The sequence below is a fragment of the Sinocyclocheilus grahami genome, unplaced genomic scaffold (genome assembly GCF_001515645.1).
Source record: "Sinocyclocheilus grahami isolate Dianchi unplaced genomic scaffold, SAMN03320097.WGS_v1.1 scaffold66.1, whole genome shotgun sequence".
Classification (NCBI taxonomy): domain Eukaryota; kingdom Metazoa; phylum Chordata; class Actinopteri; order Cypriniformes; family Cyprinidae; genus Sinocyclocheilus; species Sinocyclocheilus grahami.
The window spans coordinates 999,258-1,059,789 of NW_015505245.1; the positions used below are offsets into that span (position 1 = coordinate 999,258).

Genomic DNA, 60,532 nt, shown 5'->3' on the forward strand with positions numbered 1-60,532 from the left:
ATATATATATATATATATATATATATATATATATATATATATATATATATGTGTGTGTGTGTGTGTGTATAGTATAGTATGTAGTTACAGGCTTTTAGGATGCACAAAATCCTAATGTCCTAAAGTCGTGTGTTTTAGAAGGTTATTTTGGCACGTTGTTAATCCTTTTCAGCTTTTGAATTTATTTCAAGTTTATTTTCAAAATAAATCAAAATAAGTTTCCACTGTGTCCCAGATAGAGCGCCTCCCTTAGAGAACAGCTCACCAGCTTTTGGAAGACCATTATCCTCTTTTGCGGCTCCAGCAGGCACGTGCCTAAGAACAAAACCGTGCTGCTTAAAAAAAAAAGGAGCATCTCGCAGCAATAAAAGGAGTCACATCCGTAGCATCAATTATACTGACCATGGCACTGCACAAGCCACTAGTTGCATTCACGCGAATCACTGGCGCCTTATTGCTGGTATGATTAATCGTTCTCACCTGTATAACAACACGGCGTGACTCTATACACGTGACAAGCGGGTGGAAAACATAAATGTAGATGATTCACTGTGTGGTTGAGGTTGTGAACTGAGCACGCATGTTGCCTCTTATTTCGGACTGTATCTTTATGGCAAGTGTTTGCATTTTTGTGCTCGCTGTTTTGACTATCGCGGACACGGATAATAACAGTGTCTCTGCATAAGTGAGAGTTTTCGTCACGTTTGCACATCACGTTAACTGGACCAAACACCATGAGACCGGGCGCGCGCAGCATGTTATCGCTTGAGTGGACTTATAGCTGCGCACGCATCGACTCCCCCGACTTGTAGCAAAGGCACGACTGTGTTTGACACATCGCTGAGTCGTCACACGCAAAAGCACTCCGTACGCGTTACACACACCGTGCCCTTTCTGTGCGCACACACACACACACCTCACATGGAGGTGTACCATAATCTAACCAGCACGGTCTTTGTTTGGTGAACGTGATTTCACCAAGTACAACATGTTCCTGGATCAACATCATTCCAATCAACCAATCAGAATTGAGAGTTAACTTTTCAGGAAATGTCAGTTTTAGGCTTACGATCAGGATGAGGTGCTTCTACACCCTTGTTAATCAGCTATCATTTCCCTCTGCTTTTAGGAATAAATTATGGGTAAGGTTAGGTTTAGGGGTGGGGATTGGGTTAAGTCTGTATTTTTGTATTTTATAGATGTTCCAGGAACATGTCTGTCTTGGCAAAATCACGGCGACCGTCTTTGTTTATTGTCACCAGACGCACAGCATCTTGGTCAGTGCTAGATTTCAAAGACAAAACTAACCTGGTAATCAGAAACCCAACTGAAATAAACATTTTAATATATCAATGTAAATCTATATCTCAATAATTTTGAAATATTTTTTTTTTGTTTTCCAGCAAGTTATTTGACAAGTTTTTGTAAAGTTATGTATTAGTTTTGAAGTTATACAACGCCCCTCTGACACACCCTAGTAAAATATTTAAAGCAATTGTTGTTTGAGCATGGGCTTTAAAATGCGCGTGTATACAGTAGAATTAAATATTTAGTTGTAATAGTGAATTCTAAAGTTTAAAATGGTGTAAATCTATATCTATCTCAATAATTTTGAAATAGTTTTTTTTTTGTTTTCCAGCAAGTTATTTGACAAGTTTTTGTAAAGTTATGTATTAGTTTTGAAGTTATACAACGCCCCTCTGACACACCCTAGTAAAATATTTAAAGCAATTGTTGTTTGAGCATGGGCTTTAAAATGCGCGTGTATACAGTAGAATTAAATATTTAGTTGTAATAGTGAATTCTAAAGTTTAAAATGTTTTAAAACTCATTAAGTCCATCAGAGATATCACGAGCATTGTACATTTGAGCTTAAATAGATGTAGGTTGCATATTTAGGCCTACTGCCCTTACAAAAAGGTTCTACGTTACGCTCTAAAAATAAAGGTTCTTTAATGTAATCTATGGTTGGAACCTTAGTTGTGGTAGGCTATAATGTTCAAATGGCAACAATTTTTTTTTTGCACGGGTGATTTGTTTTCGTGCTACTCCAAGGTAATTAAAAGCATACCATTTAATGTCCAAACCCCGTGGTGTTAGCCAAAACTATGCACCTTGCGCAAAGCTATTGTAGCTTTCGTTAATCTCATTTATGTAGCCTAGCCTATGTTTAATTGTGACATTGCATTATTACCTGTGGTTTGTTTTAAAATAGAGGTGACACATCAAACCTTACAAGTTCTTTAAATAACCTTAATAGCTAATAATCTCTCCAGAAATCACCACACCTTGTCAGCCGTGCATATTTTTAGTAACGATGACCAATTTGCAACGTAGGCATGATAATACGCACTGGACTCTGGTATATATCTCAACTATTCTGCTGTAGTTTTATCCCTGTGTTATTTTGTCCTCTCTGTGTTGTCTGGCGCAATAGCGCCCGTGCTCGACAACGTGAGGAAGACACTCATTAGCCTCTCATTATTGCGGTTTCTTGACAGCTGATTAATCAAAATCTATTCTAAAAATACCAACTAACATGATACAGATAGGGGTGTGATTTATAGGGAGGGAGGTCTGACCCTCATAAAAGTACATAAGATTTTGTTTGACAAATAAGTACTTTTATAACAGGGGTTTAAACACTTAAGTAACCACAAAAGTTACCAAAGTAGCGTGTATTTTCACCTAGCTGCACACAAATGATCGCGAAAGGGTTAATATAAGGAGGTAACCATAGCAACAGTGGGCTGCTAGTGCGCTTCTCTCAGCATCGGACTAAAATGTAACGTGCTGTCATTATCACTATTATAGACGTTATTTGTTGTCATTTTTATATAAAAAAAGATATTAAAAAGAATTCGACTTGCTTGACGAGATGAATCTAAACAGATCATTTTAATATTCCAAAAACAAACAGACGGTCACTGGAAACAAATGCGGTATGTTGCTATAACAAGGCTCTATCATAATTAATGCAAGAACTAAACTGCAGCATTATGAGTCTAGGTCACTTGAGTTCCTCTTAACCTATACTGTCCGAGTGACTCAATAAGCTTCAGCGACTGCACTTACTTTTTCTTTCTTTCTTTCTTTCTTTCTTTCTCACCGCTGCTTTATTCACATTTTCTTAAATAATCTCTTCATTTCGAGCTATCTGGTGGTCGAGACAATCCTCTCACGAGGCTCATTTTAAAGGAGACATATTATGCCCCTTTTTACAATATGTAATATAAGTCTCTGGTGTCCCCAGAATGTGTCTGCGTTTCAGCTCAAAATACCCCACAGATCAATTGTTATATAATTTTGAAAATGCCTATTTTGAGCGGAAGCAGAAACACCGCTTTTTCATGTCTGTCTCTTTAAATGCAAATGAAGCTTCTGCTCCCCGCCCCCTTTTCCAGAATAGAGCTGCGCCATTACAGCTAGTACCTGCTAAAAACTTCTGTTTTGGTTCTGATTACCATGTTTATCGCGCTGAAATCATGCGTTTTAAACAATATTAGTTTAAACTTCTGATATATGTTTTCTGAGTGCACACGTTCAGAAAGCGGCTGTCACAGCATGTGAGTAGGCTACTAAACTAAGTTCTATAAGTCTCTGGTGTCCCCAGAATGTGTCTGCGTTTCAGCTCAAAATACCCCACAGATCAATTGTTATATAATTTTGAAAATGCCTATTTTGAGCGGAAGCAGAAACACCGCTTTTTCATGTCTGTCTCTTTAAATGCAAATGAAGCTTCTGCTCCCCGCCCCCTTTTCCAGAATAGAGCTGCGCCATTACAGCTAGTACCTGCTAAAAACTTCTGTTTTGGTTCTGATTACCATGTTTATCGCGCTGAAATCATGCGTTTTAAACAATATTAGTTTAAACTTCTGATATATGTTTTCTGAGTGCACACGTTCAGAAAGCGGCTGTCACAGCATGTGAGTAGGCTACTAAACTAAGTTCTCATTAGCTATGTTCCCATCACCCTATTTTAATGCGCATTTTGAAGTATCGCATCAGAAACGAGTGATGGAAACGCCAAATTTCGAATAGAAATCCATTAATTCGCAAAAAAGTTTTTACGCTCTCTTGAGGTGGTTTTTGACTCGTGCGAAAAAGGGTTGATGCGAATAATGGGAGATGGAAATGCATCTTGCGAATAAATTCCTCCAAGCGCATCAAAAGTCATGTGACTTTGGGCTATGGGATGGCAAAAACCTGACTAACCAGCGGACCGATCTGATTGTTATGGTCATTCGGAAGTGCACGAGCAAAGTCTGTCATCAAAGTATTTCTGTATAATTGCCTCCCAGAAATGTCTTACACGACTGCGTTTCCAAACAGCAGCATCCACCTCCAAAAGCAATGACTGCATTCATTGTGTTTCGTCTGCTCGCTCTGAGGCACAAGTAATTTATGAGCCTATATATGAAAATGATTATATTCTACTTTTCTTAGTGACTTATAGTGCCAGTTTATGAGGAAGCGACCATTTTGTTCTCTTTGACTTGTTGGATGGAAACGATACTTGTTCGCAAATGTTTTATGCGATAGGCTATTCCAGTTTTGCTCAAACTTTCGCCATGGCATTAGAGCTGGTACTCCGTTGTCGCTTGCGAAATCAAATGATGGAGCTGTGGGTGGAAACTTACAGATTAAGAGGCGGTAATATTATAATGAGATAAAATGATGGTGCTGTGGGTGGAAATTTACAGATTAAGAGGCGGTAATATTATAATGAGATCCCTTTGCCACGTCACTAGGGGAGCGAAATCAGACGCTTGCAGAAAAAGGCTTACCAAAGCAAAGTTACTGGGTTAATCTTTTTCACGTTTCCTTGGTTGGTAGATGCACCAGGGACCTGATTATAGCACTTAAAACCTGGAAAAGTCAGATTTTCATGATATGTCACCTTTAAGGCTGATGTTGTGCGATTCGGTCAAATTTTTGTAGCAAAAACGTTCCAAGTTCCGCAAATTTCCTGTTTTTAAAATGAAAGAATATTTTAAATATCTTTTAAACGACTTTAAGTAGTTTAATAGCAGACGCTGCACGTCTTTTAACAACAAAAATATATCTTAATTCAAACAGCGACAGGTTATTTGCTTCTCTTGGACGCGCCTGGGCTTTATTATGAAGCCGTAGTTCAGTCCTCAAGCAAATATAATAAACGCCTTGCGAAACCTCTTTAATGCATCGATGCGGCACAGAGAGACAAGCTTCGCTGTTTGTGTTCGCTGCAGTCGCAGGATCCCGTGTGCCATGTGAGTCGTCCCGCACAGGACAGGGCTGGCTGAGCGCACAGGAGCGTGATGGGGGTGTGTCATCACCGAAAGCGGTCACCAGGCTGGTCCACGTGCGGGGGTGCTGTTATGACTCAGTCCTGAAGTGGAGCAGTAAAGTGGGCGTCGACCCGGCGAGCTCTACTTTCGTGGAAAGGGGGTAGCCTCGGTCATGCACTAATATAAACATCTCAGCGGTCTGACCGAGGGAAACCAAAGCCGTGGAATTGGGTTATCGCTCTATTTAAACGTGGATTCATACAGACACACGTTCCATCCCTACTGCGTTCCCTTACGAAAATTAACCATGGTTTTACTACAAATAAAAGTACTTCCCATAGTTTAACCATGGTATTTGTAGTAAAACTGTGGTTATACAAATAGTAATCAATGAGCAAAAAGCATGGTTAGGACACTTTTACTATAATAAAAGCATGGTTAATTTTCGTAAGGGTTATTCCGATGTACAGGTGCATCTCAAGAAATTAGAATGTCGGGGAAAAGTTCATTTATTTCAGTAATTCAACTCAAATTGTGAAACTCGTGGATTAAATAAATTCAATGCACACAGACTGAAGTAGTTTAAGTCTTTGGTTCTTTTAATTGTGATGATTTTGGCTCACATTTAACAAAAACCCACCAATTCACTATCTCAACAAATTAGAATAATTCATAAGACCAATAAAAAAACATTTTTAGTGAATTGTTGGCCTTCTGGAAAGTATGTTCATTTACTGTACATGTACTCAATACTTGGTAGGGGCTCCTTTTGCTTTAGTTACTGCCTCAATTCGGCGTGGCATGGAGGTGATCAGTTTCTGGCACTGCTGAGGTATGGAAGCACAGGTTTCTTTGACAGTGGCCTTCAGCTCATCTGCATTTTTTGGTCTCTTGTTTCTCATTTTCCTCTTGACAATACCCCATAGAGAAGGTCTGGTGAGTTTGCTGGCCTGTCAAGCACACCAACACCATGGTCAATTAACCAACTTTTGGTGCTTTTGGCAGTGTGGGCAGGTACCAAATCCTGCTGGAAAATGAAATCAGCATCTTCAAAAAAGCTGGTCAGCAGAAGGAAGGATGAAGTGCTCCAAAATTTCTTGGTAAACGAGTGCAGTGACCACTGGGCAACAGTCCAGTTCTTTTTCTCCTTAGCCCAGGTAAGACGCCTCTGACGTTGTTTGTGGTTCAGGAGTGGCTTAACAAGAGGAATATGACAACTGTAGCCAAATTCCTTGACACGTTTGTGTGTGGTGGCTCTTGATGCCTTGACCCCAGCCTCAGTCCATTCCTTGTGAAGTTCACTCAAATTCTTGAATCGATTTTGCTTGACAATCCTCATAAGGCTGCGGTTCTCTCGGTTGGTTGTGCATCTTTTTCTTCCACACTTTTTCCTTCCACTCAACTTTCTGTTAACATGCTTGGATACAGCACTCTGTGAACAGCCAGCTCCTTTGGCAATGAATGTTTGTGGCTTACCCTCCTTGTGAAGGGTGTCAATGATTGTCTTCTGGACAACTGTCAGATCAGCAGTCTTCCCCATGATTGTGTAGCCGAGTGAACCAAACTGAGAGACCATTTTGAAGGCTCAGGAAACCTTTGCAGGTGTTTTGAGTTGATTAGCTGATTGGCATGTCACCATATTCTAATTTGTTGAGATAGTGAATTGGTGGGTTCTTGTTAAATGTGAGCCAAAATCATCACAATTAAAAGAACCAAAGACTTAAACTACTTCAAACTACTTTTCACAATTTGAGTTGAATTACTGAAATAAATGAACTTTTCCACGACATTCTAATTTATTGAGATGCACCTGTATGTCTGCACTGTCATGTATGTTGCACTATGTCCGTACTTTCTTCTGCACTGGAAGCTCCTGTCATCAAGTTAAATTCCTTGTGTGTGTAAACAAGCTCTGTCTGACTTCTGGCTTTATACAGTAACCTACTTTATTCTCGCTGTGGACAAGATTAGACGACTTGTTGTTTATAACTTACTACTATTCTTAAATTATTGCCATCAAACATTTTTCTTCTGTGGTGGACTCGTAGAACAATTCCTTTTATTGTCAGTAAGTAGCCTATTGTTGCTCTTGTGTACAACTGATAGAATCATTTGCTCAGGAACTTCATTGTCCTCTCATGTTCTGCTTACTTTGTGGTTTGGGGATCTGATGACTGTCAAAGCATAGGCTACGTGATGTTAAACATGTTCTTGTTCTTCTCATTCAAGTGACTTTTACTGTTTAGCTTCTTAGAAGCACTGATATGCCTTCTTTACAAGGCTAAGATCCCAGAGGACCTTTAGATAGATGGCCAACTAACCCAGCAGTGTGATCATCATAGAAAAAGAGTGGAAGCGACTGGGCCTGAAAACATATATTAAATGTTTCAGTTTCAGATTTGAAAAATTCCCCCAAACTGAAGGACTTGGAAACTCAGACTATGGGTCGTTCTGGTTTTGACTGGTTCTCTCAGTGCTGTAAAGCTGGGAAATAGACAAGAGAGTGAGGAGTGAGAAGAGATCATTAAATCAAACATTAAGAAATTAAATTCTGAATATGTAACCTATATAAATCCATAACTGATGTTTCCCTATGTAGGTCATAGAGGTCATTTATATCACATGGGCCTAACTGAACTCCTACTGGCCTCGACCTTGCATGTTCTGCATGATATAGCGGTATAAAATTGATAAGTCTTATCATGATATGGCATAGCTGCTATTCCTGGAATCTTTCATCCACTCCCATATTTATTTGACCTCGTGGGAAATTACAAATTAACATGGTCCAAAAACAGATCAATTATTAACATTGCTACCAATCTGTACACCTTATCTTAAAAATAATGAATCAAAATCTTACTGTTCACATGTTATCAAGTAGAGCCCTACTTGAGAACAGTGCATGAATGCGTTCAGTAGTACATGCTTGTACTGTAGTTCTGCGAATGAGAATAAGATAAACCTGGCAAAGAATGCACTCTAGTGGAGAAGAATGATCATTACAGTTCTGTTTTTGCACTCAGGGTCTCAAACTCCCAGCTCCCCTTCTAAAAATAAATTAATAAATATATTAAATCAACCTAAAGTGGTTTGCTGGTCTTAGCTTGCTTAAGATGTTCACGTTCCAAAAATGTAAATACACCTTCCAAGGTTCCACTTTCAATTTTGACGCTCTTGATTGGCGCCTCCTAGTGGTCGCAGACACGCGTGATGAAACCACACCTCCAGTGAATGAACTGTAACCTCGTGCACAACAATAATGAGGAAGTCTTAGTACGGGACGGTGCTGAATTACTACATATCAAAGATTTACTCGAATTTTGTCATGCTGGGACCTAAAATAGATACTATGACTAATGTTTATAATTCTGTAATGAAAAAAACCTTTAACCTTTTTTAACACCTTGTAAAAGGCATGTTTTATTTAATCTTAGTGTACCTACTGTCAGCCACACATACTGTTTTTTCTGAATCAGGTAAGCAAGAACTAGTTTTACAGCACTAAGCACATATGTTGCCATTCTTGCTCATTATATTGTCGAATTATGAAGTTTAAAAAAATTCTGATCTCTCACAGGGTCGCACTCGCTATGGGTCTTTGCTACATTTTTGACTGGAGACAGTTCAGCGCCGTTCTCAGAGTTCACTGCAGTTATTATGCTGGATGATATTGTCATCGGTCACTATAACGCAGATGAGAGAAGTTTTATCCCGGCGACGGTGCAAGAATCCGTTAATGTCACGGAGCAAATGACTATATCAACAGTCGGTAAAGGCATACACGAGGGCATGAAAACCAAAGCATACTACTTAATTGATTACCTAAATTATACAAGAGGTAATTATTCTCTAATGGTCTTGCATTATTCTCTTGAGAGTGCATGAAAAGTAGCCTATTCTCATTCAGTTCGGTTCACTGTGTATAGGCTACATGCAATCAAATCAAAAATTGGAATTCACTAGGATAAAAAAAACAACTTTTAATTCTAAAATAATTGCTGTTCATTTTAAACTTTCTACTCATCAAATAATCCTGAAAAAATGTATCGCAGTTTTCATAAAAATATACTAAACAGCACAACTATTTTGAACACTGATGATAATTATAAGAAATGTTTCTTTAGCAGCAAATCAGAATATTAGAGTGATTTCTAAAGGATCATGTGACACTGAGGACTGGAGTAATGATGCTGAAAATTCAGTTTTGCCATCACAGGATTAAATTGCATGTTTAAATATTCAAACAGAAAACAGTTACTTTAAATTGTAAAAACATATATTTCACAATATTACTATTTATACTGTAATTTTCAATCAAACAAATTCAGCCTTAGTGAGCATAATATACTTATATATATATATATATATATATATATTAAAAGAAATCATACCCAAACCATTTAAATGGCAGATAACCTTATTGTTAGTGAACTGTTGTGACAGTGTCAGTAATTATAAATGTCAGCAAAATGGAGTTCTGCTTTTTTTTTAATTCTCTGTGAACTGTGTGTAAATGTCATAACAGAATTGTGAATTCCATTCTTACATGTGTGTATCTGAGACTCTGTATTTCTTCCCAAGGACTTCACGTGCAGCAGAGGCTGGTTGGATGTGAACTTCTCCGTGATGAGCCTGGCCGAATGATGACGCTGGAGGCCTTTAATGGCGAGAGTGGCTTTGAACGACGCTATGACGTTCAAGGAGACCAGCACACTGACTGGAAATGGCCTGTCATAAAGAGTAGGGCACAGCTGGAGTACGACGCGTGGCTCTATGCCCACTTTTACCGCCCCTTGTGCATTAGCCAGCTTAGGACATATCTAAAAAAGGAGCAGAAGCGTGTGTTGGCAAAAGGTGAGTTAATGTAACCTCCAAAAATGCACTCTGTTTGGTTTGGAAAACATTAATGATGTGTGTCCTGCTCAGTGTGTTCACTCTTTCCTTGACAGTAAAGCCCAGAGTGAGAGTGATTAAACGCTATTGTAGGGAGGCAGGTGTAGTTCAGATGACCTGCCTGGCAACTGGTTTTTACCCACGTCACATTAATCTGACCCTGCTTCAAGATGGCCAGCCAGTTAATGAAGAGAGGATCACAGGAGGTCAACTGCTGCCCAACCCTGATGGAACCTATCAGATGAGGAAGAGTGTGGAACTCAGCGCTGAAGAACAAAGAGAAAGACACACCTACACTTGTACTGTAACTCACCTTAGCCTGGATAACAAGCTTGACATCAGTATAGGTATGGTAATCTAATAGAAATGGCAATCTAATTTACACTAATATATATATATATATATATATATATATATATATATATATAATATAATATTTGTATATTTTTAGAACCTGGTCCTGATCCTGTTATTGTAGTTCCCTCTGTACTTCTATTGCTGTTGGTTTTTGGACTTCTGGCTGCCTTTAAAATATGGAGGAAGAGATGTTCACAGCCTGAGCAGGTACACATACACTCACTGTTTCACTAAAACATCAGATTCACATTATAAGAGACAAGCTCTGCTGGCCAGGCTTCATAATTGTATTTCTGTCATCCTATTGCAGATCATCTACATACCTACCTCAGGTTTGACCTGTTAATCTGCTCAGATATATTTATGCATTTGTTAAGGAAGTTAAACATGTACCTTTACTAATATGGGTTTATTTTATTATTATATTTTTCCTCAGCAGCTGATGACCAAACAACAGAACAGCGGATATGACATGTAAAGTGGCACCAAATGATCTGTTCACATTTACAGACTGGAAGCATTTTGTAAACTGACTGAACTGAAAACACTTTAATCAGTATTTTTTTTAAAAATCTTTTTGTTTAAATAGGCTAGAAATTACTGCATGTATCTAACAGGTTTCCTCTAATGCCAAGTTTGTCTGAACACAGCTGTTTATGTTAGCATGCCTGTTTGCCAGATTGCATTGCCAGCAAATCAGCCACCAGAACTCCTCAGTATTATTTAAAACTGTTCGAACTTTCAATAGTGTGCTAATAAACAAACATTTGTTATATTCTTCTGTGAATGCTTTATAAGTTCACGGTTCATGATCTTACTCCCATTTACCGTAATGTTGCAATTGCTTTTAAAACTTGAATGTTAATCTTCAGTCCCTTTCTGCATGCTGTCATAACGCAAACCTCAACGCGCGCGCCACGAATTGTTGTTCCGCAAGAGTCCAATCAGATTCCAAACGCACCGCGCATGCGCTGTGTGCGCAGATTCAAACAACATCGGAAAGTGGGCCAAAGGAAGGCGATAGGTGAGTTCGGGCGGGGGTCAGGGAAATGTAAATAACATGTCGATGCAAAATGATGCGATATGCTTCGTTCAGTATTTAAATAAACAGCACGATTGCATGACTTAAAATGGCGTCATCGTCCCTCAAGAGCAGACGAAGGGAACTGCTAAAATGATTGTCATTGTTTTTGCTGTATATCTAAAATGGTGGACGCTGCCTGTGCCCATACGATAGCTCGTGTATGACTGGAGTTTCGCTATAGATAAAAAAAAAACTCCCAGTTGCATGCATGTAAACAGCGATCGGACGATGTCCTTCTTGAAACAGTAAACGCAATGCATCTATAGGTACCAATGCACACTCAACAGGTGGGAAGGGTACTTAAAGTTAGCTTAGCGTAGCCATAAACATTATTTTGGAAATCCGAACATACATAATGTTTCTATAAATGACATTTTTGCTCTTGGATTCATGTGCTTTGCAGTCTCAGAACACAATTAAAGCATCATATATCAGTCATATCAGTATACCTACCTTTTAATTTTGCTTTACAACCAACTTCTCTTGTCAAATAAGATTTCTTGCCTTACTAAGAAAAAATTCATGGTCAAATTCTGCAATAAAATTCAAGTTTTTCTGCTGTTCCCCCAGAATGGCTATAGAAAATGGGCCTCAAGGACACACATTCAGCCTGTCGCAAATCCTCCTCATCTATAGAGGTGGGTGTTGGTAAAACATCTCCAACTGGAGCAAGTTGCTATATATATATATATATATATATATAATATAATATTTGTATATTTTTAGAACCTGGTCCTGATCCTGTTATTGTAGTTCCCTCTGTACTTCTATTGCTGTTGGTTTTTGGACTTCTGGCTGCCTTTAAAATATGGAGGAAGAGATGTTCACAGCCTGAGCAGGTACACATACACTCACTGTTTCACTAAAACATCAGATTCACATTATAAGAGACAAGCTCTGCTGGCCAGGCTTCATAATTGTATTTCTGTCATCCTATTGCAGATCATCTACATACCTACCTCAGGTTTGACCTGTTAATCTGCTCAGATATATTTATGCATTTGTTAAGGAAGTTAAACATGTACCTTTACTAATATGGGTTTATTTTATTATTATATTTTTCCTCAGCAGCTGATGACCAAACAACAGAACAGCGGATATGACATGTAAAGTGGCACCAAATGATCTGTTCACATTTACAGACTGGAAGCATTTTGTAAACTGACTGAACTGAAAACACTTTAATCAGTATTTTTTTTAAAAATCTTTTTGTTTAAATAGGCTAGAAATTACTGCATGTATCTAACAGGTTTCCTCTAATGCCAAGTTTGTCTGAACACAGCTGTTTATGTTAGCATGCCTGTTTGCCAGATTGCATTGCCAGCAAATCAGCCACCAGAACTCCTCAGTATTATTTAAAACTGTTCGAACTTTCAATAGTGTGCTAATAAACAAACATTTGTTATATTCTTCTGTGAATGCTTTATAAGTTCACGGTTCATGATCTTACTCCCATTTACCGTAATGTTGCAATTGCTTTTAAAACTTGAATGTTAATCTTCAGTCCCTTTCTGCATGCTGTCATAACGCAAACCTCAACGCGCGCGCCACGAATTGTTGTTCCGCAAGAGTCCAATCAGATTCCAAACGCACCGCGCATGCGCTGTGTGCGCAGATTCAAACAACATCGGAAAGTGGGCCAAAGGAAGGCGATAGGTGAGTTCGGGCGGGGGTCAGGGAAATGTAAATAACATGTCGATGCAAAATGATGCGATATGCTTCGTTCAGTATTTAAATAAACAGCACGATTGCATGACTTAAAATGGCGTCATCGTCCCTCAAGAGCAGACGAAGGGAACTGCTAAAATGATTGTCATTGTTTTTGCTGTATATCTAAAATGGTGGACGCTGCCTGTGCCCATACGATAGCTCGTGTATGACTGGAGTTTCGCTATAGATAAAAAAAAAACTCCCAGTTGCATGCATGTAAACAGCGATCGGACGATGTCCTTCTTGAAACAGTAAACGCAATGCATCTATAGGTACCAATGCACACTCAACAGGTGGGAAGGGTACTTAAAGTTAGCTTAGCGTAGCCATAAACATTATTTTGGAAATCCGAACATACATAATGTTTCTATAAATGACATTTTTGCTCTTGGATTCATGTGCTTTGCAGTCTCAGAACACAATTAAAGCATCATATATCAGTCATATCAGTATACCTACCTTTTAATTTTGCTTTACAACCAACTTCTCTTGTCAAATAAGATTTCTTGCCTTACTAAGAAAAAATTCATGGTCAAATTCTGCAATAAAATTCAAGTTTTTCTGCTGTTCCCCCAGAATGGCTATAGAAAATGGGCCTCAAGGACACACATTCAGCCTGTCGCAAATCCTCCTCATCTATAGAGGTGGGTGTTGGTAAAACATCTCCAACTGGAGCAAGTTGCAATGACTATGTGATCCACTGTGTTCACGAGACTGGACACGAGCCTCAGCAAGAAGCCAGCAGGTGCCCATGAATCCCTGAAGAAGGAAAGCCGCGACTTCGCCACCCATGTGCTGAGCACGATCCACAACAGCGTAAATCAAAAGCATCACCTGCACAGCAAATCAAATATCAGCCGCCGGAACGTGTTGAGCTCTCCTGACCAATCTCCAGCAGGGAACCTCGGGCAGGAGGAGAACTGGGAGACTCTGGGGGCCTTGACACTCCCGTCAACCAAGCAGATGGGGGCCGAAGGTTCCCCGGTCAAGAGCAAATCACTGTTTTGTCAGGCCAGTCAAAACCACGTGGGGAAGATGGATCCCATGGTATCAAATGGCAGCAATCAGCAGAGAGAAGTGGGGGTGGTCGTGGGGGTCCCCTCGCCGGAGAACAGTCCCGATGGGAAGCGTCGTAACATGAGGAAAGGCTCTGGCCTCGTGGACACGCAGACCAGCTGCATCCGACAGATCTTGCTGCTGCAACTGGAACTGATTGAACAGCAGCAGAAGCAACTGCACAACAAGAGCAAAGAGATCGATGATCTCAAAGCTGAAAATGAGATGGTACGCTGAGACTTTTGCACGTTTTTCCCCTCCTTTTATGAAATGAAATATTAAATGATGGGCCTGTTTTGATGTTAAACTGGGCGCATTCAGAGTTTCCCACTTGTTGTTTTGTAACACTTGTTTCTTGTTTCACCTATTCGTCTGAACCCGATGTTTAATACACAGCCTAACACAGGTGTGTGTTTGTAGCTAATGGCCCGAATTGAATGCATGGAGCATCGGCTGCAGATGGTGAAAAAAGAGGGTACAAAATCCACAGATGATGTCCAGCAATCTGAGGGGCGGGTCCAAACCCCAAAGCAAATGCACTTTGGAAGAGGAGGAAAAAGCCTGAAAAGGTATGACCATTACTTTTTCTCTAATTGTATAAAGATTTATTGCAAGGATAGTTCACCCAAAAATTCATCATCGATTACTTGTCCTCATATCGTTCCAAACCTGTATGACCGAGTTTCTTCTGCGGAACTCAAAAGAAGACATGGGGGTATGTAAATGACGACAGAATTTTAATTTGTGGGTGAGCTAACCTCAATATCTCCAACTAATGTGCTGTAGGGCTGTCAGAATGACTGAAAAACTAAATTCGAATTTTGTACTTAAATATGATCAATATTCGATGATTCGAATATCAGTATTATTATATTCAAATTTAAAAGGCACATTTTCACTTGGGGGAAAAAAGATTTTGGCTTCTCTTCTAAGGCCACAGGAGGGCGCATGGAGCAAAATATTACTAATGCACGTTTATTCAAAGCAATAAAACAACACGACCATCTTTGGAAAAAAGTGCATAATGTTTAAAATAATGTTTATAAACTAAATATAATTAATTAAGTTGCTTAAACGATTAGAAACAAAACAGCATCATGTATGTATGGAAAGTTTAATACAAAGGACCAAATAACAAAGAGTACTTTTTTCATTTAAAACATGAAATGAAGTGGGATGGGGAAAAACCGCCATTCAGTTTTGAGACATGTTTTTTAAAAGTTGAATGTATATTAATTTTACATGGATTTCTAAACATGCGGCTCTCTTGTCCGAGACGCGAGTGCAACGGTGATAGATGTCCCTATAGAAAATGCGATAAATAAGCGTTCTGTGTGAACGGCTTCAGTTTTGCCCAAAGATCTCTGGGCTGTAGCCTGTAGGCTAACAAAAGCATTAAAATGCAACAACACTATATCGTCATCGCATCTCGTGTGCCACTGATAAGGCTGCCTGATTCACATCTAAAATTCGAATGCAACGGTTTTGCATTCGAATGTGGATTTTTATTTTAAATTCGACATTCAAAATTCAAATTTTTATTTGACAGCCCTAATGTGCTGTAGCTAATGAAATGAGAGTTGATTAAACTAAATATGTTTTATTTTTCACCCTCTCAAAGGAGGTTTCTTTTCCAGGACTCCCGGATGAGGAGGTCACGACGTGGGCAGCCCAGGTTATCACCACCACCACAGGATAGCCCCGCTCAGAAGGAGGAACCCCAGGAAGAGACGGAGCCTGAATTGCAGTCTCAGTCGGAGGAACTGCCCTACCTGACTACCACAGAGATGTACCTCTGCCGCTGGCATCAGCCGCCTCCGTCACCTTGGCGAGACCCCTCACCTGTGCATGAGGACACAGTTGCAGGTTGGGAAAAATTAATGTAATTTCTCTGTTAAAGAAATATTTCACCCAAAAATGAAAATTTCGTCATCATTTACTCACCCTCATGTTGTTCCAAACCTGTACAAGTTATAACTTATGGTGAACACAAAAGAAGATATTTTGAAGGACCAAACAGTTCCCATTGACTTCCATAGTAGGGAAAGAAATACTATGGAAGTCAATGGGGACTGTCAACAGTTTGATTACCAGCATTCTTCCAAATGTATTCTTTTATGCTCAACTTAAGAAAGAAACTCATACAGGTTTGGAACAACATGAGGGTGAGTAAATAATGACACAATCTTTGGATGAACTATTCCTTTAATGATTTTAATCACATATATTGATTATAAAGAAAATTTAAGATCCTCAAAAATGTATCATTATTCACCATATGTAGTTCCTTCTTGGCGAGAGAGTATCTTAGAGCCATTGGGGCAGAAAGAGGCGTCGGAGATCCCTGAGGTTAGTAAGACCCGTAATCATCCCAAGTGGCAAAGTTCGTGTGGAGCTGTATTTTCTGTGAACCCAGATGCTGCTTCACTCTGAAACACGCAGCGCATATATATTTATTTAAAGGGATAGTTCACTCAAAAATGAAAATTCGGTTATTAATTACTCATCTTCATGTTGTTGCAAACCTGTAAGACCTTTGTTTTTAAGTAAGACCTTAAAAACAAAGAAAACTGAATGAAGAAAACAAAAATAACGACTTTATTCAGCGCGCATAGAAGGAAATTGATTAAGAAAGTTGTTATTTTGGTTTTCTTTAGACACACAAAAAAAGTATTCTCGTAGCTTAATAAGATTACAATTGAAGCACTGATGTCACATGGACTATTGTAACAATGTCTTTACTACCTTTCTGTGCCTTCAACGTGTCAGTTGTGTTGCTGTCTATTCAGGGTCAGAAAGCTCTCGAATTTCATCAAAAATATCTTAGTTTTTGTTTCGAAGATGAATGAAGGTTTTACAGGTTCAGAATGACATGAGGGTGAGTAATTAATGACAGAATTTTCATTTTTGGGTGAACTATCCCTTTAATTAAATCACAGCCTCTTGCAATTTCATACTCGTATCACAATTTTGATTTTATTTCAATTAAATGTTTCACTTTAATGATGCATGTAAATGCTCATACTTCTGTGCAGTGTCTAGATGATAATGTTTTTCTGAAGAGGCATTCAAAACTTGAGCTGGATGAGAAGAGGAGGAAGAGGTGATGCATGTTTTATTTTTCTTCTATATAGCATCAGATAGACTAGAGCAGCTCTTCTCAAAGTCTGGACTCTGGTCCGGAGGGAATTAAATCCGGACCGGCCTCCACTTCGTATTTCAAGTGCACTCGTATCACTCAGACCTCCGTTGCACAAACTAGTGTTGCACTGTTTACCGACCTTTTTGTAAGACAAAGCGCATAGCAACTAGTGACATTTTGGATAAACCTTAGCTTTCATTCAATAGAAAAAAAGTCACCGGTTTCGCCCCGCAAACACGAGGTTTCGCCTTCCTGATGCAGCTCGACTTTCTCGCCCGGCAGAGTTAGCAGCACATTCAATTGACTTGTGAATGAATGAGTACAAAACAGCGTTTCCAGAAACCTATCACTGTTGACTGTCTGGGCATATGAACATGAATGTAGTTCGTCTGTAAATATGGACATAGTTTGTTACACAGACAGACAATTGTGCTGCATGATATATAAAATAAAGTAATAGGCCTATAATTCACTGTAGTATAACAGCGTATTGCAGTTATAATTCAAGATTTTAGCAATTCAGTTGAAGTGACTGCAGTTTACATTGAATTACTATTTCATAAACAGAACATATGTGACCCTGGACCACAAAACCAGTCTTAAGTGTCAATTTTTCGAAATATTAAAGCTGAATAAATACGTTTTCCATTGATGTATGGTTTGTTAGGATAGGACAATATTTGGCCGAGATGCAACTATTTGAAAATCTGGAATCTGAGGGTGCAAAAAAATCTAAATATTGAGAAAATCACCTTTAAAGTTATCCAGATGAAGTCCTTAGCAATGCATATTACTAATCAAAAATTAAGTTTTGATATATTTACAGTAGGAAATTTACAAAATATCTTCATGGAACAAAAAGAGAATTTTTATTGAGAAAAATCAATAATTTTGACCCATACAATGTATTTTTGGCTATTGCTACAAATATACCCCAGGGACTTAAAGGGGTCCTATTATGTTATTTTACAAAGTCTTGATTTTGTTTTGGGGGTGTACTAGAACAGGCTCTCGTACTAGTTTGCTCGAAAAACATTATTTTTTCACATATTTTACATTATTACAACACCTCTCTCCCCAGTCTGGAATGAACGACTCGAATAGTTTGTGTATCAAATGAAGGCCCGCCTTCTGAAATACGAAATGTGCTGTGATTGGTTAGCTGGGCCAGTGTGTGTTGTGATTGGTTAGCTGGGCCAGTGTGTGTTGTGATTGGTTAGCTGGGCCAGTGTGTGTTGTGATTGGTTTCACTCGGTGCCTAGTCGGGAAATGTCATGCCCCTTACCATAGCCGCCTGCGAGCTTCAGTGTAAATATTGCGTCAAAATCAAATCAATTTGAGTGCGATTTAACCCCCGGATGATTGTAAGCACTCTAAGTTCGTCTGCCTTGGGAAAGCTAGCGCGTCTGCGACATAGTGATAACACTCGTTGCCTTCTCTAGTGCAGCTCAACCAGGTCTCGTCCCATTCATCGATATTTGTGATATCACAAATCCCGGAAAATATGCGTTGTAGTCCAAACGAGTCGTTCGTTGTAGTTTTTGAAAAGTGATTTCTGTTAAATAAAAGATCTCCTTTTGAAGTGGACTTTGAGCTTTGTAACTTTGCTGATCTTTTTTTATGCTTAAACAGCAACATTACAGACTAACCAAAGTTGAAAAAGCATAATAGGACCCCTTTGTGCTCCAGAGTCACATACGTATGTAAATGAGAACTGCTTTATTGGACATTTAGTTGTACAAAAATGCGCTATGTAACAGTTCAGAGTGTAAATGCAAATGCGACGTCATGAATGTAATAATTACCATATATAAAGTTTAATTGTTATATAAAGTTACAAGCATGTTTATTAAAAACAAGTTTTGTAATAACAATTATTTCGGAGCTTTTTGACATTGATGAGAATTCAGATTCGGACCTATGAATTAGAGGTCTGCACGGGCTTTAAACTGAAGCCCGAACCCGACCCGTACCCGAGATCGTCTAACCCGACCCAAGCGGCACAGTTAAATCTAGAGACTGAAGCCGAATTTTTTTTCTCCCCCACAACGAATAGCCAATTAAAAAAAAAATGCTGTATTTCACGATTGCATGCAACGGTCAGTAAAAAGAAACAGAATCACTAAGGCTCACTAAGTCATTTTCATCAGTTAAGGCTCGTTAGCATTCGGCCTGCTTTAAATCAGATACAGAGATGCAGTGCGGTAAGATTGCATTTATTTGAATTAATTAATTATATAATTTATTTGAATTAGCGTGAGAGAGAGAGAGGGATGAAAGTTGCGTGTGTGAACCTGCGTCTGCGCGCCTCTCTCTACAAGCAATGAGGCTGTAACTTCAAAAACAGCTATTTTACCCCCTCATTGCAGAGAAATATAAAGTTGCGAGTCAGTAGCCTGTCGAAGCTATTTTACTAATACAAGTTTCCGTGCAGTGTTAGTGTTGTCATGTGCACTAATGTGTGTGCGTGTGTCTATGAAAGCAGCGTAGCCTACTGCATATAGTTTTAGTTTAGCTATAAACCCAAGCCCGACCCGAACCCGAAGCTATACATTAAACATTAACCCGAACCCTACCCGAAAGTATTTCGGGACCCGTCAGGCTCGGGTCGGGTAGCAGACCTCTACTATGAATGTAAACTTTAAAAACACCTGGATTAGAGCATTCGCAGATCTATCCCGTAATCTCATTTCTCTTTTTCAGGTGGGATATCCAGCGCATTCGTGAGCAGAGGATGTTTCAGCGCCTGCAGCAGAGGATGAACAGGAGGAAGGTCATTCAGGAGAGCGAACCAGAGCTGCTCTCCTTCTATCCAGACTCTGAGGATGGTATGTCAGCAGATGGCTTTTTTCCAGCAAGTATTTTGTCTGCTCATTTAAAGTGCTTGTTTCTGTGTTTGTCCTCAGTGGAGTCTATTATGGTGGCACCCGTCCTGCCAGTGGTGGCTTTTGGAAGACCTCTTCCCAACCTGAAACAGCAGTAAGTTCATTATATGTTTTTTGCATGTTGCTAATAATGTACATCTTGACATCTTGTTTTGATTGCAATACATATTTATTTATATTTAAACAGAAACTTTGACCTGCCCTGGCTAGATGAGCGTAGTCGTTGTCGAGCAGAGGTGACTAAGAAACGGACGCCTCATCGAACATGTCGCAAATGAAAAGCTTCTTCCAAAATCTTAGCCTTGTGGTCTCATCTCTCGTACACACCTATATTGCACTTTGGATCTTCAGAAGCAGATTGAAGGGTGAATTTTGGATCTCTCTAAAGCCCCCTGCTTGGTATCCATGAGAAACTGTGTTTTGCTCTGTAATGTCTGAGAAACAAGCTCTCCCAACAACACACCCATGATCACAGTGCCGAGTGTAACACTTCAGTGTTCACGTTTGCGTCATACTTTGCAGGTAAGCTTGATCAGTATGGACCAAAGCATCTACCGTAACACATCGAGAGCTGCCGTAAAAGATCAACACTTGTACATGCTGCGCTATTTGGTGTGTGAGTTCTCTCAGTCACATAAAGGGAAAAATGATGAAAACCGGTTACAGAAGCATTTGTTGTAACATAATGCTTTTGTTCCAAGGAAATGTGTAAGATACTTGTAACTAAAAAAATTATTTCAAATATTAAAACGAGTCATATTGTGAATATATACTGTGTTTTCATGTCTTTTAATGAATAATTGTTTTGAAAGCAAAATCACAGAATTCTACTTGACTTTTATGTTTGGCTAGAATTTTTTTTTTACTGGAATTGGATTCAACCAGGAAACAGAGGAGTGAGATTAGGAGAGGTGTGACGTGGGTCCTCTTTTCATTCTTGTAGTTCAAGACCCTTTGTTCTTCAGGCAATAGATTATGCAGAAGAAAATATGTTTTTACAAATGAATACACTCAGCTGCAGTGTCTTGGTTCAGAATGCTGCATCATGCCAAAAGTATTTGATGCAAACAAGTTACAGCACTGCAGTCATCAGTTTTAAGAGTATTAGCCTATCCTTTGTGTGAGAAATTGAAATATATAAAAAAAATATAAGTACTGTGGACTGTGACAAGCCCTAAAAATGTCCAAAAAACATTCTACCACCATGTTACATATAAAAAGCATATCCCATATCCCTGCTGGAAAAAACAATAGAAACCCATCACATAATTTGTAATGGTTTTACTGGTTATAATGGAAACTGTAATGGTCCCTATTGGTCTCTACTGGTAACTGGTCGCCTTCTATTGGTGGCTTGTTTAAACCACTAAATCCTAATGCAGTATGTCCAAAAACACACTACAGGAAACAATTTTTTAATTTTTAAAAGTTGATGGTTTGTAATGGTATTTGTAGTGGAAACCATTAGAATTTCTGTGATGGTTTCTATTGTTTTTTTTTCAGCAGGGATATATATATATATATATATATATATATATACATACAGTATATATATATATATATATATATATAATTTTTTACATTAAAAAAGAGCAAATATACCAAATCGCAATGCATATTGATATTTTTGTGCTCCAAAGTATTTCAAATAAGTGGTAATACCACTGTATTTTGTTGTACTTACCTCAAAAATAATGGAAATACAATGGTACTGAAAACTACTACTACTTTCCTGGTGCTACATGTCAACAGCCCAAATTATGCCAGTACCGTGGCACATTGTTACCGTTTTCATTTATTAACTTCAAAAAAGGTACTGAATGATTACAATATTTGTGTACTGTAATACTCAGAATAATTCATAGTAATATCATGGTAGTTTACTATTTTCATGTACTTACCTCAAAAAAGCTGAATGAATGGATATATTTTTAACAAGTCAAAAACAGTAATGTAACGCTGTTTTTTTTTATTAAACAGTACAAACAATAAAACCTTCAAAGGGGTGGTTCACTGGTTTTTTTCTAGGCTTGAAGCCCCTCCCTCAGAAATAGATGATGGGCTCTGATTGGTTAGCTAACCCAGTGTGTTGTGATTGGCTAAACCGCCTCTAGTGCGTGTCTAAACGTCCTGCCCCTCAGCGGCATGTGCTCCGGTTGTATTTTAAACAAGGCGTGGTTTATATCGCTTATCAGTTTGAGCCCGATTGAGAAGCACAGGATATTATTGAAGAGGATCGTGCAGAACCTGTGCAAGCACGGCTTTTAATGGTAGGCCTATGTTTTTGGTTTGTTGTCTCATACTTTTAGATACGCTGTTATTTGTAAATGCTACTGCTTATGTTAGCTTTTAATATGCGGTTTTATCCTAATTAACACTTTAATACAGTACGGCAAACACGCGTCCATGTTTAACGCTTCTCATAGCTATGTGAAAATAAGTGTATAATTGGAACGGTTCATTATTGGAGCTGAGCTGAATGAGAGAGATGCAGAGCATGTGCAGAGCAGGGGAACGCGAGGAACAGTATTAAGAACCGTTGCTTTAGAACATTGATTTTGAAACTTGTGAATCCATTAGAATCGTTAGAAGACAGAATCGCGATTCATATATAAATAGATTTTTACGTGCACCCCTAGTTTTCTCTTCCTCTTCTCTAAAGCAGGACAGCATGGCCTCGCCCCCTTTGCTGTCTTTTCCCAGGGGCGGGGTTTATCTGGGTTTGTGATGTCACGAACCCGGGAAGTAACTTGTTGTAGTCCCTACCAGCCGTTTTTGTAGGCATTAAAATACCAGAATTTTAAAAGACGATATCTCCGTTTGCATTGAACTTTCAGCTTCGTAACTTTGCAGATATTGTCTATGCTCAAACAGCAACATTACACACAAACTAACATTTAAAAAAAGTGAAATCGCAATCAACCACCCCTTTAAAGTCCCCATGAAATCAAAATTAAAGTTTTTTTGGGAGTTAGTATCAATATGTTAGTCTTAAGGTTATCTATAAGGTAGTGTGCTCCAAAACAGTGACAAAATTCGCATTTAGAAGATATAAGCATTCAAATCTTGCAGTTCGTCACTTCTGCCAAAACGGCTCAACGATTTTTTTTGACGTCACACTGTACTACAGCTTCTCATCAAACTTTCTGTCCAATCAAATGCTCTCTAGAATCCGAAGCGCCCGCCCCCTACACTATAAAATAGACGTTGAAGCCTCGGCTGAAATCGGTCACTTGTCCACAGAATTAGTATTTTCTGTACAGTGAATGGCACGTAGTGCACTATATAGGGGACAGGGAACGATTCAAACAGCATAAATATGCTTTTCATTGAGGAAAAAAAGAAGTCTGGTAGACTGTATGAAAACATGGACTTAGTGTCCGTGACGTCACCCGTAGGTTCCTGAAGAGGTTTTTGAAGCTCAAAGTGGGCGGAGTCGTCCGTCGCCATCTTGGCAGCGCGTCACTCCCGGATAATCGAAAATGGGCAAAAAGGCGGGAGCAGGTTGCTGAAACCACGCCCACCTAGCTCGATGGTGGTGACAGCAGCGGCAATCCACCTGTCACTCAAGTGGCCACGCCCTTAATTATGCAGAACTTTAAGGCTTAATATAATTTAAATGGATGACTTATAAAAAAATTCACCAACCTCACAGTTGTCATCAAGGGCAAAATTAGCTATATAGACCAAAATCATTTTTTGAACCAGGCTGTAAACATGTTTTTTTCTGCTGTAAAGTTGGGCATTTTAACATGAGGAGTCTATGGGATTGACTCCCTTTTGCAGCCAGCCTCTAGCGGCCAGTTGATGAATTACAGTTTAAGTCACTTCCGTGTTGGCTTCACGAGAGAGAGCTGGAGGTCGCCGCTTGGTCCAGAGACGGGATAGCACGGAGCGGATCACATGCGCGAGTCGGCGCAGACCACAAAATGTATCAGAGCTAGGAAGACACAAAGGATGAATACAGAAATACAGTTTTCATAGCTTTCAAATGAGCAGAACTTTGGACAATTTCCACATACTTATCTAAGTCCACTTTGAAAACAGTAAACCTTTGTTTGTGAACGTGAAATTTAGCTAACAGAAATTGATTATGTAATATTTCCCGTATTCTTTCAAACAAAAAGAAAAGTCACTCACAAAATAAGATTGAATAAACATTTAAAAAAAAAAGTATCTGTGTAGGTGCATTGCCAAAACAAATAAATGAAGTCTTCTTCTGAGGAATGACAGAAACAGTAGCCCACTCCAAGCTCTACTGTGTTTGCTGCACATGGGTCCACTGCTCCGGTCCACACAGAAACGAAACCGCGCAGATGAATGAAATGTCTCGCACTCGCGCGCGCCTCCTCTGACGCAGCAGGGAGCAAGAGGATATGACGAACGCACGAGCCCCCACAATTCCTCGCGCAGATCCGCTTTCCCTTCCTTGAGAGTTAAGATGGCGGACCGGCGGCGACGGAGACGGCGCGCCTCTCAGGACAGCGAGGAGGAGGACGAGTCCGCCTCGGGCTCCGAGAGCGGGAGGTCGGTGTCTGGCAGCCGGAAGCCTCGCGAAGGAGACCCCGAGCCGCTGGAGTCGCCCGCGGAGCGCGTCTGCGCCAAGAGCGTCAATGAGTCGGAGTGTGTGAGTGTGTGGCTATAAATCTGCTTTTATAATCAGGGCCGATCTGAGTGTGTGCCTGTTAGTGTTTCACACAGTCTAAACACGCAGTTGGTGTCATTTAATAACGAGTTAAGACGTGATAAAAGAGTAAGCGTTTCATGCGATGCGCGTTTTTTGTCTGTAAGTTAGCCCTTGAGATAAATGTTCAAGTATTTAACAGGCGCCCAGTCCTAGTTGCTTAACAGGGATATAAAATTCCTGGTGTCTGTGGGGGTTCTTTCATATAAATGTGGTGTTGACTTCATTTGACCTTAAAATGGCTTGCTTTTCAATCATCTAACGTAAGCCAGTGGTTCTCCATCACGGTCCTGGAGGCTCCCCACGTCCTGCACGTATTGGGTGTCTCCTTTATCTTACACCCATGATCCAACTCATCAGCTCAGCCTGCGTCCTAAACAGGCAACCTAAACTGAATTGTGTGTGTGTGTCAGATTAATAAGACCCCTAAAATGCATGGGCGGACATCTAGAAACAGGGTTTAGACACATTGATACTTGCATGAAAGTGAGTTAGTTGAGTGTATCTGGTCGGTGGAAAGATGCTGTGTAAGGTATTTAGGCTGTTGTTAAGCAAACTGGACGACATTTGAGGTTCCTAGGTGTGTGATATCTGATCTGTCGTTCTGTTATGGGAAGAGAAAGATCTGCTGACCGTGAAGAGGAAGTTCAGTATTGTTTTAAACTGGATGCGCTGTATGTTATGTTAACAGATTAGCTTTTCTTGATTTGTTCATTTTGGGTCTTTAATTCTTAGGTCGAACATCTCGATGAATTTTTAATCCAGGCTTCTTGTTTATCAAGTGTGCTTGTTTGGCTGAATATTTGATTCTGATCTCTTTCCGTTTAGGAAAGTGAAGATGGTGTTGGTGAAGGTGAGTCTGTTTTTTTGTCTCTTTGCTGCTGTCTGTCTTCGGGACTTCAGTTTTTGACATCAAGCTCACTAGTCTACTCTCAAAAGAGACCAAAATCATTGTTATGGTTCACAAACTACACCAGTTTTAGTGCTAACGGGTTAAATAGTTATGAACTGTCACTCATGATGACCAGATCTATAGCCATATGTTATTTGCTCTCAGAAACGTGAACAGACCTGCTAAAATGGCTGATTTCTTTTTTTCAGCAGTCTTATCGGACTATGACAGTGCTGATCTGGAGGAGAATGGATCGCACACAGAGGTAAGTCTCTATGGCAATGCCGTTTATGGGGCTCGTTGGGAAATCAATCAGTTTTGGTAAAGACAATGCTGTGATAAATCCGTACAGATCCAGCCTGGGCTGTGTAGAGGGGACGGAATGTCTCCATTGCAGCCGAACTGTGTTTTGCTGGGTCTTTGTGAGAGTGCTGCCCTTTCTTTATGGAGATTGTGAATCTGAGAGCATGTTTATTGTTTAACGTAGTAGCTTTAAATCTAAAGCTCAGTATGGGCCTCCCGAAGTAATGATTTCGAAAGAACTGAATTAAACGAGACTCATTTGGGGAGGTTTTAGTTGAAATGGTCAAGAATATTTTTGCTCCTCTCTTGTGGCATCATGAGTACTGCCAATGTCTTGCCACATGCTGTTAGTGCATCTGTAGTCCGCATCTAATTTTAGTAGACATGACGCACTATCCACACTTTCTGCTGCTCTTCCTTCTTATGCAAGTAGCATTTTGATGATTGCGGGATCGTCAGGTAATTTAGGCGTATTGGGGAGCGCTGGGGCTCATTGCTGGTGAGGTGGTGGCGCCTGCGGGTGGAGTTGAATGGGGTTGTTGTAGTTCTCAGTTCATCGGGTTCAGTCTTGGCTGCTGCTGATGTTCCAATTTGTTTGGTGTCCTAGCAACCCATTCTACACCATCCTTACTCTTCAGATGTACGTAAAGCTGGCTTTAATTCACTGCAGACAAGCACGGTCTCCTCATAGTTTCAAAATGCTGTTTAAAGGAGATTTCCTAACAGGAACAACCAGGAAAAGGTTTATCTTTTTATATTCTTTTTAGTTGGACATGTTTTTGATTTGTAATGCCATAATTACTTTGTCTTGCTGAGCCCGATAATTTGTAAATGGTGAAAATAACCAAATGATTCTTGAAAAAATATATAGTGTATACTGTCCACCTCTGTGTAGTGAAATCAGTTGACGCCAGTCTTTCTCCTGAAAGATTTATATTTTGCTGCTATATTATTTAACTGTTATGCACTGTCTTAGCATGTTATTTTGGTTTATTCTGTTTATTTTCACTTTAATTTTAGTAGGCTAATTTATGTGCGTTTTGTCACTTATAAATGTATTTTAGCTTTTTTTTCCCCAGCTTTAGTCATTTCAGTACAGTTTATTTCAGTCAGCTTCCAAAGCAACATTTCTATATAAGTTTAACGTTTTATATATGTATCTTTTTTTGTTAATAGTTTTGCTGATGTGAAAAAGCTTGTTGTTTTGCTTATTCTGGTTCAAATGCGCTGACATTTTATTTGGTTATATTTTTTGGTGTGCTTGCTATGGAGCAATTACACAAATAAGCGTGATATTAATTTACATGTCTGTTTAGGGTTAGTTGCTTGAAGCTGTGCATAATTTACTGTTATTACTAGAGCTGGGCGATATGGCCAAAACTTTTATAATTTTTTTGATAATTGATTAAATCAAATTTATTTTTTTCAATATCAGTCTATCAATAATTATTACAATAAATTTCAAATCTCTATTTATTTCAAGTTTAAAGGCAGATTTTTTTGCTCCTAAGTGAGTTGTAGGAAGGAACCAGACCATTAATTGTGGTTTTAAACTACTCTTTATCGTCATAACGTGACAAACACTTTTTTTTGACGCACTTAATGTTTTTAAATTCTTTACACGTTTCCAGTCATTTATCCTTAATAAAATCAATATCTTAATAGAAAAATCAGTTTCTTAGTTTCTGCATGTTCTTATGAGTGATATTGTTCGAAATCATAAAAAAAATGGCTCTCTTCAGCACAGTTTGCAGTGCAGGCTGCAATGTTAATATTACTTTATATATGTAGTTCAATTTAATTGAATTATTCTGATTTGGATTTTATGAATATTAACCATTGGTCTTCCATAGTAGCATTTTGATCATGATAACTACGGTTGATACCACACATATAGCACACCTCAATACCATGGCAAAAATTTAACTATATGCTTTCTAGGTATGTGTGTGAAAAACAGTAGTCTAAATACATTGAGTATAAATGCATAAACGCTAGTTTCATCACAAAAATACTGTTCCGTTACTTATGTTTAATACATGTCTACATTAATAATATAACAATTTTCGATACAAATACACACATTTCTACCACTATACCATGTTGCTGTTAGTGTTACCACTGTAAATTCATGCTAAATGATGACGATTTGTTTAAAAAAACCTTCTGACTGTCGTTGCACAGTGTTTCTGCTGTTTGTCAGCGCTGTTTCATCTGGCTTAACTGGTTTAAATCAGTCTCATTTGTGTTCTTTGCTGAATTCAAGCGCTTCACACTGGATCTCACAGCGATGTTTAATGGTCATGTGATTTATCAGCGAGTAAACGCATCTGCTCTAGTGAGCTCACACTGCGCTGCCGTTTCAACTTTGATCTGAGCGGATAAATGGTCCGTGTGGCGTGCTTCAAATGAGTTCGCTCCGCTTTTGGCGCATGAACATTTATTGAACTTTTGATTGATCGATTTTTGATTGATCGATTTCTAACCCAGCCCTAGATTACTATAGAAAGTAAATGTAATATGTAACAAAGACACTGTAAAATAGTGTTACTGTTTGTTCTTCTGATTTTAGAGCTTCAGTGAAGCTATGTTCCTTTGTGTTTCTAAAATTTGTTTAAATGTACTTTTATATGTTTGATGTTATGTGATCAGTTTCGGTTTGTTTTTTAACCTGAGTTTGTTGTTATTTGGCGCTGCTTGTTTCAGGGAGGAGAGGATGAGGAGGAGGGAGAGCATTTTAGTGATGAAGAGGCCTCACATCCTGCCGCAGAACCGAAGCCCACTGCAAATGCCCCGACAGAAGAGCTTGGTGAAGAGGAGGAGAGAGATGGAGTGGGCAAGGAAGTTAAATCTGATGAGAAGGGCAATCTAGCTGGGGAGCGACAGAGTGGGGATGGACAGGTATGGAGGAACAGAGCATTGCATCTTCTACTATACATTTCTGGAAGGGCTCAGGTTCTGTTTGTGTGGCGGGACTGACATTTAAACACTTTGTTTTGCTGGAAACACTTGGCTTGAAATAAAACAATCCCAAATAATTAAAACAATCCTTTGACAGATTTCAAGCAGTTGGCCAGAATGCCACATTCTGGACTAAGACCATGCTAAATCACACTGCTTGTATGTAAATCCCTTTTAAGCCAAAACTGAAGCGGAGACCTCTAAATGTTTACAGGAAAGCACAGAGGACCCTGAGAATAAATCAGGCAGCAAAGGCCAGAAGCTTGACGATGATGAGGACAGGAAGAATCCAGCCTACATCCCCCGAAGAGGCCTTTTCTTTGAGCATGACGTGAGAGGCCAGGCTACAGAGGAGGAGAGGTGAGAGACGTGAGGGTTTTTCTTTCAAGGAAAAATCGCTTTCCAAGACATATTTTAATGTAATTAGTTGAATTTGTCTCACAGCCATGTGGTTCATAGTTTCATTTTGTGCTGTTTCTTGCTCCCCCTGTTTGTCCATCTGTCATCAGGCCTAAAGGCAGGCACAGGAAGTTGTGGAAGGATGAGGGCCGATGGGAACACGACAAGTTTCGTGAAGAGGAGCAGGTGCCAAAATCACGTGAAGAGCTAATTTTTTTCTATGGTTATGACATCCGCAATGGCACAGGGCCGATTGACGGGCGATCGTACCGCTCCCGAAAACCCAGGTGAAGCCCATGTTTATTTCTTTGCAGTTTGGAATTGAGTGCTATTGGTAAAGTATAACTTTAGTTGTTGTACTTATAGTTTTAGGTATGCGTATGTACTAGTGATGGACTGACAAACTATCCAGGTTGATTATTCAGCTGTATTTAGCCATTTTAAAAATGTGTTTTAGAAATGTTACCTCCGCTTTCTCAATTTTTGATAAATAATAAACCATTTCAGTTTCTGAACTTATTAAATTTGCTTAAAATTTTTATATATATATATATATATATACATACATACATACATACATACATACATACATACACACACAGTGGGTACGGAAAGTATTCAGACCCCCTTACATTTTTCACTCTTTGTTATATTGCAGCCATGCAGCCAAATCATTTAAGTTAATTTTTTTTCCTCATTAATGTACACACAGCAAGTGAAATTTAAGGGGGTCTGAATACTTTCCGTACCCACTGTGTGTATATATATATATATATGTATGTATGTGTTGATTTTTATCTGTGTATTTATTTTAATTAAATATGCATCATATTGATCAGTGAAAATGAAGACATCAGATCAAGCATCACACAAATTTTTTTTTAATTCAGTCCTTAAATTTATTGTTTCCATAAAATTAAGCAGTACAACTGTTTTAGATAATAAATAAATATTATTATTATTACTATTATTATTATTTCTTGAGCACCAATTCAGCATATTAGAATGATTTCTGAAGGATCATGTGACACTGAAGACCGGAGTAATGACAGGAATAAATTATTTTAAAATGGAAAAGTTTTTTAAATTGTAGTAATTTTAGTTTTACTCTTTGTACTGTATTTTTAATCAAAATACAGTGATATAATACATATTAGTGATGTTAAAAGACTTTCATAAACCATTAAAAAAAAAACATAAAAAACATAAAAATAAAATCTTACTGACCACAAACTTTTGGCCACATTTGTTTATTAATCATACTTATTTCCTAGATATTTGTAACAGCCAGTTATGTAATGTAACGAATCAGCTCATGGGAAATATGAATAATTAATCATAACTAGTACGATGACAATTATATACACAATGACCTGAAGGGATACACTGTTCATTCAAAAAAGGTTTTCCTATGAATTACTTAGTAGAAAAGTCAATTTCTACGGTGCATTGTGCCGCTTGCTATGAAAAATGCAGTGAGAGTCTCTGCTCACATTCCTTTAGATCGTAAATGTATCTGGTGTCAGTGTTGCTATGGAACCAGGGGCCTGTTCGGCTTCCTGGGGTGTTACAGAGTATTTGTTAAATCTAGCTAACAAAATATATATATTGTGTGTTTGAGTGGTCCAGACGCTACAGTAATGAGTTACCCACTGATATCTCCATATTTCTTTGCAGACATGCAGGTTCGCCCAGTCGGGAGCCGAGGCGTCATCGTGACAATGACAAGTCAGTTCGTACAACATGGCAGGCGCCTCCACCTGGCCACCGCAATACCCCTCATTCTGTTCCCCTACAGTCAGGCCCACCTCCGGCTCCCCCTGCAGCACCCAAACCCTCCAGCCGACCCTCGACTCAGCCTCCCCAGCGCAGCTTCCAAAGCAGTCGAGCCCTGTCGGCCCCCCACAGGACAGAAGGTCAAAGACACTCGAAACCCAGTCTAGACGGCCCGCCACCTCGAGGAGTGCGGCCACAGCCTGTAGAGAGTGAGAGGGGCCCGAGGCTCAGGGGCCGAGGCTCACATGCTGTTCACGCTGAGCGTAGCCCGGCCATGGTGGTGGTGGACGTCCACAGTGAGGAAGATGAGGAGGAGGGTGAGATTCCAACATCGACAACTACATATACTGCTCACCACTACAAGACGGAGAGAGAGAGGGTTCCGTCTCCACGGAAACGAGAGTCGGGCCCAGTGATGGAAGGGGGCAGTGCAGCCAGTCAGGTGCGAGAATCGTCGTCTCCTCAAGAGAGGCTGGTGGAAAAGAAATCGTACTCTCTTGGGCGGAGGGCGACGCGAACGCGACCGTCTGATCTCGGTAAGCAGGCGTCATTAGATGAGTCTTCGCCCGCGGTCCAGCAAGCCCCGGCGGCAGCAAAGAGCGAGTCGTGGCAAGAGCAGAGTGATGCTGGAACACAAGGTGGACTGACAGGCCTCGACCAGGACCTGGCCCGACTCAGCCTGGCGGGGCAGAACTGGACCCAAAGCCCACCCTCCTACCTGCAGGCCGAGATGAGAGGTAATACTTAATCTTTGTGTAATTAGGTTGTTTTACAACCTTTTTTTTAAAGTTGGTTTACATTTTCTGCATTTTTGTCGCCAACAGGCATTCGTAGCTCCATGCACATGGCAGGAGGCCCTCCACGGTATGGAAACATGGAGGATATGGTGAGTCAACCGGTCCATCAATAATTGCCTATATAGATCAGAAAAAGTGATATAAATTTTAAAAATCACTATCTATTTTCCAGATGCGAGTTTAGATGTTATTTTGAATTAGTTATTCATGTACTGTATTTTCTGAAATCATCTGAAATGTGCTGATTTTTAATGCATAGCAACTTGTATAATGCAGTTAACATTTAAATATATAATTTTTACTGAGAAAAGTTATATTACTTTATTTGTAAAATGCGTTTCCCTCACGCAGGTAGTTTCATTTTCGCTTAAATTCATTAAGCCACTATAATTTGTTTGATTTTTGTTCCTGTTTTGTTCTAAATCTTAGGGATATAATGATATCAAAATCTATCAAAAAGAAGACTTGGGAAAAAAATTTGCATTTTGTACAATTTAAAGTTAAATTATTCTATCTAATGCACTTTGAGAGTTCAAAATTAAGAGCTCCAACCCATGTTCTTAACTAAGAAAACTTAAATCAGTGAATTGACTTGTACCTGAACTTTAAAGGGGACTCGATTTTAGTTCGTTTTACAGAAACTGTGCCAAAGCATAATGGCACAAAACACACTTTAAAAGATCTTTTATATTAGAATAAGAAGTTTAAATATTTTTTTGAAAAACTACACTTTTTGCCTGGAATCGTTTCATACCGTCTTAGAACCACAATGATATCGAGACAGTTTTGCTATCGCGATACCACGCTATTGATAATACATTCCTACTAAATGCTGTTTAATTTATAGGATTTAAAATGTGGAGTGCAGGGAACTACAATCAATGTTGGCTACAGGGTGATATGTCAGCAGCCGTATCACCCTGTAGCCCAAGACTGGTTGCCCACTGAAGCCAAGCAGGGTTGAGCCTGGCCAGTACCTTGATGGGAGACCTCCTGGGAAAAACTAGGTTGCTGCTGGAAGAGGTGTTATTGAGGCCAGCAGGGGGTGCTCACCCTGTGGTCTGTGTGGGTCCTAATGCCCCAGTGTAGTGATGGGGACACAATACTGTAAAAAGCACCATCCTTCGGATGAGATGTTAAACCGAGGTCCTGACTCTCTGTGGTCATTAAAAATCCCAGGATGTCCTTTGAAAAAGAGTAGGGGTGTAACCCCGGCATCCTGGCCAAATTCGCCCGCTGGCCTCTGACCATCATGGCCTCCTAATCATCCCCATACACTGATTGGCTTCATCACTCTGTCTCCTCTCCACCAGTAAGCTGGTGTGTGGTGGGCGTTCTGGCGCAATATGGCTGCCGTCGCATCATCCAGGTGGATGCTGCACACTGGTGGTGATTGAGGAGATTCCCCCCTTTCATGTGAAGCACTTTGAGTGCCCAGAAAAGCGCTATATAAATGTAACAAATTATAATGTTTGTAGTGTTTATAATGCTTGTATGTTTCATTGTATTTACAGTTATTTCTAAATATTGTGAAATGTGACTTGCACACTGCAACATATCTTTTATAGTTTCCTCTATATATTTGCAAGTTATTTTCTGGAAATACAGTATGTAACAGATTTGACCTCCTAATTTAATCAAAGTGTCTCTGGTCATTTGATCATTTAATTGGCTTAAACCTGTCCCTGCAAGCTCACATTCATCTGCCTCTGATTTAGAGTGCAGCGCCCACATCTCAAAAGCTAATCATCAACCGATGCATAAAAATCCCCTGCATTTACTTTTTGAAAATCCATTACACTCAGATGTATGTTACAGTATGGATGAAAAGATCTGTCGCTACCGCAGGTTCATCATGACTTTAACATGAGTCTTAAAAGTATTTTAATAATGATTGAAACAAAACTAAACTGAACATTGCCTGAAACTTTGTATTGCAAGCACTTCCCACATTTATTTGCCTCTCTATGACGAATCGCTTCTTGTATTCCTCAATTGTAAGTTGCTTTGGATAAAAGCATCTGCTAAATGAATAAATGTAGTGTAAATGTATTTTCGTTAAAGATCAATTTAGCAAATGTGTATGAATTTGCTGACGAAAGTTGTAAGCTACGACCTTGTTTCATCTGTTTCTTGTTATCAGGGTGTTGGTGGTGGCCGGGCTAAGCGGTATTCATCACAGCGCCAGAGGGCAGTTCCCGAACCTGCACCCATGCACATTGGAGTCATGGAGGGCCATTTTTATGAACCCAGTGAGTGCAGTTTTAAGTTAAATGGGTCATGGGAATGTGTCCTAAAATCACCCACTGAGTAGTAAAACTTATAGTTAGTCCTTCATTTGAAAATTCAAGTGCTGTTAATTTAGGGAATGTCATTATTTATTTTTTATTTTTGTGGCCTGTCATCCAAAATAATAACTTGCATTTCCACATGCAGTGTCTTTCCAGGGACCAATCTATGCGCACGGGGAAAGCCCAGCGGCCCTGCCCCCTCAAGGCATGCTAGTTCAGCCTGAGATGCACCTGCCACACCCCACCCACCCTGGACACCCAGGTGAGCGTTGTGAACATCTGCAGACTTCTGGTTGAAATTAGTTAATGGCCGCATAATCAGTAGCTCTTTCCGATTATTTATTTATTTATTTATTTATTTATTTATTCCCCCCCCCCTAAAATTCAAATAATAAACTCCTGTTGTGTTTAAAAATGAGTGGGAGTGCAAGAACAACTTTTAGTAATCAGACAAAAGGGACTCAAAGTATAATTAACGCAGGCACTTCTCTTGAAAGGGATGGTGAAGCGGTTGAAGCTAAGCTAACTGATGAAGATGAACAGAATGTGCTTCACGTTGGACTTGAAACTCTTAGTAGGCAAACCAGTGATTTGAGAAAAGAAAAACTGATCTGAGACTATTTAAGGAAGAATTCAAGAGTAGCATGAAACAGGTGTTCACCCAATTAAGACAAGATGTTACTGTCTGCTCATTTACTTTTTTGTTTGTGTATTGCCATACCTGCAAACTCATCTCTTTTTGGCAAAATTCACTGACTTTGAAATTCATGCAAAACTAAGGATTTTTCTTTTTTTGAGGGTGGGTGGGTGTTATATGAATGTATATCTGAAGGGAACTAACTGTCTTCAGAAAAGTTAAAATTTTTTCTTTTAATCATACCAAAATATGATGAAGGCATGGTAATAGCTGTATTTTACTTACATAAGCGTCACCTGCTGTCAGAGAGTGAATTTGCTTTTTTGCTCAGACCAATTATGACATGCAGAATCATTTATTTGGCTGAAATAATAAGAGATTTATCATTTATAAACCTTTTTGTCAAAACTTGTATTATCTAAACTGCAATGTTTTTTTTAAATCCTACTTTTTATGATCGGTTTACAGTTTAGGTTTCACCATAGACATTGGTGTTGTTTTAAAAGAGTGTTGCTAAATGCTATTCTAACATAATTTCTGACCCGATTTCAACTGCTTTTTACAATATTTAGTTTTTAATTAAAAAGAAAAAATCCACCAACCCATTACTTTTTCCCTGGTTTGGAGATTGCAGTTATGATTGGACTGAAAGTCAGTATGAACTAAATTTACCCGATCTATTTTCTAAATGCATGTAATTGATTTTATTAAGGTTGATTTCATTCATGCATGTTGCATTTATTTATTTATTTTTAATTGATTTTGAATACAGGACTCTTGTCTGCAATTGACTACAAGCCTGCATTCAGATCTTCCTCCCATCTAACAACCAATGGATAAAACAAAGTTCCCACTCGGGAGTGTTTTTTTTTTTTTTTGATCATTGCATTCGGAAGTACGTCACAGTACAGAAGAAAATATCTCTTGCAACTTCAGTTTTCTCGTTTTTTGTCACTCCAGATGTTGCATCAACATTAACCTGTTAAGTGTTTTGCTGCGTTTTGTTTTCAGGCTTGCACCCGCACCAGTCAGGGGGGCCCATGCCCAACCCGGCTCTTTACGCAGCCCCACCCGTTTCTATGTCACCTGGGCAACCACCTCCACAGCAGCTGCTACCTCCACCCTTCTACCCCCCGCCAGGTGTGATGACCTTTGGGAACACCAACTACCCGTACCCTGCCGGAGCTACGCTACCTCCAATCTACCCCAACCCCCAGGTGAGCCTGTTGACTCTAAATAAGTGTTGTCTGTATCCTGTGACGCATTCCAGTAGTACAGCAGAGAGTATGATGGGGTTTTGTGCATCTCTGCATGCGTCTCTCTCCAGGCACAGTCACAGGTCTACGGTGGTGTGACGTACTACGACACGGTACAGCAGCAAGCTCAGCCCAAACGCTCCCCGCCCCGACGCTCCTCTCATCCCGTTACAGTCAGACCTCCCCCTCCTGAGGTAACGGCATATTAAACATTACATCCTTCATTACTTTCATCCAGGAGAGATCAGTTGGGTTGTTTGAATACCTGTTTGGTTACCTGCTGATATTAGAATTTGTTTTAATTTTCTCTTATGTTTAGATTTACCTTTGCAGTGATCTACCAATCCCTTTATCTTTAAAAACACTTATAATGTAATGTTCTACTGATAGGTGAATCTCCTCTGTCAAGTTCCTTTGACTGTTAAACATATCCTGTTCAACTGTAGTTTTTATAATACTGCCAGAAAACGTTTTTATTCAGAAACATGTTTGTTGAATATTTTGTAATCCATAACCTGAATACATTTTAGATAGTCTTCTAAAACATTTCAACTTGATATGATAATTTAAAATGTTATGATGCTGACATTGTGTTGGCCATGTAAATAGCCCCGATGTTAACATGGCATTAAAAAAAGTAATAAAACACTGTTAATGTAATCTTTAGTAAATCTCTAAATAAAAATCTATTTTGCTGCTGTGCATTATAATGTTGCGATATCTAAATTCACTTGCAGTATTTAAAAAAACAAACAAACATATGTTTTAGGTAAAACAGTATAGTATTTTATTAATGGCCATTTTGTCAGTTATCGACCATATGAAAATACTTACCAGCTTATTGTATCAGCCAAAATTTTAATAAGTGCAGTTTATATTAATATTGTAGATAAAGAAAAAAAATTAAAAGAACAATTCAACATTAGTTCAATTATTTTTGTACTTGTACTGTTTTTTTGTGAAGTAAAGATTATCGGAGTGTGTTTTAGAAGAAAATACTATTTCAGTTTTTCTACTTAAAATCCTCTAACTTGTTTCTTTGTAACGGAAATTTACTAGCATTTTTTAAATTGCAGTTTTATTTGTTTGTTTGTTTATTTTTTGGCCCTGTTCATTCATGGGTTTTGCCTTTTGTTCAGCTCTCCCATCTGATAAATGTCTCCATTTTTCAAAGATGTCTTCATTTTTCAAAGAGATGAAATATGAGCAATATTAGTCATGCTAAAAAGCATTCTAGTCTGTAAACACAGAGAACAGTCGACCCTGTGTTTGTGTGTATTGCTGCCTGTGCTTGTGCAGGACCAATTTAAGATTTGCTTTCAAGTTAACAGATAAAGCATATATTTATGTACACACACTCCCATCCATCCATCCTTCCCTAGTCATCCATCCATCCCTCCCTCCATCCATCCATCCCTCCCTCCCTCCATCCATCCCTCCATCCATCCCTCCCTCCATCCATCCCTCCCCAGTCATCCCTCCCTCCATCCATCCCTCCCCAGTCATCCCTCCCTCCATCACCAATAATTAAAACAATACTGAGAAGGAGGGAAAAATAACTATTTGTTGAGGTTAGAGGAAAGTAACACACAGAAGAAATGACTAATCTGTTTTTTTCCCTTTTTAAAGTATGATAGAAGGATTATCAGTTTACATGATATTTATAGAGATTGTTAACCACTGATTTGTGGTTTGATCTTTTCCCGTCTGTCAGGACCAGAGCAGAAAGACCACTGAGGAGATTCACTCCTAGCTGACAGAGGACGAGGAGGCCGCCGCGTGTCAGGACCCGCACCACTTTTGTATAAATTGAATTCACCATTTAGGTTTTAACTGTAGTTTTTTGTTTTGCTTGTTTAATACTGTTTGTGTATTCACTATGCCTTGCTTAGGTTCACTGTCTTTGTCCAAGGTTATGTTTGCGGGTTGCTCCGATCTGTTGTATTTCCATTCATAACCAGCAAAGTGTTTATCGCTATCTGCTGTTCAGCTAGGAATTAAATGTGCGGTCTTACACAGCGAGATGTTTTAGTTTTCACTAAGCAACTCTTGTATCTCTGGTCTCTAACAGAAGAGAATTCAAATTGTACAAGACTGCTGGACTTTTGAGTCGAGTTTGTTTTAAACCTCCTTTTATTCTGTTGGGCAACTAAATGTTTTTATTGAAAAGGAGAAAAGCACTAAGAAAAACTAGTGTGTGAAAGATGGACCTGCATTATTAATTCTGGACTTAAGGTCCCTGATTCAAAGGTTAAAATATAGTCTCAAATCAGTGTCCTGCTTCAAAAGGAGCTGTCAAGCCAGCAGATGGTAATGATGTACATGGTAATGACCTTCAAATGCACAAATTTAAGACCTTTTTTGGGCCAAAGTAAGGCTCTTCTAGCATGTTTTTTTCTTTTCCGATTAAGAGAGCTGTACCATTCTGACTGCTTAACCTGCCGTTATGGTGCTAGTCCCATTTCAGACTGATCAATTCTCCTTCCTCCGTCTGTCCCGCTGTCCCTTGTATCTTTTGACATTGTACTGTTGAATTCAGTACTGTAATTCTATCGAAGCGAACGGTTAACCTTGCCAGATACTGACCTACTTGACAGTGTAACTCGCTTGATTAGCTTTCTATTGTAAGTGTACATATTAAAGTATATTGAAGCCAGTGGTTTAACGAATAATACTAAGAACTAGTCATTTATGAAGTGCTGTCAATATGAACAAAGTCAGCAGGGAACCTAGCCTAGGCCTGTCTTTCATTTTAAATATAATTTCTAAAATTAATTTGCAGTTATTCTCTGTTTTTCTTTTTATAAATAGTTATGGTTGCAATTGTTTTCTTTCAGGCACACTGTACAGGCATGCATGGTTTTATAGGTATATTTCTTTGTGAAAGCAATTCTAGATGGCAAATTTGGCTGTGAGCTGTTATTCTTTGCCCCACTGTGGGAGTGCTATGGATGCATCTTTCAATTGTTCCCTTTATCATTGTTTCCGACGAAAGAAAAAAAAACCTAACCGTATAAATGAGATGTTGTCATTCCCAGCGTTGTTTAGACATGGCTCATAAAGACTATTAGAAGATGTTGTATTACTTTCTATGCCTTAAAGAGTTCATTTGGTTTGACAAATCTGTTTTTGTTTGATTAGACCTGACGACACTGTGAGGGCTTGTATGTTTCATAGTTGTTTGAATAATATTAAAAGCGTTTAATTTTTGCGATTTTTTTTATTTTTTTTAAATTTTATTTTGTGGAGCAATGTCAGGAGATGAAATTAAACAAAAACTGAATATAACATTTAACTTGTCCTAGTTTTTAAAATTATTATTCTTTATATTTAAACATTCACATATTGTTTCCATAATTATCAGTATTGACTGTATTGTATGTTTAAATGTGAATGCTTATTTCCTCCGTTTTTACATTATGATTACATTCATCATAGTTTAATGATATTGTTAGGATGTCATCTTCAGCTAATATTAATTTATTCTGTATATTGTTGTAATGCCTACGTTTACTATTAGCTTTTTTTTAAATGATTGATTATAAAGTTATTCATTTATAAATAGTAAAATGCGATTTAGTTTTGTTTCTTTAACTTTTTAGACAATTGCTTGACTTTTAATGTCAGCTATATTGTCCATAACGATTATCAATATACTTGTACTGTTATTTAAGTTGTAAATAAAGATTGCTGGAGTATGTTTTGGAAGAAAATACCATTTCAGTCGTTCTACTTAAACGTCCTCATTTAATTCAGTGTAACTTGTTTCTGTGTATCTCTGAAATTTACTATCAATTTTTACTAGTATGCATTTATTTGTTTGTTTGTTTGGACCCTGCTCCTTCACCAGCTTTGTCTTCTGTTCAGTTCTCCCATCTGATAAATGTCTCCATTTTGCTTCATTTTTCAAAGATGACTTTGAAATATAGGCAATATTAGTCATGGTAAAAAGCATTCTACTCTGTAAACACAGAGAATGGTCGACCCGTTCCAGCGTTTGTCTGCGTTGCCGCCTGTGGTTGTGTGCTAAACTGACTTTGCCAAAAGCGAAGCGTCGCCTTCTGCCGCATGCAACCCTGCCAAGAGAGGGAGTGACTGATGCGGCGGAACGCACCGCTGCTGCCGCTTCCACTCGTTTATAGCAGCGCGCCTCCAAATTACACTGCAGCCGCTATGAGAGCCATAGTCAGACGAGCTGCAGCCGTCATTTTGGTTTGCATGCACGTATGCAAACATCAAACATGATGTCAGTCTTATGTCATGGTTTGACATCCTTTTTAGTCATTTAGTTCAATGTTCTTTCTCAGGTAGAAAAGCCTCAATTTACATTGTAACATTAATTAATTTACTCTAGCAGAGTCGATATTAGTCAAACAATGTCGCAATAAGTTAAAATAAAGAATTAATATGTGGGCAAATTTGCTTTAAAGGGGTCATGAACTGTGAAACCAAAATTCCCTTGATATTTGGACACATTAGAGGTCACTGTACTATAAAAACATTTTGTTAGTTTCAGAACTCAAAACTTTCTCATTAGTCTAAAAACAGCTTATATTGAAGGCAGCCAAAACGACAGCTTGTGGAATGTTCTAAATAAGCTAAAAAGCGAAATAATGTTGTGGAATAAGCACTGCCTCCACGGAAGAAGATCAACGCCTGCTTCAACATCACTGCTTTAGCCCCACCCACCGATTAATGCATTTAGTGTTTACAAGAGAGACAAATGCAGGTCTATGCAGAATCCAATCGATAAAGATGACTCTGAAGACAGCAAGATGCTGTGCGGTGCTAAGTTTTGGGAAAAACTGTCTTTGCATTGCCTTCCTTCTGATCCCAACATTTGGAAAGAGTGGATGAACTTTATTTTTCTATACCATGTCAGTAAGAACTGGTCCATGTTCTCTTAATTTTACCACAGATTAGTTTACAAACAAGGCACAATTCGATGTGGGATTTTCAGAAAGACTGAAACTAAAAGATGATGCTGTGTGACTATATTGGATCGGTAACATGGTAAAACTGTGATTCTTAACAAGTACTGCAGGAACATGGTGAAAATTGATGCCTTAACACGGCCAGTATGTGCATGTCTACACATACAAAAGAGTCACGTTCAAAACTGACAGACAGTGCGTGGTGACATAGTGAAATTTCAAGCTTTCCGTTTAAACACTTTTGGCCCCGTCTGCCTTCCATAAACGTGAAACACTGTCTTCTTCAATTCATTTGAATCATTTTCTGTCACCATTTGGCCATTTCCCCCTCAAGTGCTAAAACTACTGTTTATAAAATGTGTGGTGTTTCTGTGACTGTCCAACACATGTGAATATGAGGCATGCGACTGGTTGTGTGTTGCTAAGCATCTAGCTGTTGTATTTTTGCACTGCATCATTTCACACTGCACAAGTTTGTCCTGCTTCTAAGCAGGGTTTCATAACCCTGGCCCTGGGTAAAAATGCGGTCCTTACTCTGCTTCTAAATAACAAGCATGAAATGTCCCTCTATCCTGGGCTAAAAGAAGGATTTAGAATGATGATAGGGTTAAGCGCAGTGTAAAAAGCCATATAGAGGCCAAAATATTAAAGAGACTTTGCAGTTGGCTGTTTTTTTTACTGTGTGGAGCCTTCGTAACACCCTAAAAATCACTTCAGTAACCACTTAGCAACACCTTGCTATCATTTAGCACAGGAAAGCACCATCCATATTTTTAAACCATATAAAAATCATGATTATTACTATTAAAGTTGTTTTTTTCAGCCCTCTCCTCTTTTTTTTATCTAGCCACTCAAACACTTCCACTGACAGCAACAAACATGCATAAAGCAAACCCTCTTCCCTCTTCTCCAGCTGACCTCTGTTCATCTGTTATGTATGGAATCTCTCATTCTGTCTCTCTGGAGCAGCGGTGACTTGCACAGACTAGCCAAATGTGATTGGGCCTCAGGTTCTGAAGGGTCCCTTTTTAATTTTTTTGGCTAGACAATAAGCCTTGATATATTTCCAGCCAGACTGATGCAGTGTTTACAAACACAGTCGCAGCAATGCTTTCCCATGCACAGCACATGAAGGATGCTGATTACGTGGCTGAATATGTTTGTACGCTGCATCTGAGTTCACTGAAACGTGACCTGATTTATGGCTTCAGGCCGCAGATGACCTGCACAAACCTGACACACGTCACAGATTCTTTTAGAGTCACAAGCCCAAACTCATTCCAAGATGTCATGCAGTAAACACTACAGTATGTAAGACCTCATTTGCTTAAAGATTCTGCTTAAAATGCAGCTCTGTCATCACAGCAATAACTTACATTTTATAATAGATTAAAACAGTTATTTTAAATTGTAGTAATATTTCACAAAATGACTGAATTTTTGACCAAAGAAAAAAGAAAAAATACAAAACAAATAAATGCAGCCTTGGTGAGCATGAGAGACTTACTTCAAAAACATTAAAAAAATCTTACCAACCAAATTTTTTTGAACACACATGTATTCTCCACATATCTCAGTTTTGTATTTCATTGAAGAAAAAAAGTCATATTGATTTGGAACTACACAAGGGTGAACAACAGTATTTAAATTTTTGCACAGACATTTCCTTGAACAACAGTTCATGAAAGAATTTAGCTACGGATGAATCTTTGTAAACTACAGAGAAAGTGACCCTAAACTGAACCCAAACTTTGGATCCAGGAAGACTGAAGAACCCAGAAAAAGCCTCAAAAGTTCTATTGCCCTAAATTTGACACACTTTTAAAACTCGAGCCTTCTATAAAAGCTTTTTGTCACCAATACATTTCTAATGCTTTAATTTGGCGGGCTCTGCATATTTAACAGTGTCTCTTCTCTCATCCTTTGTTTTGTATTAGAGATGCACATGGGTGAGGTGGGGCCTCCCCCTCTGGCGTCTTTGTGGAGTGACAGTAACCAAACAAAGCCCCCTGTCTCTCAGGGTGATGTCATTTTGGGTCCCCATCCCCCAGCATGGGCCAGGAGTGTGTGTTTATGTGGGTGTCATTAAACTTTCGCATGATTCATGGGAGCTGTTTGGAAGCATCCATGCATTGAGACAAATGATGTGTGTGTATAATGAGAAGTGTGTGTGTGTGTATCACGCTCAAGTAAAGATGCTCACTCATACAAACTCATCAGAAGTGACTCAGACGTCTGAGACCCATATATGCTGTCATTTCTTTTGATTGATTTTCTTTTCCTCACTTTCTTTGTTCATGGTGTCTTTTTCTCACATTCTCTTCACAGCTGAGAGCAGCACTGAGGTGTGATATCACAGCCAAGGAAATTGCTTTAACCTGCATGCATCCCTAGGTGAATGCAAGAGAGACTGTGTCTAATGTGCCGCTGTTCTCCACATTTGTTGTGTAAGAAAAAAGAGTCTTTAAATTAAAACTTACATTGGTCTTACAAAGGTCTTACATTGAATGAATAGTTCACCCAAAAATAAAACCCATTATCATTAGTGCTTGATAAGCATTTAAAAAAATACAGGTCCCAAATGATTTCATGATGTTAGGTTCCATTAATGGTCCACTCCACCCATGTGGAAAAACATTGAAATACTCAAGTGTTTCCTGCACTGATTAGCTCAACTCATACAGCGTAATTAGTAAAGTCTGATTCACAAGCGAATCTTTTCTATAAGCCCTTTCTATTAGTGAATCAAACACATGCACTAAGTCACTAACGATTTTGTGAGAGTTATTTTTAGTGAACCAGATACATAACCAGTGAATTCTATTCTTCAATTTTTGTGAGAATGACTCTTGCACCAGTTCTTTTTAGTAAATCAAAAACATACAGCACGACCAGTGGAATCCGATTCTTGAGCAAATTGCTGTAATTAGCAGGTTCTTTTTAGAGTATAAAAACATAAAATACAATCTATTCTCGAGCGAGTGACTCTTTTGAGAGGGTTGTTTTTAGTGAAATATGCACAGACCGCACGGCCAGTGAATTCTGATTTTTGTGCAAATGACTCTCACATTGGTTCTTTTTAGTGTTTTAAAGGGATAGTTCACCTAAAAATGAGACTTCTGTCATTAATTACTCACCCTCATGTTGTTTAAAATAAAATAATGACTTTATACAACAATTCTTCTCTGCAGCAGAGGAAAGCACGCACATGCGTCGTGATACTCTTCATAATGGAGGCAGAGGGGAAGAGGAATTCTTGAATAAAGTCGCGATTTTATTTTATTTTTTGTGCACAAAAAGTATTCTCGTAGCTTCATAAAAGTACGGTTGAACCACTGATGTCACATGGACTATTTTGTTGATGTTCTTGGTACCTTTCTGGACCTTGCACATGGTAGGATCCTTGCTGTCTATGGAGGGTCAGAAAGCTCTCAGATTTAATCAAAATATCTTAATATACAGTATATACAGTACGACCAGTGAAGTCCTATTACCAAACAAGTGACTCTCATGATTCCTGCATTTGGCAACAAAATTGCTTAAATTCAATGAAATCATTAAGATTTATATCTAGCTTTAAGATTAAGATTTATCTCTTAAAGTCAGCTATCTGGTGTCAGGTCTTAAGACATGTAGCATAATCTAGTGGCACTTCCCAAATGACGCAAAGCTAAATGATGCTTTAAGCCTGAGGATCAGAGTGAAACATAATCTCATAAATGTGTGTTTTTGAAAATATTCTTCAGGGGTCCCATTACCATCTTAATCTGCCAGACCAACTGGAAGGAGGGCGTCTGCGCTGGGGTAAGACAAACGGCCTTCCTCCTTATGATGTGTATGGGTGTCAGGGATGAGAAGGGGGGTTTCTGTATCATAGTGCTTGAAAGTGGGTCTGTTTAATGAGTTAAAGATAATCTCCTTATGGCATAAATACTTCACACACACACACACACACACACACACACACACACACACACAACTGATCCTGTACTCTAGAGGCCTAAAACATTCATCTTAGCTTCTGTTTGTGCATGTGTGTGTATAAAAGAGTGAGTGTGTGTGTTCACATGAGAGGCTTCTGTCTGGATTTGAAGGGGTTCCCAGTCTAGTCTAATGTGAGTGAATATTGGACATGATTGATCTATTGTTTATTGTGAAACAAAAGGCTGAGTGTCTCTGTATTCTGACTAAGGACATTAACATTTTATTGTGTTTATTTGTCCGTACGATACATTACAGGCTTTTTTCACAATGCAGAATGACAACATAGTGAGCTTGTGCACTAGTGCTTGTGTGTTTGTGTTGTGTACGATAATGCATGGCATAAGGATGGCGTTGTGACAGCATGGAGGGGTGGGGAGATGTATTTAATGAGTCATCGCAGATGTGAGCTCTGTTCTCCTCACTCCAGGGCAAGTGCGTTAGGCTGTTGAGGTCATCCATCATCTGTGTGTGTGTGGGTGGGTGGGTTTATGTATCCACGAGGACTGGTGGGCTTCACTGCCAGGCAAATATATTAGAGAGTCATGTTTATTACAAAGACGTATATGCTTATGGAATTACCATGGTAAGGACTTTCCTCGCTTTGGTGGAAATGCTGCTCTATTTTTGTTGGATTTCTATGAGGAAACTAATACAAATATACAGATACAAAACATTTTATGAGTAGGTATACATAATATCTTATGCTATATTGGACAGTTGCATCCTTTTTTAAAGTTATGAACATAAATATAATAAAGATGATATTGGAAGCAGATAATATTCTCAATATTTCACCCAAATCAAAAACAGAAAACACTTTTCTATGCCAGTTTATTGTTTTTTACATTATGTTCTGATGCCTACCGAATAAAGCTGTAAGCGTAAAAACCTACTGTATATATACACTGAAAAAATGGTGCAGAAATAATTTTCACTTAGAAATTGCTACAAAGTTTCACAATTAATTACAAAGAAATAACAAGTAACACATTGAATTACACATGAAATTTTGAAGAATAAGTACTATGCCACTATTTTGTTGTTTTATTTTAAAACTGAAAACGTCTCAGGTTACGTATGTAACCATGGTTCCCTGAGAAGGGAACGAGACACCGCGTCCTCTAGAGGTCGCTATGCAGTCCACTAGAAGATGCAGTTTGAAGTTCCCTCGGCAGGGAACGTCTCAGGTTACGTATGTAACCATGGTTCCCTGAGAAGGGAACGAGACACCGCGTCCTCTAGAGGTCGCTATGCAGTCCACTAGAAGATGCAGTTTGAAGTTCCCTCGGCAGGGAACGTCTCAGGTTACGTATGTAACCATGGTTCCCTGAGAAGGGAACGAGACACCGCGTCCTCTAGAGGTCGCTATGCAGTCCACTAGAAGATGCAGTTTGAAGTTCCCTCGGCAGGGAACGTCTCAGGTTACGTATGTAACCATGGTTCCCTGAGAAGTGAATGAGAAACTGCGTCCTCAAGTGGACTGCATAGCGACCTCTAGCGGATGCAGTTCGAAGATCCCTCGGAAGGGAACATTTTTTACAGTGTATGTGTGTATATGTATTTATACAGTATATATATATATATATTTTTTTTTTTCCTTCATTTTTGTCTTTTTTATAATTTGTATATGAAATATACCAATGTATATACCAATATACCAATTGTATATGAAAGACCAATATATATCTATTTTTAATCATATAAATGGCATAATATGTCAGTTAATTTCTCATTTTGATATTCATTCATGTCATTCCCAGTTGGGACCTCATCTGGCTTTTGAGTTAATTTATTTAAGGGTTCATTATCCCCTAAATTCTCCTGTTGAGAGCACAGAAAACATTATATAGTCATTTGCACGACTTTAATGGCAAGTCTAATGTTGTTGTGGGGGTTCTTGTGATGAAGTCATAGACTGTGCATGTTAACATCATGTCTGTCATCTTCAGAGAAGGTCATATGACTAAACGGCATGACAAACACTTGACCGTGTCATTCTTTTGACACTCACACATCCACATCTGACAGTGGGCCTAATGCAGTGTACTTCCTCATACAAGAGGCCACAGAAACCTCAGAGGTAGAAGTGGGATAAAGTGAGGGATGACCTGTGGTGAGATAAGTAGGGAGAAGCCACTAACCGGGAGACTTATTAGAATAGATAAGTGGATAAAAGTGGAGAGAACGAGTGTGTTTGATATTTTAGTTCTGTGACCAGCGGATGACTGCAGTGGTTCACCCGATGTGTGATTTCCACTTCTCTGCAGCATGGTTTCACTCTCATTTCCATGGTGACAATGAGGACCTCTACTGACGCAGAGCTAAATTTATACCAGTGGCGCTTTTTTTACGGCCTGCAGTTTTGAGCTTGCAGACATGGCTTAGTGAAATCACACACATTGCTCAAAATTCAACTGGATCATATGGGATGTAGCTAAAGTGCATTTCACCCTGCCTAACTTCAGCACGTTTGTCTGTGTGATGTCACAGAGGGTGGAAATACCCATTCTGTGGTTTTGCAGTGAGCAGTCATCGCATATGATGTGTGGAAGAAGATCTAACCGCTGATGAAAGAGTTCATCTGGGTTCATCAAGCAGTTCAGAGACCATTTCCACTACAATTGACCAAATGACCTTTAAAAGAATAGTTGACCAAAACTTGAAAATCTGCTGAAAATGTACTCACTCTCAGGCCCGGCAAGATGTAGATGAGATTAGAAAAACTTAGCATTACATCACCATTGGATCCTCTGCAGTGAATTTGTGCCACCATACTGAGAGTTAAACAGCTGATAAAAACGTCACAATAATCCACGAGTAATTTGCATGATTCTAGTCATCACTTAACATCTTGTGAAGCGAAAAGCTGCTTGTTCTTAAGAAACAAATCCATCAAAGCATTTTAACTTTATATTTTCACTTCTGGTTAAAATACCAGTCTGTAATCCATTATAACACTCCCTCCAAAAAAAAAATTCCCTGTTGTCCTCTCATATCAAAATCCAGTGACATATTTCACATATATCAGTAGTTTTGGACTGTTTTCGCTTGTGAATGGTGCTTGATCTGGGTATATTTCCTGATTCAGACAAGACAACTTTTCACTGGAGAAAGCAATATTATGGATAGAGGACTCGTATTTTAGCAAGAAGCAGTGATTTGAAGTTCAAATTGTTTTACTGATGGTGTTTTTTGTTTTGTTTGTTTTTTACAAACACTGAGCTCTTTACTTCACAATATGTCAATTGATGGACTGGATTGGTGTGGATTACTTGTGAATTATTGTAATGTTTTTATCAGCTGTTCGGACTCTTATTCTGACGGCACCCATTCACTGCAGAGGATCCATTGTTGAACAAGTGATGTAATGCTAAATTTCTCCAAATCTATTCTGATGAAGGAAAAAAATTTTTTTTGGGTGAGTAAATTTTCAGCATAATTTCATCTGTGGATGAGCTACTCCTTTAATATTATCCAAATATTACTGCTGCAAAAGATAACTAACATAAGATTTAGTTTTATGCAATATTTGGTCAGGCCATACTGGTAATGCTGTACAACAATAGTTTCTTTATGTGTTTTATAAACCACATATACCTCATTCATTTTTCAAAATAGCTAATCTATTAAGCAGATTAACCACATTTGGTTTCTATTCCCATATGTTAAAATGATCCTGCATTCAATGAATTGCCCAGCATAGTGCGGTCACCGCCAGTCACCGGATCCTATATTTACCCTTCATAGGTGTCTTGGGATACTGTTTTCTGACAGACGTTTGAACAAGACACCATGTATGGCCTGCTAAATGTAACTTAATACTGATAATGAAGTTGCTTATCCTTTTGGCTCACAACTATAACCCACTTGTACCTTGACCAGACCCGAGGTCTGATGGTGTCTGTGCTTGTCTCATAATAAGTGCCTAATAAATGCAGTGTGTTTTCATGAAGTGGTTGTGGAGGAGATAACGCCTTCTTGTGCTTTCCAGCTGGGCAATTTGAAACCATACAGCTGGCCAACTGCAGACCTAAATGAGAACAATACACATGCCAACTGTAATTGATACAGGACTTTAGTCTCAGGTTCTTCCTTAATTAATTTTCATGCTTTTGAAATTAGTTTGTTATCTTTATGTTTCTTTTTCCCATATGTTAAAATGATCCTGCATTCAATGAATTGCCCAGCATAGTGCGTAAATGTACTGCTAAATGTAACTTAATACTGATAATGAAGTTGCTTACCCTTTTGGCTCACAACTATAACCCACTTGTACCTTGACCAGACCCGAGGTCTGATGGTGTCTGTGCTTGTCTCATAATAAGTGCCTAATAAATGCAGTGTGTTTTCATGAAGTGGTTGTGGAGGAGATAACGCCTTCTTGTGCTTTCCAGCTGGGCAATTTGAAACCATACAGCTGGCCAACTGCAGACCTAAATGAGAACAATACACATGCCAACTGTAATTGATACAGGACTTTAGTCTCAGGTTCTTCCTTAATTAATTTTCATGCTTTTGAAATTAGTTTGTTATCTTTATGTTTCTTTTTTAAAACCTATTTTTTTATTATTATACAATATTTCCACTGTTATATAGAACTAATGCCAATGCACAAAAATACAAAATCCGTACAAAAATGTACACACTTTTAAAAATAAATGTTCCCAAAGGGTGTATTTGTCTTAATAATAAAAATATAAATAAAATAAATTATTTTAACTTAATAAAATAAAGTGTAGCCTATAAACACAGTGGTATTGTTACCAATAAAGTAAATAGCTGAACAGTTCTTCAATATTTCGATACCACGTGTAATAATGTCACATTTTGACCCGGATGATTAAAACAAATGGAAACGCGTATTCAAATGCTCAGTCTTTGTGGGTTCTTCGGCGTTAGTATGTGATGCGATTCAAAGCAACTGAGCAATATCTCTTGACACCACCGATAACACACGCACTAGCTGCAGAGAAGGCGGGTGGAGAGAGAGAGAGAGAGAGAGAGAGAGAGAGAGAGAGAGAGAGAGAGAGAGAGGTCTGTACTGTATGTGAGAGCGACGGAGCGCAGTATTTGTGCGGACTCAAGGCACAGAGACTGTCGGTACCGTCTGAGAAAAACAAATACGGATTCCACTGAACCGGTCAGGGATCTCCAGACGCGAAATCCTCATCAGCATCGAGTCGTCTGCGACAGGAGCGCGTTTCCTTCAGACCTGCTGCGGTAGAGACGATTCATTTATATGGTCCAGCATCTTGGCAGAGACTGATTTATATATGCATATGCATTATTAAGATATACTTGCTGCTGTTTTTATCTTTTGTGTCTGATTATTCGTCTAATTAACTCATCGATCAAGGCTTCGTTGACAGTGGCAATGGTAGTAGTACACATATAGCCTTCTTCTCGAGCTGAAGGACTGCAGTGGAGGACGGGTTTCCCTGGGATACGTTTGGGGGGGTTTTCTTAGCGTAGTAAGGACTCGATCAGCATCCACTTGTGTCACGGGAACACTGAACATGGCCGTGTTTTATTCTTGACACCTTAACACAAACGGAGAAGAATTTCTTCAGGCGTTTTCCAAACCGCGCTGGGATCAGCATTAACCAGCTATGATGTAGACGCTCACGTCCATACGGTCATCATCAGTGTTCATTATTGAGTAGTAATTAGGATCAACCCAGGGCCTTCTTGCGATTTCTGTCATCAAAATGCCGGCTGGAATGAAGCCTCTTGAAAAATTCTTGAAGAAACAGACCAATGCGCTCACTCGGGCGGGTGGTTTTGGGGAGAAGGCCACCGGCACCGGGGCATCCAGGCGGCGGGCCAGCCTGTCCCGTGTGGTGCCGTTCTTCAGGGAGACGTCTCCCGAGAGCGGCCCGGCGAGGGAGGTGTTCAGCCCGGAGACCGAAGAAGCGCCGTGCTGGCCCTCCGCCACTGCGGACATCAGGAGTCCGTCGCTGTCCAGCGACGAGCAGAGCTCCGAGGCGAGTCTGGACACGAACTGGACCCCGCTGCCCGCGGACACCGCGGAGAACCTAGCGCTGGCGCTGCTGGACAGCGTGGCGGGAAAGCGGTACGCCACCTGCACAGGTGAGACGAGTCCACTGATCATGCTCCAGTGACAGATCTTCTCTGGCGGATCTTTGAAGAGCAGGTCGTTTACTGAAGAATATTGTAACATCGTTTCTTTGCGTTGCTATGGCGCACTGTGGTCGCTATTTTGATTTGTAATTTTTTTGCTATTATTGTGCTCTTTAAATTCACTTTCTCTTTGTTTTAATATTCACGGGATGTCGCATATTTTTAGTTCGCGGATTGCACGAATGTGACGAATTTAGCGCAGACATAAATCAATCTACTGCATAATATTTCAATAATCAGTATTAGCCTATGGTGACATAGCTAGGCCTAAAATTTAAGTTGGATAAAAGTGTAAGAGAAATATTTCAAACATTTGTTTACGACGCCTTAAAGGAATCAGCGTATGATTCCAAGTTTAATGTGAATAGGCCTATGTGCCCTAACTTTTTTCATAAGATGTGTTTGTATGTTTACAAAGAAAGTGACATGAACAAATACACTGCGAATCGCTATTACCGGTACTTTTTATGGATATTTGCTGGATACATTTTCACAATCACGATAATAGGCTAGCCTAGTTCCGCTAATGAGCTACTCCTTTTTTTAAAGATTTTTAAATTGTTGGCGGTTTTGTCACGTCTTGTCATTTTTTGTCTTTTTGTGTCATGCCACAAACAGTTTTTAAGATGTTAAAAACAAGTAAAAAAATATATAAATAAAACAATTAAAAACCATATAAATGAATAAAATCAACATGAAAGGGGGCTAAACATTTTACTTAGGGAATGTGGTGCTTTGGAGTCATTTATTATATTCAACAAGAAAAAAAATGCAAAGCATTAATTTTATTTAAATTTACTTGATTAAAGTGAGAAAAGTGGGTGTGTCGAACCACAATGGAACCAGACTTTAAAGTCGGAATAAATATAACCAAACTGCCTCCCTTAAATTTGCTCGCCTCACAGCTGCATTTTTGGGAAAACCTGTGCTGTGTACACAGAATCACACTTGACAACTAGTTGTCTGTTATATAATATAATGCGGTAGCACTTCTGTTATTTACTTTAGTTACCATCCCTATGGTTACAGATGTTGGTCACTGCTATTACAAAAATAATTAGTTCATACAGACAGTATTTGGGCCATATGAACAACACAGTTTGAGTTTCACACCATTGAGGAAAATAAATCTGGTTGTAGCCATGATTATATGATCTGTAAATGCATTTCATAGCCTCTTTATTTCACAGAAATGTGGCTCAACAGTGGACCACTGTATTGTAGACAGGCAGTCAAGGTTAGTCGTAAACCTTGAGTTTCATTGAACACTGACAACATTTAAAAGGTCACATCAAAAGGTCACACATAGTGATGTCATAAAACAAAGTGCTTTCACATTTGCCAATAAAAGACCCAATCACTAAATGAGGAACTGGCTGGGGAATATCTTCAAACAGGGCGGTGCTAGGGTATTTCCTTGGCTATTGGAAAGCTTATGTCAAGAGAATGAAAATATTAAATGTTTCCTTGGTGTTTTCCTTTGTGTCTTTCCTCAAATTGGTGTTACGGATGTTTCATGAACCGACAAGCCACTGCCACTGCCACCCACAAACAGCACTGAGCACCTGTATGCATAAAACACCAGGAACGAATCAATTCCTGTTCCAAGTGAGGGGATTTCTATTGTAGTCTCAGACAAAGGACGCTTTACAGAGAAATGACAAACTGTGAAGATTTGTGATGGGAATGGGGTGTCTTTAACATGTGCATACATGTTACCTGTTCCTGTAAGTCCCAGGACTTTTATGCTATGAAGAATGGCTCTCCCACACATTCATTGGCAGTGATGCTTTGCAGCCACAGTGCAGCAGTTCGTACTGCACATGTGCATTAGAGTGTTTTTGTGAAGTAACCATGGAAACTGGAGGGATTTCGACAGTATGCCGGACCGGTGCATAAAGAGAGAATTATGCTTGATGTGAAATCGATGGCCAGACGGTCTGTTTGCCTTGTTCAATGCGTTATTAGGATATGCGGTTACTAATAAAATGTCCCGTTTTTATAGACAAGGTAAATGATGATGACGGAAAGTTTAGTTTTTTTTCTTTCTTTTCATTGGACTGTTCTGCCTGTGTGAATAGTAGAAAGGTGAGGAAAGGTTTATGCGCACATCAAGCTAAATTGAGGTAAACTATGTGTAATAAAGCAAAAGCTAAAAACCCAGAGGCATTTGAAGGACATGCAGAATTTGAAGTCTTTATTTGGAATTTTGCATCAGAACTGAATTTCCTTAATTTGTAAACATGGCTTGAAATATTACACTAATGATTCAGAATCAAAAGTTCACTCAACATGCTTCATTTCTTTTCAAAACAAATTCTGTGTGAGCCCTTGATAACCTATAAATTGATGCCTCGACCTAAACTATCGTTCATTTTGGGCACTTGACAGCTCATGTCTCCCTTCCTCCGTTGGAGGCAATTTTAAGCAATTTATCTTGAACCTCTGCTCTATATCTAGAACAGATCAGATAGATTTCAATTTCATGTCACAGACTGAGACATTTGGCCTCATTCTCAACCTGTTTTACTTTTTTATGTGAAGGGGGATGCCTTGCCTCTTGATAAAACTGACATTTTCTCTGCAGTTTGTCACTATCGAGGCCCCTGGAAATTTTGAAAAAGTGCCACTAATCCTGGATTAGCCAACAATGGGCTTGCAATTTGTCTCATCTAGTTTTGTTGTCCATGGAGTGACTGTGGATTACGGACTGAGGGAAGTCCACTGATCCAGGGTCAAGAGGTAACACACTGAAATAAGACACTGCTTGCATATCAGTCCTGATGCACAGTCAATTCATCAGCGTTGAGACAAACAGCCCAGCTGTTGACCGAATGAGTAACTGTAGACAGATGCACTCTGTAGATGCTTCTACATTTTGGATCCCATCTTTGCAAGTTAAAATGACTTTGAAATAACCTATACATAAAAATAATGCTTCCATATACTGTATATACTTTTATTAACTGCATATCTTGGGTTTTATATGTGGAATCCAGAATTCTCAGGAACCTAATTTAGAGCTCTTCCAAGACAACACACCTACAAAACAGCTTTATTTCTGGAATGTGCACGGACACCTCGTGAGTGTGTGTAATGACTGCAGTGTGTAATGGAGTGATTTGGTAGGGCTCATTGAACCGAGATTAGCAAGTTGATCATTACATAACTTTGTTTACCTTTAGCCCTTCCAGTTGTGAGCCAGAGGCAACAGTAGGTTTGTTTATTAAAAGGTTTGGAATGTTAGCATGTTAGCTCAAGTTGCCCCTCCTGGTAGATGATGTAACTACACCATTTGGCTGCAATGTACACTCTTAAAAATGAAGGTTCCAAAAGGGTGTTTTTGCAGTGATGCCATTAGAAGAACCATTTTTGGTACCAAAAAGAACCTTTCAGTGAACAGTTCCTAAAAGAACCATTTTGTAGAACATTTAAAAAATATAAAGAAAGTTTTTCGACTATAAAGAACCTTTTCTGCATTTCAAAGGTTCCATGCATTTTCATGGTTCTTGATAGAACAATTGATGCCGATAAAGAACCTTTATTTTTAAGAGTGTACATCACATTGTCTTATCAACTAGTCAGTTTATTAAAGGGGTCCTATTATGCTTTTTCACTTTTTAAATTTTAGTCAGTGTGTAGTGTGTATGTTTGGGCATAAAAAAGATCTAGAAAGTTACAAATCTCAAAGTCCACTCCAAAGGGAGATATTTCGTTTTTACAAAATCCCTTTTCAAGAACTATAATGAACGACTCGTTTGGACTACAGCGTTGGTTTCTGGGCTTTGTGATATCACAAAGCGGCTCATTAGAATATCATTACAAATAATTCCCGCCTACAGAAATTCGAATAATTGGGGGGTAGGGAGGGGCGAGGTTGTGGTTAGAACGCTTGGTTGAGTGAGCGCATCAGATGAGACGACGAAGAAGAAGAGCTGCTGCAGAGTTAGTGCATCAGAGAAAATGAAGTAGAAGAGCTGCTGTGCTGTAGCGTAAAATTCTCGGCATGTCTAGAACAATTCTTACAAGTATAACATGACGTAGCTGGGTGCCGCGGACAGACGCCGAACGGCGCCGCCGGTGTGCCTACACTCATAGAAAATATTGTATTTGAATTTTAAAGACGTGGCGCGACACGACGCTGCGCTTCTCGTCCGGTGTGCGAAACTGTTTTTTTCACCTACGTGCCCAAACGTCTTTGTTTGGGCTTCCGAAAGCGGATGATGTCAGGAAACAGTGGTTGCAATTTATTTTTTAACTCTGTTCCTGAGCATTATAACCCCAATTTGCTATTGTGTGCTGCGCTTTTTACTGAGGACAGCTTCCACAACACGAGGGAGTACAGTGCCGGATTCGCCCAAAAGTTTTTGTTGAAAGACGGAGCAATGGGCGTGGCAGTACTGAAACACCGTCTAAGCTGTTCACCAATCACAATGCATTGGTACAGCTAACCAATCACAACACATTTTGTTTTTCGGAAGGCGGACCTTCATCAAAGCCGGAACTAATCGAGCCGTTTGTGCCAGGATGGGGAGAAAGGTATTTTAATAATGTAAATTATGTGAAAAAGAATGCGTTTTTCGAACCTCCAAGCATGAGAGTATGTTCTAGTACACCCCCAAAACAAAATCAAGACTTTGTAAAAGAGCATAATAGGACCCCTTTAACTGATTTAAGTTTCACAGTTAGTTGTAAGCTGTAATAGTCTGCATTAAAAAGAACCGGTTCATTAGAGTCATACATTTGATAATCAGACTGCACAGTTTGCGCTGTTTGTTTTTGATTCACTAAAAATAATCGACTCAAATGAATCACTCGTTCAGGACAACTTGCATATCAATCCTGATGCACAGTCAATTCATCAGCATTAAAACAAACAGCACAGCTGTTGACCAAATGAGTAACTGTAGACAGATGCACTTTGTAGATGCTTCTACATTTTGGATACCATCTTTGCAAGTGAATATTGTGAATGCTGTGTGCTTTTGATTCACTAAAAATAATTGACTCAAATGAATCACTTGTTCGGGAGTCGGGACTCTGACAACTTGCGTATCAGTCCTGATGCGCAGTGCACCTTTCATTGCACCATGTTTGATTTACTGTAATTGACTACCACACTGTTGTCTGTTTTGTGCTGTGATTTCACTCAAGTAGCGTCGTTGTGGCGTCACTGTATATCCACAAAGGCGGAATAATGCATGTGTGAAAACCACGAACGAAGCCAAATGTCATTCTGTATTTTTAAAATAATGAATGAAAATTTGTTCTCGGTTCCAGCCATACTCTTAAAAGCCTTTCACATCTCAAGATTGTTGGTAGTGAAGGTTTGGGACTGTGTGCGTTCTTGTGGTGTCAATCAGCATTTTCATGACGTCATATTCCTGTGGTTCCACAGTGATGGCATTTGCAGCTCAGAAGATTGGCTCAAATAGTTCTCTAGTCATATGCACAAAGATTTCTTCGGGTATTATTAATATTATATCTGATTTGCATTTTCATCAAAAGCAAATGAAGGCTTATAAAATGTAGGTAGTCTCTGGACTGAGGCCTGGTTGTATAAGGACCACCCCACTCTCCATGTGCTGCTTTCCTGTGGGCCGAAACTATCCTGAGGGTGTTTTAAAGAATCTTGAGCAAGAGTGGAGAAAGAAATAAATGCATGGAGGGAGAGAGAGTGTGTTTGTGTAGGAGGAATGCTGGCATTTTTTTTTTCTTTTGAAAAGAGTGAGGGATTATAGAGTGGAATGGCTGCCCACTCACTGGCCTCCCTTTGCAAGGCTTTACATAACATCATGAGGAAAAGCGAGATCTCTCTCTCTTGTTCTGTGTCTATCACCCTCTCACCCTCCTTCTTCTTGATCCTTAATGGTTAACCCACTCATTTAGTGCTTATCCACGCACCTGGGCAGCGCTCTGCTGAAGAGTAGCTACGGTGTCCACCTCGACGTTGTGCTTTTGGAATTAGTTTATTTTGATGTATGTTAATGTTGCAGAACTGATGTATTTGTGGAGGGGGTGGTAGTATACAGTAGGGCATTTTCAAGTGCTTGTTATATGGTGTGATATATGTGACTCGTTTGCACTGTTCCTGCATAGGCAACTTTTGCTACAACTCAACGCTCAAGCAAATAGAGCTCACAGTTGATTCCAAAACAGTTTGGCATTATCTTGCAATGCTATAATTCTCTAAAAAGCAAAATCATTTTTTATGCATTTGGTAGATGCTTTTATATAAAATGCCTTTTGGTGCATTTAGTGTACACATTTGATCAGTTAAGGCAAACCCATGGCCTTGTTTTTGCTACTGCAAAACTGTTTTAAGAACATTTTGCTAAGGTTCCTATTAAGTTATGAAAACATTAATTCTGTTATTACATTATAGAATGTTCCCAAATGTTGGAAATAATAGTTCATTTGAATTTGTATTGAACCTTTTAATCAATATTTTACAGTTCTGCATGGAATATATTTAGAATCCACCATATATATTTCAGAATTTTTTCTAAAATTGCCTTTGGATGCATGTTGTGCTGCCTAATTTTTCCAAATAAATGTTTTTAGATGCTATTTTCTCCATGTTATGAAATGGATATTTGTGTGAGCATGTTGGGTCCTCCTAGAGGAAATAATAGTTCATTTGAATTTGTATTGAACCTTTTAATCAATATTTTACAGTTCTGCATGGAATATATTTAGAATCCACCATATATATTTCAGAATTTTTTCTAAAATTGCCTTTGGATGCATGTTGTGCTGCCTCAGAATTTAGTGGAGAAACATAATTTTTCCAAATAAATGTTTTTAGATGCTATTTTCTCCATGTTATGAAATGGATATTTGTGTGAGCATGTTGGGTCCTCCTAGTCCTCTTAGCAGAAATGCTCCTGTGTGAAGGAGCCTCTCTCGGTCTCAGCACCTGTTCACATGGCAACTGGCGCCTTCAGAGGAGGTGGAGGTGTAGGAAGATGAGGGAAATGGAAGGAGGGAGAAGTGGAAAGCAAGTGTTAGAATTATGCAATGTCTTTTAGGGCACGTTATGAGGTTTTTGAATTGGAAACATGTTGAGCGCAGGCTAAATTGCTCTTTGACGCCCCTAGTAAAGTTTGTTAACCAACTCTTAAAGATTTTTTAAATGTTTTAAAACGTTTTTGTTACATATTTGTGTATATGTATATATATATATAGATATGCACTACTGTTTAAAAGTTTGTGTTTGGTAAGATTTACTTTGAAAAAAGTCTCCTATGGTCATCAAGGCTGCATTTATTTGATCAAAAATACAGTAAAAATAAGTAATATTATGAAATTTTTGTACAATTTAAAAATAACTGTTTTCTGTTTGAATGTATTTTAAAATGTAATTTATTCCTGTGTTGGTAAAGCTGATTTTTCAGAGTCTTCAGTGTCACATGATCCTTTAGAAATCTAATATACTGATTTGATGCTCAAGAAACACTTATTATTATTATTATTATTATTATTATTAATGTTGAAAACAGCTGTGCTGCTTAATATTTTTGTGGAAACGGATAATTTTTTTCAGGATGAATAGAAGAATTTTTGATGAATACAAAGTTGAAAAAAAACTGTATTTATTGAGCCTTTATTGTCACTCTTGATTAATTTAATTTATCCATCGATTTATATGTGCGTGTGCATTTGTGTGTTAATGTTCAATCCGAACCTAAGGAAAGTGTACAAGCAGACCACTGTTGCTATGGTTACCTCATCAGATGAACGCTATTTCGGGGGAGTGTCTGTTTACCGCAAGGTGAAAATTCATACTTATATTAACTTGCGATCTTACTTTAGTGGTTATTGATGTTTGAAAACCCTGGTGATATACATACATTTAAAACAAATAATCATTTTGTTTTGACCTTCTTTTGGTGGGTCAAGTCTTGTTTTAAGCATCATATCCCCTTTGCAAACCCCCATAATTCATGCCCTAATTTTAGTGCAGAATATCACACTCCGGCTACATAGACACAATTTTTGAAAGCGATTGTAAGGCGCCACTGATCTCTCTCTCTCTCTCTCTCTCTCCACTCTTTTCATTCTGCGTTACAAAAACAGCATTGCAGTCAGTGCGAGTCAGAGGCTGAATCAAACCATAGCAAATGCGCCACGTGACGCCTCTTTGAAGTTGCTCTTTTTCACCACGCAGTTTGCACACTCAACCACACATGTGCACATGCACACACAGATGACCTCAAGCTCCCAGATCAGTGGCTTGACCGACAGCCCTAATAACAGCCTGAAAACAGCCTCCTGCTTGCTAGAGAGAAAGATGTGATTAGCACACAGTGATCACTCCCAGTCGCACATGGAAAGCCTCCTTCCGAAGCAGCTTACCAAAGAAGATACAGACCCTTCGAGCAGCTTCTCATGCTTTTAGGTCACAGGCATAAACAGTAATGCAGAAAGCGACGAGCGTGTTGAGCAGTAATATCAATCACTGCATACTATAATGGCGATGAAGTTCATTCGTTCAGTTCTTTCACTCCAGTGGAGGAGGGCGATGATTATATACAGTACCGTTTAGAAACAGAGCCATAGAGGAACTTTTAGCTTTGATGATCATCTTAATCAAACATGTGTTAGATACTATTTTAAAGTATTGGGGCCATTCTCACTGTGACGATAGGCTGGGTGTGTGATTTCTCTTCGCCTTCAGGAAAAAGAGCCATGGGAGGCAGAAAGTGACACATTTTTCATAAGAACGTTTATGCGTATCCAGTGTTTTACAAACACAGGCTGGCTTGAGGGTATTTACGAGGTGTATGGCATTGAATTGTGTGATAATCTTTTAAAACCTACAGTACTTGACATTTTACCCAATTTTCTCTTAGTAAATGTTTTCATTGTTTATGGTTAATCAGTGTATGTTTTAGGATTTTTTAATTATCTTTATTGTTGTCACTGAATATACAACTTTCTGCAACACAGAAATGTCTTTTCTGTTGATGTAACCAAGACCATGCATGGACAGGGAAAACAAATTTTAACCAATAATGCATACATACATGAACACACACACACACACACACACACATACAGTATATATATATATA

General features: G+C 39.0%; 4 protein-coding genes and 1 long non-coding RNA gene across 7 annotated transcripts in view; all 5 read left to right on the plus strand.

The window, feature by feature from the left end:
- The first annotated feature begins 8,528 nt into the window (after nt 1-8,528).
- On the plus strand, nt 8,529-11,298 carry LOC107585047 (major histocompatibility complex class I-related gene protein). Of its 3 annotated transcripts, none has more exons than XM_016271883.1 (7): nt 8,529-8,749; nt 8,851-9,111; nt 9,855-10,127; nt 10,223-10,513; nt 10,618-10,730; nt 10,834-10,855; nt 10,960-11,298. In XM_016271883.1, the coding sequence occupies exons 1-7, from the start codon at nt 8,689-8,691 to the stop codon at nt 10,992-10,994; spliced, it is 1,056 nt and encodes a 351-aa protein (XP_016127369.1). In that variant the 5' UTR covers nt 8,529-8,688; the 3' UTR covers nt 10,995-11,298. The 3 variants fall into 3 exon arrangements, with proteins under 3 accessions (XP_016127369.1, XP_016127370.1, XP_016127371.1); XM_016271884.1 differs by having other exon boundaries at nt 10,963-11,298; XM_016271885.1 differs by having other exon boundaries at nt 10,337-10,513.
- A 1,038-nt stretch (nt 11,299-12,336) lies between these two features.
- Nucleotides 12,337-13,014, plus strand: LOC107585048 (uncharacterized). Its single transcript, XR_001609208.1, has 3 exons — nt 12,337-12,446; nt 12,550-12,571; nt 12,679-13,014. It is a non-coding gene; the product is annotated as an uncharacterized lncRNA (long non-coding RNA).
- A 999-nt stretch (nt 13,015-14,013) lies between these two features.
- LOC107585079 (male-specific lethal 1-like 1) lies at nt 14,014-21,185 on the plus strand (the record flags this gene model as incomplete). Its single annotated transcript, XM_016271935.1, has 8 exons — nt 14,014-14,601; nt 14,794-14,942; nt 15,995-16,239; nt 16,658-16,722; nt 17,409-17,476; nt 20,219-20,343; nt 20,422-20,494; nt 20,588-21,185. Coding segments are annotated over 8 exons (1,404 nt in total), but the record flags the coding sequence as incomplete, so codon positions are not given.
- Nucleotides 21,186-24,796: 3,611 nt separating this feature from the next.
- casc3 (casc3 exon junction complex subunit) lies at nt 24,797-39,605 on the plus strand. Its single transcript, XM_016271887.1, has 13 exons — nt 24,797-25,027; nt 25,913-25,937; nt 26,186-26,241; nt 28,986-29,180; nt 29,455-29,600; nt 29,750-29,926; nt 31,317-32,152; nt 32,240-32,301; nt 34,356-34,464; nt 34,649-34,765; nt 36,152-36,357; nt 36,468-36,590; nt 38,111-39,605. The coding sequence occupies exons 1-13, from the start codon at nt 24,842-24,844 to the stop codon at nt 38,147-38,149; spliced, it is 2,277 nt and encodes a 758-aa protein (XP_016127373.1). The 5' UTR covers nt 24,797-24,841; the 3' UTR covers nt 38,150-39,605.
- A 10,526-nt stretch (nt 39,606-50,131) lies between these two features.
- The window catches only part of rapgefl1 (Rap guanine nucleotide exchange factor (GEF)-like 1), a 40,751-nt gene continuing 30,350 nt past the window's right edge, over nt 50,132-60,532 (plus strand). The window contains exon 1 of the mRNA XM_016271888.1: nt 50,132-51,404. Coding sequence (XP_016127374.1) covers nt 51,023-51,404 — 382 coding nt within the window. The 5' untranslated portion in view covers nt 50,132-51,022. The remainder of the gene's footprint in view (nt 51,405-60,532) is intronic.

Coding starts and splice junctions, on each gene's coding strand:
- LOC107585047 (XM_016271883.1), top strand. CDS start 8,689: ATGTTTTATTTAATCTTAGTGTACCTACTGTCAGCCACACATACTGTT. Junction 10,128..10,222: donor GAAGCGTGTGTTGGCAAAAG/GTGAGTTAATGT, acceptor TTTCCTTGACAG/TAAAGCCCAGAGTGAGAGTG. Junction 10,856..10,959: donor CATCTACATACCTACCTCAG/GTTTGACCTGTT, acceptor ATTTTTCCTCAG/CAGCTGATGACCAAACAACA.
- casc3 (XM_016271887.1), top strand. CDS start 24,842: ATGGCGGACCGGCGGCGACGGAGACGGCGCGCCTCTCAGGACAGCGAG. Junction 29,181..29,454: donor GACAGAGTGGGGATGGACAG/GTATGGAGGAAC, acceptor AAATGTTTACAG/GAAAGCACAGAGGACCCTGA. Junction 36,591..38,110: donor TCAGACCTCCCCCTCCTGAG/GTAACGGCATAT, acceptor CCCGTCTGTCAG/GACCAGAGCAGAAAGACCAC.